At 44.2% G+C, this 72,089-nt stretch overlaps 1 protein-coding gene across 1 annotated transcript; it reads left to right on the top strand.

The window, feature by feature from the left end:
- Nucleotides 1-12,094: 12,094 nt before the first annotated feature.
- On the top strand, nucleotides 12,095-71,572 carry SYK (spleen associated tyrosine kinase; the record flags this gene model as incomplete). The annotated part of the gene is made up of 13 exons (XM_079705842.1): nucleotides 12,095-12,496; nucleotides 14,582-14,742; nucleotides 35,245-35,380; nucleotides 38,436-38,517; nucleotides 38,902-38,945; nucleotides 40,646-40,714; nucleotides 49,570-49,651; nucleotides 51,070-51,247; nucleotides 54,530-54,739; nucleotides 55,584-55,773; nucleotides 66,731-66,871; nucleotides 68,607-68,719; nucleotides 71,500-71,572. The coding sequence occupies 13 exons, from the start codon at nucleotides 12,095-12,097 to the stop codon at nucleotides 71,570-71,572; spliced, it is 1,881 nt and encodes a 626-aa protein (XP_079561968.1).
- Nucleotides 71,573-72,089: the final 517 nt, after the last annotated feature.

Raw genomic sequence — 72,089 nt, 5'->3', positions numbered from 1 at the left:
AGGCTTGGATAATGTTTTCAAGTATCGGAACAGCCCCTGTGTTTCTAAATATTAGTGAAACATCATGTTCTTGCCAGCCTTAGACTTACTTTCTGTTTCTGAAATGTGTGTGTCTGTATCTAAGAAACTGTGCCGTACCACAAATGCAAAGCAGGGGCCACTCCGCAGAAGTCACGAAGTATGTTTCTGCCTCGGAAGACCAGGTCTGCAGCAGTATGACCGGCCCAGCAGGCCTCAGGGGGCCTGGGGACAGCCCTGCAGGAGGCCAGCTGGTGTCACTCAGGAAGCCGGGTGGACGTGGGGCCAAATCAGGCTGGGTCCTTGGGTTCTGTTTCTCCGTGTTGTGGCTGCAGATGTGTTCATGAGTTTTCTTTTTTGGCAGCAAAACCCTGTTGCAGAAGGCAGCGCCCAGGGCCCTTTGCAGACTGATGGAGGGCAGTTGTCTGCAGGTGCTGTTTGGGGTGGACCTGCACCATCTGCATCTCCCTTTGCCTGGTCATTTCTTGTAACTAATCAGCCAGTCCCTGACTGACCCAGGAAGAACCCTTCTCCCTCTGGGCCGGGCTCTTTCCTCTTTCTTATGAAAATCAGTCAAACCCACAGATGAAGTTTTTCCTTTTACCAAAGTCCTGGTACTTAATTTTCTCAGCTTCAACCCGCAAAGGAAATTCCCAGGCAAATTTTATCAAGGCTGCTTTGCATTGAGGTGGCTGTGTGGCTTTGAGCATGATAAACCAAGATATATTTTTGCATCTTCCTGATTTTGTTCCCCTATATGGTAGGGCAATGGCAGAAATTGTCCCCAGATGTTGTTTCCCCAGGTTACCATTTACTTCTTGCCACTGTCACCTCAGTCCACATTATGTGGGGAAACTGTGGCCCAGTGATGAGAAATCAGCCACCTTTAATGTGCTAAGCACTGTTGAAATGTTCTCCACAGGAAGTAGAAAGGGCTGAATCCTGTAGTCGAGAGGACAGCACCTGCAGGAGCCATGGTTTGATGGGTCTTAAGAAAAGCAGAAGCCTTGAAGCTCAGGTCTGGGCCAGTGATAACCAGGGCAGATAGGGTTTTAAAAAAGAACTTGAAAAAGAATAGACACATGTATATGTATAACTGAGTCACTTTGCCACACACCTGAAATTAATGTAACATTAATGGTTAACTTGATAAAGAAGAAGAGAAAAGAAAAAAAAATTAATGTAACATTGTTAATCAACTCTACTACAATATAAAATAAAAATGTATTTAAAAATATGGAGAAAAAAAGAAAAAAATGTATATAAGTAAGCAAATGATCGTTTTGCAGCTGAAATTTTAGCATTCAAGTGTTGGGATTTTTATGGAATCTATGATTAAGGTATACACTATTATTCAATAAAAATATTCTACACTCTTAAAAAAATTAAAATTAAAAAAATTAAGAAAAATTTTTAAAAAAAGTACAGAGACATAGGCTACCTCTTCTGGTTCCACACCAAGTTTAAAAGCACTGAAATGAACACAGATTTAGAGAATAAGAATAATACATTTAAGAGCACGGTCTTATATTAAGGCATCATCATGTATCAGCCCACGAGGTGGGGGCTTTTTGGGGCAGGTGGGGGAGAGTGGAGGAAAGTCACTTATAGTCGATCCTCATTATTCACGGATTCCATTTTTATGAATCCACCGTCTCACTAAAATAGATTTGCAACACCCACATCAATACTCACCACACTTGTGTGGTTATTTGTGGACACGCGCAGGGCAGTGAAAAACTTGAGTCGCCCAAGACATACGTTGCCCGCTGTGGTTGAATGAGGAGACACTCTGCCCTCTTGTCTCAGCTCATATGCAAACAAGGGTCCTTTCCATGGTCTGTTTAGTGCCAAGTGTGTTGTATATTTCTGTGCTTTTCTTATTTAGAAGAGCCCCAAGCATAGTGCTGAAGTGCTGTCTGGTGTTCCTAAGGGCGAGAAGGTTGTGATATGCCTTACAGAGAAAACACGTGTTAGATAAGCTTCCTTCAGGTGTGAGTTATGGTGCTGTTGGCCGTGAATACAATGTTAATAAGTCAACAATATATATGAAATAAGTTTCTTTAAACAGGAACACACATGAAACAAGGTTATATATTGATCTGTGGACAAAAATGTCGTGGACCAGAGTTTCGCAAGAACCTAACCCAGTCTTTCCCCAGGAGCAGTGTTTCAGCATTTGGATATTCATTGTTCACAGTGCCTTTGTAGAGCCTAACTACCGCCGCCAAAAATGAGAGCTGACTATGCTTTGTTTTATGCATTAGATGAAAAGAGAAGAGAGGCAAGGGTAGCAATATTGACATAATGGAGAGAGGAGGAAGAAGGGAAGGAGAGGATGCTGTGTAGGTGTGTGAGTTACAGTTGTCACAGATAGTAAATTAATCTGAACTTTGGCATCTGCCTCTGATCCTGGTTCCCAAGCCTTGCAGGGCTTGGAGTCAGTGCCTCTGACAGTCTTCAGTGGGTAGAAATAGGGAATGAAGGAAGGCGGACTGAGATGGCAGCTCCTAGGGACACTCGCCGGGCACAGGTACTTCATTTCACTCCCTCCTGACCTTAGGGGTTTATCTCCACCTCTTCCTCCCTTCTCAGTACCAGAAACTTTTATTGGGACTCTGCCAGAACCCAGCCTCTAATTACTTCCCTCACTCACTCCCCAGATTTGGGGGCCTTGTTTGTCAACAAATCATTCCAATATTTATGAAGCACCTTTGTTTCTCTCATGTGACCCTATTCCACATGCTGCATTAGTTATCCATTGCTCCATAACAGATTACCCTAAACTTAGTGGCTTGAAACAGCAATAATCATTTAGCATCCCTCACAGTGTCTGTGGGTCAGGAATTTGAGATGGGTTGGCCTGGCTCAGGGTCTCCTGTGAGGCTGCAGTCACATGTGCTGCATAGTCTGAAGGCTCATTGGGCCTAGAGGACCCACTTCTGAGGTGACTCCCTCCTATGGGTGGCAAGTCCATGCTGGCTGTTACCTGCAGGCCTCAGTCCCCCAAAGAGCTGCTTGAGCATCCTCATGACTTGGCATCCAGCTTCTCCGAGGGTGAGAGACCCAGGGACCAGGGGAAAACTGTAAAGGCCTTTACAGGCTAGGCTCAGGCAGCCCACACTCTCACTGTGCAGGCAGCCCTCAGTCAGTGTGGGAGGGACCACACGAAGGCCTGGAACCAAGAGATGAGGATCAATGGCATCATCTAGGAGGCTGCCTGCCATGTATACATTCTATAATAATTCTCTACCGAGCTTTGCAGGGTGGAGGCCCATTCTTAGGGTAGCCTCTGTTCTAGGCAGCAGGGAACAATACAGTAAACATACTGATCCTTATGGAGTATCTATTCTAATGGCTTTCAGGATGCAGACAAGGAAAAAATAGGAGGTTATGAAGCTGAGGTGGGTGGGCATGCAGAGCCCAGCCCCCCTTCATCACGTTGACTTCACTCTGGTTGTCCTCTGCTGGGGACGAAATTTCCTTCCACCTGAGTTGTGGGTTCCAGACAGCTTTTTCAGCTACTAGCCTAGATGTGAGCAGCTCTACCTAATCTTTCATTCAGGCTGCCCCCAGAAATGTGACTTTTAAAAAAAAATTAGCTCAAATCTTAACTGAAATTTTGTTTATGATGGCAAGCCTGGGCTATTCCTCTTCACCTATGAAACTGCTGTCTGATAAGCTAGAACTTAGTGATATTTTCCAAGCTAAATGCATTTTAAAGGGCAAAGGTCATGCAGGCAGCCTTGGTTCTGGGCCTGGATGCACTGTGAGAGTCTAGATGGCAGAGGAGATTGTAACATGTCAGGAAGTGCAAAAGGATACAGTACTGCTTAAATCAAACGAGGAAGACGTGAGAGTGCTAGTTGGATTCAAGGGGCTCATGGTCAGTCACAGGAATTCATTTCTGCAGGCTCTGGGAGGGCTGCTGGTGGCGCTCCTGGGGGGGCGGTGTGGGGCGGTGGGCAGCCAGAATCAAAGCCCAGGGATGATATAGGCTCTATTCTAGATGTAACTCCTCAGAGTGCATTGAATGGAGGATGAAGCCTTACCTGACTGGGCAGGATTTTAAAGTAAGAAAACATTGTCTGTGGTTCCATTCAAGCCTCCATCTTGCCTTTGTGAAGGTGTCTACTGGGGATGCGTGCACCCACACACAAACACACACACACACACACTCTCCTTTCAAGTGTGGGCTGCCCATGCCTCCCCTTCACCATTCCACCATGAACCACTCCTTCTCTCTTTTATTCGGAACTCCACTTGTGAGGTACCAGTTGTCATGGAAACCCCTCCACACTCTCCATCATGACTGCGGTGAGTTACGGCGACTTTGGTGCCACCGTCATCACTCTCACAGGTGCAGAACTGTGATGCTAATGTGCCCTGGTCACACAAGCTGGGATGGGACACCAGCCTGTCTGGCTCCCAGACTCTCTCTGCACCCCTAGCTCTCCTCCAGGGTCAGCGCACATTTACCTCCACGGGGCTCTGATCCTTTCCACCCCTCCCTGTCCTGTGCTCAGAGTGAGCATGGTAATAAATTCGATAGAGGGATATTTATCTAATTTATTAGTGAAGGTCCTCGAGCAATGGAAGGAACACATCAGATTTGTGGGCAGGCCAAACCGCTAACACAGTGGCTTCCAGTCAAGGGACATTTGGGGACACTGCCCCCAGGAAACATTTGGCAACGTCTGGAAATGGTTGCTATGATTGGGGAATGGGGGGAAGCTGCTGGCATTAGTGGCCGGAGGCCAGGATTGTTGCTACCCCAGCCTGTAGTGGACAAGACAGCCCCCAGAGCAGAGAATGATCCAGCCCAGATGTCAAGAGTGCCAAGGTTGAGAAGCCCGGTGCTGATGTAATGAAAGGTGACAGATGGAAATGGGTGAGACCAACAAAATGAGTGTGAGAGGGGCAAATGCAGCGGTCTTAGTGTGTAAATCAAGGGTGGGGGACGTGCTTTGACCACATGTGAAAAGGGCAGCTTTTCATTTGCCAGAAACCCAACGTGTATACTGGAAGCTGAGGCCACCCATGGCTGCATTTGTGGGCTACCGACAGCAGCCCAAGAGGGGCCTGTTCACTTGTGTGTTTAGATCTCAGCGGTGGTGGCATTGAAGCCAACTATACCTTTAAGAGTGTCTTGGGCAAATTGGAATTGTGTGGGTCTCGAAGGAGGTTGGACACATGTTCTCCGAGGTTCTCTGACTCTGCAACCATGCTCTTCACCTGGGCGAAGCAGCAGCTGCACAGTGAGAGTTTATATTAGTAAAGCAATGGCATTATTCACTGTAGAAACTCTAAAAAGGAGAGATCAGCAGGTTTCCATTTAATAGGTATTTTGTGAGCCCCTGGGAAGCCCCTAAGTGTTGGGGATGCAGGTCGATACTTCCAGACCTTGGACCTTACCTTGTATGAGGGCAGGCTTGTGGTGAATGTGATGCAGGAAATAAACCTTTCCAGGAGATAAAGATGAACCGGGGCATGAAGCCACCTTAGACTCGGCCATCAGCATGCGCCCCTCTGAGGAGGTGACATGAGCTGAAACCACAGGCCTGAGAAGGAGGAAACCAGACATGGGGGAAAGTACAGCGGCTGGGACAGGAAGGAGGGTGGTGTAGCTGGACGTGGTGAGCACAGGTGAGATGGGTAAGTGGGCAAGTTGAGGAGGGGGCTCAGGCCAAACCAAGTAGGGCTTGAAGGCCAGAGGAAGAGGGTTTGGGATGTGTCTGGGAGAGGGAGATGGCTTGCTAGCATCACTCTGCCTGCTGTGTGGGGAATGGTCCACGAGGAGCGCTGGGCGGAAGGGAGAACTAACGGGTAAGACTTCCATCCATGTGAGTGAGAGGTGATGGACCTTCTACCCAGGGAATGTCAAGGGAAAAAGAGAGAAGACATGGCTTTGGGATATGTTTTAGAGGAAAACTGATAAGAGATCCCTGGAGACCAGCTGGTCCAACCGCCTTTGAGATTCCCCAGCCCATGATGGAGCCCATTGGTCTCTGGATGGAGCTCACTGCTTCTCAAAGGGACATGTTCCAGGGTGGCCTGGACACATCTGAAAGAAAACATGTTCTTTTCTGAGCTAGTGGATTAGACATGCATGATGAGTGAAAAGGAGGGATCCTGAAATTCTCTAGGGTCTCATCCTGAGCAACTGGTTAGAGTTGGTGTCATTTCCTCAGTTAGGAGGGGCTCAGGGAGGACCAAGCATGAGCCATTGAAAGTCCCACTTTAGGCACCTGAAGGTTGAGTTACCCTTTAGATGTTCAGGTGGAAACGTCAGGTAAGCAGCGTTTAGGTCAGGAACTCAGCCTGGAGAGATGGATGTGGGTTCCACGGCACGTCGTTGGCAGTGGGGCCATGTGCCGGGAGAAGATGCAGCTGAAGACCCAACACTGGGTTGCAGATTAAACGAAGGAAGGAGCCGTGGACTGGGGAGGGGTCGGCCAAGAAGAGGGAATGACCCACTGAAGTGGGAGTGCTGGGTGGCATCCAGCACTGCTGGGAGGTCAAGCAAGATAGGGACAGAGGAGTGACCTTGAGTTTGGCCATTTAGAGGTTGGTGACATTGGCAAGAGCAGATTCATGGAGTGTGGAGTAAAGGCCAGGCAGAGGACAGTAGGCAGAAGAGGATGGGGCAGTGCAGAGGCTTTGACAGAAAATACAAAAGAGGCCAATAAAACCAGCCAGGGTCCTTCCTCCATACCCACTGTCCTCTCAGACTTTCTGTCTCTTTTCTCACTCTCTAAGTGTATGTTATTACATACTTGGGTACATATAACCTTTTAAAAACAAAACTAGATTGCTCTGGACACATTATTTTGAAAGCTGCTTTCACTTAATCATACTGTTACCAAGTCCAAGATCGACGTACGACAGGCCAATACATTGAGAGATGAGGTCCTGGGGCAAGGAAAAGCAACTTTATTCAGACCGAGAAGATGGCGGACTACTGTCCCAAAGAACCATCTTACTGGGGTTTGGATGCTAGTTTCTTTTCTAGAGCAAAGAGGGGGAGGTGAGGAGGTAAAGTAAAAAAGGTGACACTAAGTTGTTGCAAATATTTCCTGGTTCTGACTAGACTCTGCAGGCAATGTGTTAATTTCTTCTTTTCCTGCTGGCCATTCACAGGTGGCCCTTGTCAGGATATTTCCTGTGAGCTAAACAAAGGTATTTTAGCTTAACACTCAGGCATAGGAGGCAGGGTTCCCAGAGATGGGCCATTATGTGTTCTCTAAGCTATGGGCAACATCCCTTTAGTGATTAACTTGTAGCAAAAGCAATAGAATACAAAGGTTAAAGTAAGAGAAACACACCCAATATGGAGTCAGATTTGTTCTTCCCTATTACGATACCTATTAATCAACAAATATTTTTGACCAACTGCTGTGTGCCGAGACAGGGCAGTGAACAAAGGCATCCTCTTCTCACCTCTCAGAGCTGGAGCTCTGGTGCGGGGACTGAGACAAGAATCCAATTCAACAGCAAGTTACAGTGTGTTAAAGGGTTGTTACCCATGGAGGTGTGCTCTGGAGAAAAACTAAGCCAGGAAGGGAGATAGGCTGCCCAGGCATCACAACATTATTTCATGTTATAAAACATTTTTCTAGTGGGAAATCCACCTTGAACCTGTGTCATAAAAAGGCCCCAGGGCTTCCCTAGTGGCACAGTGGTTGAGAGTCTGCCTGCCGATGCAGGGGACACGGGTTCGTGCCCCAGTCTGGGAAGATCCCACATGCCGCGGAGCGGCTGGGTCTGTGAGCCATGGCCGCTGAGCCTGTGCGTCCGGAGCCTGTGCTCCACAATGGGAAAGGCCACAAAGGTGAGAGGTCCGCGTACTGCAAAAAAAAAAAAAAGGCCCCAAAAAGCAAATGATGCTGTAGTGTTATTTTTTTTAATTGAAGTATAGTTGATTTACAGTGTTGTATTAGTTTCAGGTATACAGCAAAGTGATTCAGTTATACATATATATTCTTTTTCATATTCTTTTCCATTATGGTTTATTACAGGACGTCAAATATAGTCCCCTGTGCTACACAATAGACCCTTGTTGTTTATCCATTCTATATGTAATAGTTTACATCTGCTAGTCCCAAACTCCCGATCCAACCCTCCCCAATGCTGTAGTGTTTTGAGGTGCTCACCTGGCAATAGCATGAAGCCTCACCTTACTCAAGAGCTACCTGTGCACCAGCCGAGGCGCTGGGGGCATCTGGGGAGGAGTTGGGGGGCCTGGTCCATGGGGACCAACGGCCTCTTTAGTTTCTCAGTTTTGAGCTTTGGAATAAAGCTGATTTATCACAATAAAGTGATTTCACAGATGGTGAAAAATAACTGGGAATGTTGAAATAGACACAAAAAAATAAGTAGCACGCTCTAGGCACTGTTGAGGAGAGTATTATCCCTGTGTGTGTTAAACAGAGTTTGAGCTCCAGACTTTCCCTGGGGTCCAAAGAAAAGGAAGATTTAAGCAGTGCCTGTGAGCAAGTGTGGACGGAGAGGGGGCCAAGTCAACGGGCGTGTGGAGGGGAGTACACAGCAGAGTGGGGAAGCTGCTGTCTGTACTTATTTACCATAGTGAGCGAGAGCTACTGTCTGAGGAACAGGGCTGAGAGCAGCAGCGCGGTGACGCAGCTTCTGTGGCCAGCGGCTGCAATGAAGGTGACCATCTCCCGTCACCGTGGCCTGTGTTGTGGAGAAGGCCCCGGGTGGGCAGTGGTGGGAACCGGTCCTCAGAAGGCATAAGCAGGGCATCGCAGATGTTGTTCATCCCCCAAATTAAATAGCCCAAGAATGTGCCCTAAGCTGTCCTTGCAATAAACCATATCTACTGTCAAAACCACCACCAACAGCAACGGCCCAGTGCATTTTCTCAGGCCCTCACCCAGTGTCACCTCCAGCACAGGAAATCACACCATTATAAAAGGGCTGCTTGGGCTTCCGTGGTGGCGCAGTGGTTGAGAGTCCGCCTGCCGATGCAGGGCACACGGGTTCGTGCCCCGGTCCGGGAAGATCCCACATGCCGCGGAGAGGCTGGGCCTGTGAGCCATGGCCACTGGGCCTGTGCGTCCGGAGCCTGTGCTCCGCAACAGGAGAGGCCACAGCAGTGAGAGGCCCATGTACCGCAAAAGAAAAAATAAATAAATAAATAAATAAATAAATAAAAGGGCTGCTTGGCCAGGCACTGCTGACACTGAGGGCAGCCAGGCCTTTCCCCTCCCAGGGAAGCCAGAGAGGTACCACCTGCTTAGGGGTGAGTCTGACATTCACCATCAGAGCCATTCAGGAGCATCCCGCATGGGCCTGGAAGATGGGCCTGGCAGGCTGCCTTTCCGCCTGTCTTCTATCTTGTCACGTTGGTTCGCTTCAATGTGGGATTCACAGCAGAGGGCCAGCCCCGATGTAAATCTTAGTGGCAAATGGATGAATTTTAAAAATGATAGTTGTTAAGGTTTATGTAAATTAAAAAATATTTGTAAACACTTACGATATTGTTTCTGAAGACTTACTGTTGAGGCCAATGGTGGGTGGCAGCTCTGTGAGAAGTCCCAAGCACTGGGGACAGCTGAGATCAAGGGTGCATCTGGGGCAGGTGTGCAAGATGGTGTGTCCCTCAAGCAGAGGGAGTGCGTGAGCAAGGAGATAGGAGGGAACAGCCGTGGCCTGTGGACCGAGCCTGCTAGGAATGAGGCTGATAGGCAGAGAGGGATGGGGCAAGCTGCAGGGAACTGTGGGCCTACGGGACAGATGAAGCAGAATAGGAGGGGAGGGGATGGCAGGGCAGCGGGACATCAGTGCTTACAGCAGTGCAGCTGGGAGTGATGCATTAGAAAGGGCAGTGGTAAGAGATACAGAGGGAACGGAACACACACCACAGCCATTTGGAAAACCAGCCTGAGAGAAAACAAGGACTCTTGAAGGACTCTGGGTTCCTGGCTGGGGGAGGGCCTGGGCTGAGGAAGGCAGGCGGGTAGTACATGGAGATCTCAGCCTCAGATACAGTCAGGGGCCCAGCATCAGCATCACCCAGATTGTTGGCACTGCAGCTCGGCTGGCCCCTGCGCTTAACAGAGTTCAGGTGATGTGTAGGCACGTGGAGGTTGGAAAAGTGCTGGACTGCAGGGGACAGGAGTTGGAAGTGCAGGTGGGTTCACTGTGCAGACAGATAGGTGAGGCCCTGGAAGACCCACTGCAGGAACAGAGCGGAGCATGGGAAAGGAGGCCAGGCCCTCACTCTTTGGGAGATGGTGGCAGGGGCAGGGGCTGAAACTGTAACACAAATGGCATAGAGGGATTAGCCTGAGAAGAAGAAAGAAGCAGAAGGGAACTACTGCTCCCCAAAGACACATCTACTCACCATCTTTCCAGGGATATCTTTTGGTTAATAACAGATGTTTTTGCTTTAAGGGCAAATATGGATGGTACTTTTAAGAGAAAACAGGGGCTTCCCTGGTGGCGCAGGGGCTTCCCTGGTGGCGCAGTGGTTGAGAGTCCGCCTGCCGATGCAGGGGACACGGGCTCGTGCCCCAGTCCGGGAAGATCCCACATGCCGCGGAGCGGCTGGGCCCGTGAGCCATGGCCGTTGAGCCTGCGCGTCCGGAGCCTGTGCTCCGCAATGGGAGAGGCCACAACAGTGAGAGGCCCGTGTACCGCAAAAAAAAAAAAAAAAAAAAAAAAAAAAAGAAAACAAAACCTTGATGGAAGATGAATGTTTAGAGACTTTGACAAAGAAAAATTAATGATTGATAGTCAAATATTAAGAGAAGCAAATGAGAAAATTATTTGTACAATCAAATTATAATAAAACCCATGTCTTTTGGGGGGCTCACTCAGGAATACTGATTTGGCAGTATTGCCTGGAGACAATTCTGTTACCTCTACCAGGCAGGCACTATGTTCTACTGTCTTTTGTAAGGTAAGTCCTGTTGAGAAGAGGCTGTTTCACATAATCATGTGTGTGTGTATCTGTGTCTCTGTATGTGTGTGGTGTGTGGGTCTGTGTGTGTTTCTTTGGGTGTCTGTGTGTATGTCTGTGTGTGTAACATGAAGGGGTATGTGCTTTGCTCCCTAGATGCACAGATGCAGTCATCTAGATACTTTTCCATTGATGACAAGCCCCTTTTGGTTAAAATATACACTATTTTGGATACTTTTTGGACTGGCAATATAGATCCTTCTCATCTACAACCACAAATGATCAAACAGTCTTCCTGTCAAATTACATTCACTGCCTTCACACTTCCCCTCTGAAGTGTGTGTCTGTTTAGTGCGAGAAGTATCTGTTTTTGGTGACAGGTGTCCTCATCACATGTGGAACCTGCACTATTTCTTCGATACTGTTCCGGCGGATGGTACAAGGCGGGTGCCAGGAAGTGGTCTGGAGGAGGGTGGGAAGGGGACAGTGTGTCTCTGAGGCCTGGGGCTCCGGGAGGATGGCACTTTCATGCCTCAGGGCAGCCACTTGCCCATCCTACCTCCTGGCCAGAGGCTTGACATATATAAATGTGGCCAGTGCTCAGCTCTCTGGTGTCCAGCTATAGCGTGTGACACAGTAGACCCTCAATGTCCACGTAGAAGGAGTCCAGTGACGTCTTCACTGCACATAACTCTGACCAGCGTGTGTGTTCTTGACAACTCTCTGCATCTCCAGAGAACAAGGGGCTCGTCTGGGTTCTACCCCTGTGCCCCACTGACTGTCAGAGAGCTCCTAAGCCCTGTTTTGCAAGGGGACTTCTCTTTCTAGTTTGTCTCTTAGCATTCTCTGTCCCCCCCGCCCCGCCCCCCACACACAAAAGATTAATTTGACTGCATGGGTCCAATGCTCTGTTTCTTGGTTCAATATTGAGAGGGTGTGTTTGGAAATGTAATGGTTATGTGGGCAGAAACGACGAGGGCACAGTTGGTTCAGGCTCTCGACCCGAGTCCCAGAGGGAAGAGCTGCCGCCGGGCAGGAGGACTTGCGTCCTTATCTGGAGGGTCGGTGCTCTAACAGCGTCCTACCGCTCAGCTCCTGACCTCCGCCCCGTCTTTGTTTTGCCAGGTGGACACGTGAGGGGAAGGCGCAGGGATGGGCGACAGCGCTAACCACCTGCCCTTCTTCTTCGGCAACATCACCCGGGAGGAGGCAGAAGACTACCTGGTCCAGGGGGGCATGAGCGACGGGCTCTACCTGCTGCGCCAGAGCCGCAACTACCTGGGCGGCTTCGCCCTGTCGGTGGCGCATGACCGGAAGGCGCATCACTACACCATTGAACGTGAGCTGAACGGGACCTACGCCATCTCGGGCGGCAGGGCCCACGGCAGCCCCGCCGAGCTTTGCCACTACCACTCCCAGGAGCTGGATGGCCTCATCTGCCTCCTCAAGAAGCCCTTCAACCGGCCGCCCGGGGTGCAGCCCAAAACCGGCCCCTTTGAGGACCTGAAGGAGAACCTCATCCGGGAGTATGTGAAACAGACATGGAACCTACAGGTGGGCGGCAGCCGGTCCCCTGGCAGCGGCGGCGGGGCACGGTGTCGTGTGCACGCGGGCCCTGGAATGCCACACGGGCACCCAGTTGCATGAGAGCCATGCAGTGGTGCCTCAGATAAGCAACCTATTCCTTAGTCATCAGCGTGGGCCCCCAAATGCCTCACTCCAAGAAGACAGCCTTTCCTCTTTTGCGGTCACCCTTGAGAGGGTGGGCCCCTACTGTGCCAGCCATGTGGGTTTCTCCACCACAGGAAACCACTGTTACCCAATTCGTGCTGGGCCCTTTCAGAGAGGCATCACAGGCATATACTGGTTTTTATTTACCCAACAGGGTCATACTGAACACACTGATTGGCACTTGATTTCACCCCTTCATAACATCTCTTGCAGAACTTTCCAGGTCGACAGACGCACAGCTGCCTCAGCCTGTTACTGGCTGCCTGATGGTCCCTTCTGTGCACCATAATTTATTTTACTAGTACCTATTGACGGACACCTTCATGGTTTATAAATAACGCTGCTAGTGACATTCTCCTAAGCTTTACGCAGCATCAGCAGGATAACCCTGAACAGGTTGGATTTGCCACAGTGAAGGATTTGGACGTATTGACAGGTTGTCATCCAGAAAGGTCCCAGAGGTTGTGACAACTTACATTCCTGCCACACTCTCAAGAGCACTTGATATCAGGAGCCACCAGGCTGGCTGATGGTCTCCTGCTCAGACCCACGTGTTCAACCATGTCCTTGTGTTTCCTGGATGTATGTTTTCTATATATCCATGTGGATGTATGACAGTACAGGCTTTCTGAGGATTCTATACACCGACTTCTTGACTCCTTTAATATGTTCTGCACTGAATTCAGTCTTGCAAACAGATACTATGTATTCAGTATTTTTCATCGGTATTCATTACATAAGTCTTAGACCATCTTTTTACTCTTTTCTTAAATCAGATAAATCAGATTTATTGAGGTGTAATTTACACACCGTGAAATTCATCCTTTTTAGGTATATGGTTCTATGATTTTTTGACAATCACAGGGCATCATGTAGCCCCCCACCCCAGTCAAGACATGCAACAGTTCCATCACCCATCAAGCATCCTCATGTTCACCCCCAACCCCAGCCCCTGGCAACTCCTCATCTGATTTCTGTCCCTATAGTTTTGCCAGAATGCATATAAATGGACTCACACAGCATGTAGCCTTTTCAGAGCAGCTTCTTACACTCCACATAATGCATTCGTGAGTCAGCTGTGTGTCAGGGGTCCATTCTTTATTATGGCCGAGTAGTATTCCACACCCTTTGCTTTTGCCCTCTCCTCACTTTGAATCGGATGCCTCTCTGGTACGTAACTATTACTGCTTTTGTTTTTCATTCCATCTGTGAAGCATGACAAAATTTTCAAATTCACCTTCCCTTCTGCCTTCCCTCCCCCCTTCCATCTCCTTGTGTGGGTTGGTTATGTTTTTATTTTCACTTCTGATTCTTTTTATAACTTGGAATAATCAACTCAGGTTGTTTATTTACTACTGTGAAAGATATCTATTTCTCTCCCACTAAGAACAGTTGAAGAAGCGAATTTACCCAGCTGTCAGCCTTTTTCTCATTTTTGTTTTCCATGTTGTCAAGGTTTATCTCCTCTTTCTGTGATCACATCTCTTGCAGTTACAGGCAGCAACATGTGTAAGTGCTCAGAGTGAAGCCTTGTAGAGGCAGACAGATTGTTATTATGTGATCAGGGTCTAACACAGAACAATCAGTTCTAGGAGGCGACTGATTGGAAGAGGGCAGGAAGACCATTCTCTAGACCTCATGGATTATACCAGATGGTTTCTAAAGCCCAATGTGGCTTTGAAAGTGCCCACCTCTGTATCCTAAAATCTATTTTGTTAGTTATATACTTGAAGGCACTTAAATAATATATCAGGTCTATTGGCTTTATTTATTGAATGAACATACAAACACATAAATAAATGTGATTCCATTTTACCATGTCAGGACTTAGGATAGATTGGAAATGCTTTCTGCGTCTTTCTCGTCACTTTCACTTGCTATGGCTTCACTCTCTTCTCCTCGTGGCAGGGTCAAGCTCTCGAGCAGGCCATTATCAGCCAGAAACCTCAGCTGGAGAAGCTGATCGCCACCACAGCCCATGAAAAAATGCCCTGGTTCCACGGAAAAATCTCTCGGGATGAATCTGAGCAGATTGTCCTGATAGGATCAAAGACAAATGGAAAGTTTTTGTAAGTATTGTGTCTTTTCCCTTCACCCAGTAGCTCCAGGCCTGCTTGGCCAGTTAGTGGTAGCTCAGCCTCCCCATCGCTGGAGTCCTGGTGACCCTGGGGAAGGGATCATGTGCTATCATCAAAACACGTGTGTTGGTTGGCTGCACAGGCATCTCAAATTGAAGCCATCTCATGGAATTCAGCATTTGTTTTGCCCAGTATGGCCCCAAAGTGAACACTTTTCTTGGGCACCGAGGGACATCATTGAAGAATATCTATTCAGCCACATATTCTGCTTTTAATGACAAACATGGGATGCGTAACACTCTCTGTGGCTATCCATCCAAGCTAAAGATACTGCAGTGTGTTTGCTCACACTTGCCCCAAGATCTCAGACTTTTCTTCTCTTTTTACTTGGGGAGAAGTACCAATAGGATGGATAATAAAGAAAATTTGCTGGGAGTCACTCATATGAAAGGTTAGTGCAGGAACTTGATCACAAGCAGGTGTGCAGACTCTGGCCTCATAATCTCAGAAATGAGGTGTGTGTCTCAAGGCCTGCTCAGTCTTATCCTCAGTGCTCAGTGCACCTCAATCCTGGAGGTGCTGGAGATGCAGGCTGCTGATACTATGTATCAGGGTCAGTGGTCCAGAGAGGGCAAGGAGCTGTCTCGGACAGGTGTCAACCTCATTCCCCCGAGGTGCTGTGGCTGGTGGGATGCAGGGGGGGCTGCCAGCCAAGGCATGCTCACCTGTGTTTGTCACTGCTCAGTGACCCCCGCCCCGGACATGCTGACTGGGTGCCCCAATCTGGCCTCGGACACTTACACAGCAGTGTGGCCCCATGACCAAGGAGGTGGAGTCACACCCAGCTGGCATTGTAAACTTTTCCTAGAATTGAAGTGTTTTCTCTGAGTATCCATCTATGTAAAGAATTTTCCTCAGACTTTCCCATAATCCCTATTATTTAAGAAATGATCTTAAACACAATACTCAAAAAAAAAAAAAAAAAAAAAGATCCTAAAAACAAGTCCAGAGCAGCCCAGGCTGGCACACAGCGTGACTGGGATGATGGCTCAGTGGATGCAGTAATGGCCTCTGGCAGGAATCATGGGACAGAGGGAGATTTTTTCCCCTCAGTGTGGCACCTCTCAGCTCATTTTCCCCTGAGGTTTGAACTTTTACCACCTTCTTAGGAATAATTTCCATCACACCTGTCATGGCACTGCATACATGGCATCTTGGTACATTAAGTCAGCCCCAGTTTGGGTTATCCAAACAGCAAGGCCTCTGCCTTCTCACCAGTTCAGAAGCCTGCACTCAGACTCTCTCCAGGGAACAGCTACGTTCAGGGAGACCGCCTGCTCCCCACCCACCCTGGGACAGCCCCACAGCTGTGGGGTCCTTCCAACTGGGTCTTCTCCGGCCCCATCCAGGTTTCCCTAAAGAATGTGTCTCCTGCCTACTTCCCCATCATTTAAACCGACTCGTCCATCTGTGGACCAGCATTTATCAGTGTCCACAGTTGCGTGAGGCACTGGACACCAGCTCCGTCCTGGGCATTGGAGACGGAGGCGTCTGCCTTGTGGAGCCCACATGTCACTGGCAGAAGTAGACACTGAATGATTGAACAAGAGCTGCACAGCACATCAGAGCATTTAAGGAAGGGACTAGAGCATGCTGTGGTTGGGGGTTCTGTTTTATGCTGGATGACGAGGAAGGGCCTGACTGTAAAGGAGACATTTGTGCAGAGACCTGAAAGCAGCTGGGAGCCATCCTGATGAGGGAACAGTATATGTGGGTGCCCAGAGGCCAGAAGTGTGCTAGGAGAGCCAGGCCACCATGAGGCCACTGTGGTTGGTGCAGAGTGAGAGGGGGAGAAATGGAGGATGGGGGCCAGGGACTGAAGGCTCTCGGGCATTGGGAGGACTTTGCTTTGGGCAAACCAGTCTGTCCAGCTTCGGGAAGGTGTTAGGGAAGATCCAACTGAAGTTCAATGGGACCCGTCTGGCTGCGTGTAGAAAAGAGCCAGTGCAGAGGTGCAGAAGTGAGCATGCTCACCGGCCACACTGGGCATGTTTTCTCTCCGCTTGAACTATGGTGTGAAATCCATTTGCGGTAGCAGAACCCCTGAGCCAGAAGGGACCTCACTGCTAATGGTCTAAATCCCTTGATTTTCAGACAAGGACTTAGGCACAGAGGAGCTTGCCCAAGGCTTGTCAGGCAAGTAGGAGATGAGAGCTGGAATGTGGTGTCCCTAGCATGTCTAGGCTGAGAGGAAGCAGAAGCAAAAGCCACGTCCAGGGCGTCCACTGTCTCTGGCTCCACCGCTCTCCCCGTGTAAGGCGTGGTGCCAGGGCACATCACTCAGAATGCCCGCTCCCCCCTCTAGTCTCCTGTCCACACAGCTTGGCTGGGACTGTTCAGGAGTGGCTTTGTGAAGAGTGGCTGTCAGGGACTTGGTACTGTCCTTGGAGAATAAAGGCTCTTTCCAGAGGAGATGGACAGTGTGGCCTGTAGACCCTCCCTTGCAGTCATCTGTGGCATTTCTAGAGGTGGCTTTTCATCACCTGCTATGATGGGCTGAATGTTTGTGTCCCCACAGATTTGTATGTGGAAGCCTCAGCCCCCAGTGTAACAGATTTGGAGGTGGGGCCTTTGAGAGAAGATTAGGTTTAGACAAAGCCATGAAGATGGGGCCCCATGATGGGATTATCTATGAAAAGGAGGAGGCTGGAGTCTGCCTGCACCAGAGAGGCAAGGCCATGTATGTGAGCGTACAGCCAGATGGCGGCCGTCTACATGCCAGGAAACAGGCTTTCACCAGCATCGTGAGCCAAGACTTCCAGCCTCCAGAACTGAGAGAAAGAAACATCTGTTGTTGAAGCCCCTCAGCCTGTGATGTTCTGACTAAGGCACCTGCCTGTGTCTGGGGTCTGGCTTGGCCAGATGGGAACACCAGACAGGGACCCTCAGCCCAGGTCCTGTGGGTCGGGCCCGGAGCTCTGCTTCATTCGTGACATCAGGGACAGAGGCAGAGTGGACAGGCTGTGTTGGGGATGAGTCCCCTCAGCTCTCTGAGGCCTCACATAACAGCACAGTTTGCCATTTTGAGAAATTAGCCACAGCTCAGGTGTGACTACAAAATGGATTTGTTAGGAAAGAGAAACAAAGCTTACTTTCTGAAAATGTTGTATCCTCTCCCCCAAAGGAAGGATCCAGAATTGGTGGGGTCCAAATCATGTATAATTTGGACACCCTCTTTAAGAAAGAACACAAAATTAGGTACAAAATACAGTATATTTTAGAGTGAGAAAAAAGTCACAATGATTTACAATTTTTAAAAAACTAATCAATCCCTTAAACATACAAAATTTAGAAAAAGTAAGATTTTTATTATTACTTAAGTTCCTGACACATGTCTATAGCACCTTTTATTTTCTACATCTTTTGATGGCATAGTGTTTGCCTCTTCCTTTGACAATAATTTGGTAGTATTTTTTTTTTATTAGTTTCTGCTTTATAACAAAGTGAATCAGTCATACATATACATCTGTTCCCACATCCCCTCCCTCATGCATCTCCCTCCCTCCCACCCTCCCCATCCCACCCCTCCAGGCGGTCACAAAGCACCGAGCTGATCTCCCTGTGCTCTGCGGCTGCTTCCCACTATCTATCTACCTTACGTTTGGTAGTGTATATATGTCCATGCCTCTCTTTCCCTTTGTCACAGCTTACCCTTCCCCTTCCCCATATCCTCAAGTCCATTCTCAAGTAGGTCTGTGTCTTTATTCCCGTTTTACCCCTAGGTTCTTCATGACATTTTTTTTTTTTAATTCCATATATATGTGTTAGCATACAGTATTTGTCTTTCTCTTTCTGACTTACTTCACTCTGTATGACAGACTCTAGGTCTATCCACCTCATTACAAATAGCTCAGTTTCGTTTCTTTTTATGGCTGAGTAATATTCCATTGTATATATGTGCCACATCTTCTTTATCCATTCATCCGATGATGGACACTTAGGTTGTTTCCAGCTCCGGGCTATTGTGAATAGAGCTGCAATGAACATTTTGGTACATGTCTCTTTTTGAATTATGGTTTTCTCAGGGTATATGCCCAGTAGTGGGATTGCTGGGTCATATGGTAGTTCTATTTTTAGGTTTTTAAGGAACCTCCATACTGTTCTCCATAGTGGCTGTACCAATTCACATTCCCACCAGCAGTGCAAGAGTGTTCCCTTTTCTCCACACCCTCTCCAGCATTTATTGTTTCTAGATTTCTTGATGATGGCCATTCTGACTGGTGTGAGATGATATCTCATTGTAGTTTTGATTTGCATTTCTCTAATGATTAATGATGTTGAGCATTCTTTCATGTGTTTGTTGGCAGTCTGTATATCTTCTTTGGAGAAATGCCTATTTAAGTCTTCTGCCCATTTTTGGATTGGGTTGTTTGTTTTTTTGCTATTGAGCTGCATGAGCTGTTTATAAATTTTGGAGATTAATCCTTTGTCAGTTGCTTCATTTGCAAATATTTTCTCCCATTCTGAGGGTTGTCTTTTGGTCTTGTTTATGGTTTCCTTTGCTGTGCAAAAGCTTTGAAGTTTCATTAGGTCCCATTTGTTTATCTTTGTTTTTAGTTCCATTTCTCTAGGAGGTGGGTCCAAAAGGATCTTGCTGTGATTTATGTCATAGAGTGTTCTACCTATGTTTTCCTCTAAGAGTTTGATAGTTTCTGGCCTTACATTTAGGTCTTTAATCCATTTTGAGCTTATTTTTGTGTATGGTGTTAGGGAATGATCTAATCTCATACTTTTACATGTCCCTGTCCAGTTTTCCCAGCACCACTTATTGAAGAGGCTGTCCTTTCTCCACTGTACATTCCTGCCTCCTTTATCAAAGATAAGTTGGCCATATGTGTGTGGGTTTATCTCTGGGCTTTCTATCCTGATCCACTGATCTATCTTTCTGTTTTTATGCCAGTACCACACTGTCTTAATTACTGTAGCTTTGTAGTATAGTCTGAAGTCAGGCAGCCTGATTCCTCCAGCTCCGTTTTTCGTTCTCAAGATTGCTTTGGCTATTCGGGGTCTTTTGTTTTTCCAAACAAATTTTGAAATTTTTTGTTCTACTTCTGTGAAAAATGCCAGTGGTAGTTTGATAGGGATTGCATTGAATCTGTAGATTGCTTTGGGTAGTAGAGTCATTTTCACAATATTGATTCTTCCAATCCAGGAGCATGGTATATCTCTCCATCTATTTAAATCATCTTTAATTTCTTTCATCAGTGTCTTATAATTTTCTGCATACAGGTCTTTTGTCTCCTTAGGTAGGTTTATTCCTAGATATTTTATTCTTTTTGTTGCAATGGTAAATGGGAGTGTTTTCTTGATTTCATTTTCAGATTTTTCATCATTAGTGTACAGGAATGCCAGAGATTTCTGTGCATTAATTTTGTATCCTGCTACTTTACCAAATTCATTGATTAGCTCTAGTAGTTTTTCGGTAGCATCTTTAGGATTCTCTATGTATAGTATCATGTCATCTGCAAACAGTGACAGCTTTACTTCTTCTCTTCCAATTTGGATTCCTTTTATTTCCTTTTCTTCTCTGATTGCTGTGGCTAAAACTTCCAAAACTATGTTGAATAAGAGTGGTGAGAGTGGGCAGCCTTGTCTTGTTCCTGATCTTAGTGGAAATGGTTTCAGTTTTTCACCATTGAGGACAATGTTGGCTGTGGGTTTGTCATATATGGCCTTTATTATGTTGAGGAAAGTTCCCTCTATGCCTACTTTCTGCAGGGTTTTTATCATAAATGGGTGTTGAATTTTGTCGAAAGCTTTCTCTGCATCTATTGAGATGATCATATGGTTTTTCTCCTTCAACTTGTTAATATGGTGTATCACATTGATTGATTTGCGTATATTGAAGAATCCTTGCATTCCTGGAATAAACCCCACTTGATCATGGTGTATGATCCTTTTAATGTGCTGTTGGATTCTGTTTGCTAGTATTTTGTTGAGGATTTTTGCATCTATGTTCATCAGTGATATTGGCCTGTAGTTTTCTTTCTTTGTGACATCCTTGCCTGGTTTTGGTATCAAGGTGATGGTGGCCTCGTAGAATGAGTTTGGGAGTGTTCCTTCCTCTGATATTGTTTGGAAGAGTTTGAGAAGGATGGGTGTTAGCTCTTCTCTAAATGTTTGATAGAATTTGCCTGTGAAGCCATCTGGTCCTGGGCTTTTGTTTGATGGAAGATTTTTAATCACAGTTTCAATTTCAGTGCTTGTGATTGGTCTATTCATATTTTCTATTTCTTCCTGAGTCAGTCTTGGTAGGTTGTGCATTTCTAAGAATTTGTCCATTTCTTCCAGGTTGTCCATTTTATTGGCATAGAGTTGCTTATAGTAATCTCTCATGATCTTTTGTATTTCTGCAGTGTCAGTTGTTACTTCTCCTTTTTCATTTCTAATTCTACTGATTTGAGTCTTCTCCCTTCTTTTCTTGATGAGTCTGGCTAATGGTTTGTCAATTTTGTTTATCTTCTCAAAGAACCAGCTTTTAGTTTGGTTGATCTTTGCTATCGTTTCCTTCATTTCTTTTTCATTTATTTCTGATCTGATCTTTATGATTTCTTTCCTTCTGCTAACTTTGGGGGTTTTTTGTTCTTCTTTCTCTAATTGCTTTAGGTGCAGGGTCAGGTTGTTTACTCGAAATGTTTCCTGTTTCTTAAGGTGGGATTGTATTGCTATAAACTTCCCCCTTAGAACTGCTTTTGCTGCGTCCCATAGGTTTTGGGTCGTCGTGTCTCCATTGTCATTTGTTTCTAAGTATTTCTTAATTTCCTCTTTGATTTCTTCAGTGATCACTTCATTATTGAGTAGTGTATTGTTTAGCCTCCATGTGTTTGTATTTTTTACAGATCTTTTCCTGTAATTGATGTCTAGTCTCATAGCATTGTGGTCGGAAAAGATACTTGATACAATTTCAATTTTCTTAAATTTACCAAGGCTTGATTTGTGACCCAAGATATGATCTATCCTGGAGAATGTTCCATGAGCACTTGAGAAAAATGTGTATTCTGTTGTTTTTGGGTGGAATGTCCTATAAATATCAATTAAGTCCATCTTGTTTAATGTATCATTTAAAGCTTGTGTTTCCTTATTTATTTTCATTTTGGATGATCTGTCCATTGGTGAAAGTGGGGTGTTAAAGTCCCCTACTATGATTGTGTTACTGTCGATTTCCCCTTTTATGGCTGTTAGTATTTGCCTTATGTATTGAGGTGCTCCTATGTTGGGTGCATAAATATTTACAATTGTTATATCTTCTTCTTGGATCGATCCCTTTATCGTTATGTAGTGTCCTTCTTTGTCTCTTCTAATAGTCTTTATTTTAAAGTCTATTTTGTCTGATATAAGAATTGCTACTCCAGCTTTCTTTTGATTTCCATTTGCATGGAATATCTTTTTCCATCCCCTTACTTTCAATCTGTATGTGTCTCTAGGTCTGAAGTGGGTCTCTTGTAGACAGCATATATATGGGTCTTGTTTTTGTATCCATTCAGCCACTCTGTGTCTTTTGGTGGGAGCATTTAGTCCATTTACATTTAAGGTAATTATTGATATGTATGTTCCTATTCCCATTTCCTTAATGGCTTTGGGTTCGTTATTGTAGGTATAGTCCTTCTGTTGTATTTCTTGCCTAGAGAAGTTCCTTTAGCATTTGTTGTAAAGCTGGTTTGGTGGTGCTGAACTCTCTCAGCTTTTGCTTGTCTGTAAACGTTTTAATTTCTCCATCAAATCTGAATGAGATCCTTGCTGGGTAGAGTAATCTTGGTTGCAGGTTTCTCTCCTTCATCACTTTAATTATGTCCTGCCACTCCCTTCTGGCTTGTAGAGTTTCTGCTGAGAGATCAGCTGTTAACCTGATGGGGATTCCCTTGTGTGTTATTTGTTGTTTTTCCCTTGCTGCTTTTAATATGATTTCTTTGTGTTTAATTTTTGACAGTTTGATTAATATGTGTCTTGGCGTATTTCTTCTTGGATTTATTCTGTATGGGACTCTCTGTGCCTCCTGGACTTGATTAACTATTTCCTTTCCCATATTAGGGAAGTTTTCAACTATAATCTCTTCAAATATTTTCTCAGTCCCTTTCTTTTTCTCTTCTTCTTCTGGAACCCCTATAATTCGAATGTTGGTGCGTTTAATGTTGTCCCAGAGGTCTCTGAGACTGTCCTCTGTTCTTTTCATTCTTTTTTCTTTATTTTGCTCTGCATCAGTTATTTCCACTATTTTATCTTCCACCTCACTTATCCGTTCTTCTGCCTCAGTTATTCTGCTATTGATCCCATCTAAAGTATTTTTCATTTCATTTATTGTGTTTTTAATCGATGCTTGATTCATCTTTAGTTCTTCTAGGTCCTTGTTAACTGTTTCTTGCATATTGTCTATTCTATTTCCAAGATTATGGATCTGGGAAATAGAATCTTGGATCAGCTTTACTATCATTATTCTGAATTCTTTTTCAGGTAGACTGCCTATTACCTCTTCATTTGTTAGGTCTGGTAGGTTTTTATCTTGCTCCTTCACCTGCTGTGTGTTTTTCTGCTTTCTCATTTTGCTTATGTTACTGTGTTTGGGGTCTCCTTTTTGCAGGCTGCAGATTCGTAGTTCCCGTTGCTTTTGGTGTCTGTCCCCCGTGGCTAAGGTTGTTTCAGTAGGTTGTGTAGGCTTCCTGGTGGGGGGGACTAATGCCTGTGTTCTGGTGGTTGAAGCTCGATCTTGTCTTTCTGGTGGACAGGTCCACGTCTGGTGGTGTGTTTTGGGGTGCCTGTGGCCTTATTATGTTTTTAGGTATCCTCTCTGCTAATGGGTGGGGTTGTGTTCCTGCCTTGCTAGTTGCTTGGCATAGGGTGACCAGCACTGTAGCTTGCTGGTCGTTGACTGAAGCTGGGTGCTGGTGTTGAGATGGAGATCCCTGGGAGATTTTCGCTGCTTGATATTATGTGGAGCTGGGAGGTCTCTTGTGGACCCGTGTCCTGAAGTTGGCTCTCCCACTTCAGAGGCACAGCACTAACTCCTGGCTGCAGCACCAAGAGCCTTTCATCCACCCAGCTCAGAATAACAGTGAGAAAAAGTAGAAAGAAATAATTAGTAGAAGAAAGAAAGAGAGATTGAAAGAAAGGAAGAAGGGAAGTAAGGAAGGAAGGAAGGAAGAAAGAAAGAAAGGAGGGAGGGAGGAAGGATGGAAAGAAAGGAAAGAAAGGAGGGAGGGAGGGAGGGAGGAATGAAAGCAAAAGGAAGAGTGAATGGAAGAAGAGAGGGAGGGAGGGAGGAAGGAAAGAAAGAAAGAAAGACAGGAGGGAGGGAGGGAGGGAGGAAGGAAAGAAAAAGAAAGTGGAAAGAAGAAGGGTGGGAGGGAGGGAGGGATGGAGGAAAGAAAAAGAAAGAAGGAAAGGAGGAGCGGAGGGAGGGAGGGAGGAAGGGAAGGGAGGAAAAAAAGAAAGAGCAGGTAAAGTACAATAGAATAAAGTATGAAATATAGTAGCGTTATTAAAATTAAAAAGTAATTATTGAAAAAAAACACGGACCGAAAGAACCCTGGGACATATGGTGGAAGCAAAGCTATACAGAGAGAATCTTACACAGAAAATTACACATACACATTCACAAAAAGAGAGCAGGGGGAAAAATCAAAAATCTTGCTCTCCAAGTCCACCTCCTCGATTTGGGATAATTCGTTGTAAAAAGAGGAAAAGGGCGAAAAGTCTGAAATCTTGCTAAGTCCACCTCCTTAATTTGAGATAATTCGTTGTAAAAAGAGGAAAAAAAAAGGGGGGGAAAGTCTTAAATCTTGTCCTCAAGGTCCACTTCCTCAATTTGGGATGATTCGCTGTCCATTCATGCACTCCACAGACGCAGGGCACATCAAATGGACCGTGGAGCTTTAATCCGCTGCCTCGGAGGCTGCACAGAGAGATTTCCCTGTCTCTGCTCTCACAGCTCCCGGGTCTCAGCCTTGGACCTGGCCCCGCCTCTGCGCGTAGGTCGCCGGAGGGCGTCCGTTCTTCGCTCAGACAGGACGGGTTTAAAGGAGCCGCTGATTCGGGGGCTCTGGCTCACTCAGGCAGAGGGGAGGGAGGGGAATGCCCTCTCCTCGCGCACCAGGCAACAAAAGGGAAAAAAGTCTCTTGCCTCTCCGGTAGCTCCAGACCCTTTCCCCGGACTCCCTCCGGGCTAGCACTAACCCCTTCAGGCTCTCTTCCTGCCGCCAGCCCCAGACCTCTCCCTGCGCTCCGACTGAAAGCCGATACCCGAGCCTCAGCTCCCAGCCCCGCCCGCCCTGGCGGCCGAGCAGACAAGTCTCTCGGGCTGGTGTGTGCCTGAGGGCACCGATCCTCTGTGCCAAAATCTCTCTGCTTTGCCCTCCACACCCCTGTTGCTGTGCTCTCCTCCGCTACTCCGAAGCTTTCCCCCTCCGCCACCTGCAGTCTCCGCCCTCGAAGGGGCTTGTAGTGTGTAGAAACCTTCCCTCCTTCACGGCTCCCTCCCACTGGTGCAGGTCCCGTCCATATCCTATTGTCTCTGTTTATTCTTTTTTTTCCTTTTGACCTACCCAGGTATGTGGGGAGTTTCTTGCCTTTTGGGGGGTCTGAGGTCTTCTGTCAGCGTTCAGTAGGTGTTCTGTTGGAGTTGTTCCACGTGTAGATGAATTTCTGATGTATCTGTGGGGAGGAAGGTGATCTCCGCGTCTTACTCTTCCGCCATCTTCCCTGACTCGGTAGTATTTTTTTCATTTTGAAAAAAGAAAACTCAGTCCTTCCTCTAGGTTCACAGCTCATTCTGAGTAATGCATGTCCATTTTTAGGATCATTGTCAACTCTGCGAAAAGAAGTTGGAGTGGAAGAAAGAGTGGTCTTCTCTGGCTGTGATTAAATATCTTTTACAAATCATATAAAACTCTAAGGCCATGTAGTCACACCGCTGGGCCCTGCTTGGGCCAAAAGAGGCCCTGGGGACGGGCTGTGGTCAATGGTTCTCTGACTGTCCAGTTCAGAAATATCTCACCATGTGGTTCGTGCGGGACAGCTCAGAGCTCACATTCACAAGTGCTGCTCCAAGAACACATCACATCTGCTGAAATGTAATGTGCTAGTCCCTTTGTGTCATCATGTAAGGGATCTCAGAACAAAAATGCTCTAAAATTTCCATGTTATGCAAACGAAAGACAATGGAATTATCACTTGCTGTGTGTTTAGTACCCAGGAAAACATTTTATTGTTTCTGGCTAAAAGTCCTTGCAAGTCTTACAGAGTCAAGAGTGAGTTCTAGGTGACCTTTAAAATACACAGATGGCAGCTCTCCAAACGGCTGAATTAACATGGCACAGAAAAGATAGTATCTCAGATTTGTCAAAGGAGTCATCAAACCAGTAAGTCGCCAATGCCATTTTCACTGTAGTTCTTATTTTCTGACTTTGGAAGTACGCTGTTCAAAAAAAAAAAAAAAAAAAAAGCTGCAAAAATAGCCTTGCATTCCACCAGATGTGTGCCAGGCATTGTGATAGGACTGTGACAAACAACATAGACTTTAGTCCCTGCCTGCACCGTGCTTACAGCCTAGGGGAAGATGTTAAATTCAGAAACACATAACTGCAGAGTGTGTGACGTGTGACTACATGTCCCACTCCATCCATCACGGTTGTCCCATCTAATGACACCATTGGTATCTTTATTTCTGTTCACTTGTTTGTTGTCTGTCAGTCCCACTTGTTCTGCATGCCCAAGTGCAGGGACCGGCCTCCATCTTCGCGGGTGGAGCCCCAGTGCTCAGAACAGGTCTCAGTGGTAGGAATCTTTTTCTGGGGAAAGGGACATTTCAGCTGTGCTCTGAGCAGTGAGGAGAAGAGAATCAGTAGAGAAAGAAAAGAAAGGGGTCCTGGGCAGGAGGAAGTGTCAGTGCAGAGTCTTAGGGGGCAACACTGCCACCTGAGCATGGCCTGGCCCAGGAACAGGGCAGGAGTGACAAGCTGTGTGAAGGAAAGGCAGTCCAACCAGACAGGAAGTCCCTCCTGACCCTAAGGGGTGGACCGGGGAATGGATTGTCCACTCAGGGAGAGTGAAAGGGGGCCGATAACATGATGGGAGGGGGTACAGCAGGGGTCCAGAGGGCTGTCTCAGGCCAGATGGTCATCCTATTACCACACCAACTGTAATATTTGCCAAATGATCCTTAAACTGGCCGATTAGATTTAGCTGAGGTTGAGGTGGTAGTAAGGCAGTTCTGGACTCCATCAGGAGGGAGGAAGAGCCACAGCAGGATGAATGCTGGGGCGGCTGTGCCCAGAGCCGCTGGGTGAGAATGGTGGAAGGCAAGAGGTGCTGACTGCAGGTCTTATTTTGGAAATGCTTGGTGAACGCCAGGCCAGCGTTGCCATGGGACTAAGAGGTGGAGGGGATTGAAGGAGATCCCAGGAGAGCAGGTAGGGATGAGGAGCTGCCAGGTCGAGTCTCCTGGGCCAAACCAGTGGTGCAGTCAGGTCTGGGAGACTTGTGAGGTCCTGAGGAAGACCCTGACCTCTGGGCTGGCCCCCTGGATTGTGAAGAGAGGAGAATGAGGGTTCTGCAGGGGGAGAGATGGCAGAGAGTCAGGTCTTCGACCAGGACCGTAGTTTGCAGAAGTCAAGAGCGAGTGTTACCCATGCCATAGCTGAGTAGTGTGGGCAGGGCAGGAAGGTGAGAACAAAGGCCTAGAGGAAGCCCAGGAGAGTTGGAGTCCGAGGGTCTGAGAGGCACACGTGCTGGGGAGTGTACGAGCTGTGGCCTGTGGGCTTCGCGGGTCCTGAGGTCGTAGAGCGTTACAGCCCCTGCAGTTGCGGGTGGTCCCCAGCACCCTGCGCTGGCCTGTGGTTGTTGCATATGATAGGTGGGACTCCTCGACCCGTGCTTTTCTCATGACAGCTCTTCAATATGTTACCGTCATCCCAGGTAGCCTGGGGCCCTGTATGCAGAGAAACAAGACAGTGCAGAGGCCTCTGAGCAGGTACCACGTAGTGGTGCCGTTTATCCTTCTCATGCCCTCCACAGTCAGCCGCCTTTCCAGCCCTGCAGAACAATTGAGTTCCCTGTGTGATGTGCTCTTATGTGCTCTGCCTCTGAAATCCAGGTACCCCAGACGTACCCTCCCCTGTCGCTTTCAAGGAGAAATAAAGACTTTAATCTTTGAGTCATCCCTTCTTCATGGGCCATTTCCTAGATGGCGTATGACGTTCTCATTGTTTTCTCCCCTATTCCCTTCTCTTCCCTTCCCTTCCCCACCATATCCTTCTCCATTATAGCCCGATGCCCCTCACACCCTCTCCTCCTTTACACACATGTACGCGTCCACACACACACACACACACACACACACACACATTCATTCATTCATGCCTCTAATGTCTGGGGCCCTGTAGGAGGCCTTCCGGGAGAACCTACGGGTAAAACAATGAGCAACATGCACAGATGGTCCAATGAGGGCATACACCATTCAGTACACAACTGGGTACTAGAAGATTTGGTGACAGTGGCTTTCTAAGGAAAAGGGTTGTGTCCACCCAGAATCAGGAATGTGCTAAACCATGTGGTCCTTGTCCAGGTTGGACCTGGCTTGGGGACTCTGGGTGACATACCGGCCATCTTGAATATGAGAACAATACCTTTCACCAGTTCCCTCCCCCTCCCTCTCTCCCTTCCCCATCAGGTATACTGGGTGGCAGGTGGATGCCTCTCTTTGGAAATCGCTATTAGTAATCTTTTTCAGTGCAAGTACAACCCTGTAAGGTAACCAGGATAAACTGTATTCAGAATATGCTACATTTTTTCAGAGACATTGAGATAGCTTGTAAGAATATACACTTGTATTCCCCATGAGCAAGGAACAAATGTAAACTAGGAGAAAGGATGAAGAATGAAAACAGTACCTTCAGTGGGGTTCCACAGGATGGGTACAAAGTCCAGAGCAGATGATGTAAGCAGTGATTCTCAACCTTCTGTGTGTGTGCACACCACCTGGATGCTGGTTAAAGCACAGATTGCTGGGTCAAACCACACACCCCCACCCCCCAGTTTTTAACTCACTAGGCCTGAGTTATATCTCAGGAATTTGGATTTCTAATAAGTTCTCAAGTGATGCTGGTCTGAGGACCACATTTGAGCCTGCTCAAGATGCTGGATGCCTACCTAAGCTATGTTAAGAATAGTGATTTGAGATTTTCCAAGTTCATTGGAGGGTCTTTAACCATATGTGCAGTAGGGAATGTTCCTGTATTATTTGGCTGGTTGAGACAGAGTTAACCTTGAAACTGCTTCTATTTGTAGAAACTTAAGTTCAGGCAAGCGCAGCCACTTAATAGCTCTGTGATTTAGATAGCTTAATTCATCTCTCTGACCTCAGCTTACTGAATGATAAAAAGGGGAAACTACTGTGTTACCTGAGTTGTTACAGAGATGAACAAGGTAATATGTTTAAAGCTAAGCCAGTGGTTGTCCTGTATCTGTGCTTCCTACAACCATGGATTCTTTCATCAGTTCTGGAAAATAGTCATCTATTTTTTTCAAGTATTATCATCCTTCTTTCTTATTTCTTCCTTCAGAGGCTCCTATTAAACATGTTTTAGACCTTCTTAATTCATCCTCTATTCTTTCTTAGTTTCTATTTCCTTTTTCTCTTTGCACTGAACTATGTAATGTTCTTGGATTTTTCTTCCAGTTCATTAATTTTCACCTCATCTGCATCTAATCTACTTTAAACTCATCCACTGTTTTTTTTCCATCAATTATATTTTTTAAAACTTTCTAGAAATTCCATTTGTTTTTGTTGTTTCTCAAATACTCCTATATATTTTGGAGAGTATCTTATTGCTTGCTAGTTTTTGTGATTCCATCTTTTGTCTCTTTGAATATTTCATGTATAGTTAGCTTATATTGTGTATCTGATGATTTGAATACAGAAAGTCCTTAGGTGTATAAATCTCTGTCTCTCCGGCTCTTTTTCCCTCCCTGACCTCTTTCTTATAACTCCTGTTTCCTTATGTTTTGGGTGATCTTTTTGAGCTCGTATTTGATTGATATTCATCTGTGGGACTCCTGAGTGTTCTATGCTGGGAACACTGTTCTCCGGAGTTGAAGAGGTTTCCTTCTTCACTGTCCTTGCTTTAATGGGGGAATCTCAGGTTCAGGTGCCCACCTTGCTGCTGGCCCGGGATGTTCTCCCCCTGTCCACTGCAGCACTGATATTGGTATTTGTCCTTAGGTAAATCTCACTTTTTTTTTTTTTTTTTTTGCGGTACGCGGGCCTCTCACTGTTGTGGCCTCTCCCGTTGCGGAGCACAGGCTCCGGATGCACAGGCTCAGCAGCCATGGCTCACGGGCCCAGCCGCTCCGCGGCATGTGGGATCTTCCCGGACCGGGGCACGAACCCATGTCCCCTGCATCAGCAGGTGGACTCTCAACCACTGCGCCACCAGGGAAGCCCTCACTTTTTTTTTTTTTTTTTTGCTCTTATTTGCCACTCACTTTTCCCTGCTTAAGTTATAACTCACTTTTTGTTGTATATTTAAATTTCAAAAGCGACCTCTGGGTTTAGAAAAAACCTTATTCATAGATGAATGAGACTGTGTGACCCTCATATGCCACAATAAAAGCTGAGTTCGGTGAGTGCTCTTAGGTGTTGCCATCATGGATCAAAGTGTGCCATTTTATTCGACACGTGTGGTTCTGCAGCCGCAGGTCAGCATAAAGTGTCATGGCCTGTCTGAAGTGAAAAGTTTAAAGGGGGTTTTGGACTAACGTCAGTATCACTTCATTGGTCTGATCAAGGTCCCCATGAAGCTGGAGGAGAAGCAGCATGACCTAGTTTCACCTCATAAACTAGAGCAGAGGGAGAGAGAGGGGAATTGATAAAACTTTTTAAAAGGCAGACGTGTGAAACAATAGCTTGGCATGGCCCCATATTTACACCTGTGTTCCACACTGATCCTGCTTTCATTGCATGTATGGTGTGCTCATGTGCCTAAATGTTGCTATAGTGCAAAGCAAAAGCACCCAGAAGTTGCATTTCCTTTTGTCTTCCGTGGATCATTAGGGCTGATACCCCTCCTGAGTCTGGGGCTGCGCTCCGCATTATACGGGCAAGCATACTACTGGGCATGCCACTCCCATATCCTCTCCTTCCTTACTCCTCATCTGCTGTCTCGAAGCCACGGTTGGGCCCCATGCCGCAGTATCTGACCACCCGATACAGCGTCAGCACTGGAAATGAGCCCCTCCCTGTCTCTTTGGACAGCCCATCCCGGCCATAGGCACACAGCCTATCCCAGGCACCCCTTTCCCCTCCATCCAGCCACGCTCTACTCTGCCCATGGGAAAACAAACGCACAGGACAGTGAGAATGCCTGGTGGGCTAGGATGTGCCCCGGCTGTCCTGTTCTGTGTGCAGCAGACGCAATGCACTGTCCCCAGACCTTGCTGGGTGGAGGTCACCTTGAGGGTCCCACCACCTCCCAGTCTTCACTTCCCTGTCAGTGTCTGGGCATCATTACCACATGTTTTCTCTGATCCAGGAGGTCGTAAGAGGGTGGAAAAGGGCTTCAGCCCCACAGGCTGTGCCTGGCAGAACGAACACTCTCCCCACCTCAGCTTTGCCAAGTGCTTAGTGTCTGTGAGGTGCAAGGCCTGCTCATCGCAGAACCTAAGACCATCCACCCGCAGAGGCAAGGTGGCTCTCCTGCCCTCTCACCAAGGACCTCAAAACGGTCTTAAGGCCAGTTAGGACAACTTTGCAGTTCAAAAGCGCTGAAGTCCCACACCCTGTCGTAGCAAAACACAAATCTGTCATGAGCCTGCTTCTTCCAAGATACTCACTGGGAAAAAATACAGTATTCTGGGGCTTCCGGGAATATGCCTGAAGAGAGTTGACCTGGAGGGTGGAGGCCAGCAACCCCAAGAGAACGTGCAAGACTAGTCTTTGCTCTTTCCCCTTTGGCCGTCCATGTGACAAACCTGGCGGGTGTCCCAGGGCAGAGGGGTGCTTTCTGAGGAACAGGAGGGGGCCAGGAGGAGGAGATACTTCAGCTTCCAAACCACTATTTTCCATATGTTAGATTAAAAATAGCCCAGCCCAGGATCCGCCTGCAGCCAGCAGACACCTCACAGTTACTGGCCGTTAGTGTCACCAAGCCTCTGGGCTTTGCCACCTACAGATGTTGGGCCTGTGGGTTTCCCTTCTCTGCCCTCGTTTCCTGCCAGCTGCCTCGGGGGCTGCTCGGGCTGCATGTCCACAGCCTGTCCCTGTGCCTCCCGGTCCTTAGATTGTGCTCACCAGGTAGCTGTTGCCGCTGGCATCCCGGGAGCTGAAACAGGTTGCCTGGCTGGAGCTCTGGGAGAGAAACTCTTCTGGGACCTATTCTCAGGGAGAGCCTCAAGGAAGTGTGTGCCTTTGCAGAAATCACTGCCCAAAAGCAAGAGATGCTCTATTTCTGCCTTGTATCAGCTCTCTTTTAATGCTGTTTTTCTTATGAAATACTAAACACACAGAAGAGTGAGTCACTCTGTAAGTGCAGCTTAATGGATAATTCTAAAGCAAACACCACTGGAGTCAAGAACTAAAACACAAGCAGCATCGCAGAAGGCCGCTCACTCACACCCACCCGTTACAGGACACCACTTCCTGCACCCTTGTGTCCAGCATGCCCTGGCTTTTTTCTTCTTTTTTCTTTCTCGTCACCACTTAGGACCTAGGCGTACATCAAAACTGTTTGCATTTGCCTGTTTGGGAACTTCATGCATGTGGAATCACAGTATACGTTTTATACTTGTGAGAGTCATCTGTGCTTTGTATCACTGACATTTGTTTGCTTTATTCTATGACATTCTGTGGTATGAATACCCCACACCTACTTACTCTGCACTTAGTGAGCACTTAGGCTGCTTACGGTTTTTTTGTTTTGTTTTGTTTTGTTTCCGGTACGCGGGCCTCTCACTGTTGTGGCCTCTCCCATTGCGGAGCACAGGCTCCGGACGCGCAGGCTCAGCGGCCATGGCTCATGGGTCCAGCCACTCCGCGGCATGTGGGATCCTCCCGGACCGGAGCACGAACCTGTGTCCCCTGCATCGGCAGGCGGACTCTCAACCACTGCACCACCAGGGAAGCCCGCTGCTTACGGTTTTTGATAATTGCAGATAAAGCTGTTATAAGCATCCCCACATACTTTATAGTTGCAGAATGCACACATTTTGTATATCTTGGAGTGTTTTGCTGACTCAGAGGGGATAAAAAGGTTCAATATCAGTAGAGAATTCCAAACTGTTTTCCAAAATGATTGAACTGATTCATGCTCCCACAGGCAGTATACGAGGGTGCCTATTGCCCTCGTTCTCAGAAATATTTAGCATTTTTGGTCTTTTTAAGTTTTGCCAGTCTGAAGGGTGTGTAATGGTATTTCCATTGTGGTCTTAATTTGCATTTCCCAATTTCTAATGAGGTGATTGAACCATCTCCCCAGACATTCTATGATCCTCCATCTCAGTTTTAACAACCAAAGGTCAGTCAGGGCATAAGGCAAGGTAGAATGGTTGGGCATTGGACATGGATCTGGAAAACCAGAGTTCAGATCCAGTTCATTGATTCCAGGACCCTGAGGTCCAAGATGCAAAGGACTTTAAATCAAAGAGGGTGGTATTTTGGAATGGCCTATGAGCATCATTATCCCAAGGTCACCCTTTATATGCATATACGTAAATTGATATTGCTTCATATTAAGAATTTGTATAGTTTTTGTACCTCCAAACTATCCTATTTGTTTGCCACGGATGCTTGTAAATTAAACCAAGCAGGTGTGCGTAGCCCCACATTATAAAATAGCTTCCCTACAAGATAGACTCAGTTATCCCTCATATAAAAATATGTTTTTCCTTTTCTGTGTGGTGGTTTTTCGGTTTGACAGCAACCAACTGGCCTTCATGGGCCATGTAACCAGGAAAGGGAGCTTACACTTTGGGGTGCCAGTGACCTGGTTGGGTTGGGAGGAAGGGATGTTTTCACAGAGCAGAAGGTTTCAGAAGCGGCCCCTACCGAGGCCGAGGCGGGTCTGGGCCTTTCCCGCCACCCACACCAGCTGCCCTGAGCACTGGTGCATGGAGGGAACCAGTTCGTCACGCACAGCCAAGCACGACTTAAACTTATTTTTAAAACAAGGTTCCAACGACACAGCTCATATCTCAAGTCCTGGGTTAGCTTTCTGAGGTGAACCTACAAGGCCAAGGGTGACCACGTCAGCTTCCAAAGTGCGTCTTGTGGATGTGGCCTCGTACAACCCAAAGGAGGCATCAGAAATTTCCCCTCAACCTGGAAATCCGACGGCAGCTTGGCATATTTGTACTCTTCCCAAAATACAGTGCATTGGGCACATTACTTAACATTTGGGGACCTCAGTTTCCTCATTTTAGAAAATGCCAAGTCCAGAGAGGCTTTCTGGGACCTCTGGGACCTCAGTGACTCACCCTCTCGCAGATCTTGTGATCCCAAGGGCTTGAGTTGCTGAGAGGGGAAGATGGGCTGAGGATGGCGATGACTAAGGAATTCAGCTGGGGAGGGGCTTCACCTCCATTCTGTGCCTTTGCAGCCCCACCTAGCCTGCACCCTCCCCAAGTCCCACAGGCCCTCCCTGTGGGTGGCAGGTCCCCCTGCATCACAGCGGGTGCCTCTCTGCTCGGTATCAGACTCACAAGTCTCATTTCCTAGATAAGGGAAGGGGGTGGTGTCCAGGAGCACCCACTGGGACCAGGAGGCAGAGCCTGGGCGCCCAGCACAGCCAGCGCAGACCTGGCTCTGCGTGCTGCTCCCCACCCCACGCTGGAGGACATTTTCTTCTGGCAACGTCATCTGACCACATCACATGGAACATTTTAAATCCCGGTCCTGGTCCCGCCCTCTCCTCCCTGCAAAGGGGAGAGCGAGCTTGAGGGAGTGAAGAGAGCTTTCAGCCCCCTCCATCTGGGGTCCAGAAGGTTCCTAGTTAAAATGCTCACCAAACACCAACCCCCTCCACGCCCACCCTTGGCTAGACAGGGGAGCTGCACTCCCTGGAATCTGATCCAAATGCAGACCTCACTGAAGAGAGGAGGTGAGTGAAGAGGACTCCCCAGCTGTGGAATGCTGAGGGTCCCACTTACTGGTACCCTGAGCAGCGTTGCTGCTCCAGGCAAACAGAGGACTTGCCCTCAGAGCCCAGGCCTCTCCTGATGCCCACCCAATGCTCCCCAGCCTGCTGGGCTTGGCTGTGGCCTGTCCCCGACCATAGCATTTCCTTGTCTGGAGCTTGCGGTGTCACTGAGCTGTGGGCTGGGCCTCCCTGGGTACAAAGTCCTTGACTCCTCGTTCCCGAGGTTGGGACGCTGTTGCAGGCTGCCTCCCCAGGGTGCTTCTCCCTTCCAGGTGGTAGGAGTGATAGTGATGTGCTGTCTCCTCTCTTCCAGGATCAGGTCCAGGGACAACGGGTCTTACGCCCTGTGCCTGCTGCACGAGGGGAAGGTGCTGCACTACCGCATCGATAAGGACAAAACGGGGAAGCTCTCCATCCCTGGTGGGAAGAATTTTGACACACTCTGGCAGGTATACATCATCCTTAGAAAAGAGAGGAACCGGGACCTGGACCTTGTTAGAATATGCCACCTGGGTCCTTGCCCAATCAGAGTCTGCTTTTCAGCCTTCAGGTTCCTGGATGACTGGTCTAGGGTCATCATGTCAGGTGATAGAGGCTCCCCTAGCTTATCCAGGGCCCCTCAGCTCTTGGCACTAGGAAGTGGTACCCACTCAGGACTGTGCTTAGTTTAACCGGAGACCCTGGCTTGGGGCACTAGAGGCATTTCTTTCTAAGACATTCTGCCTGGAACCCAGAACAGCCTATCAGACAAATACACACAATAGAAAGGTTTGGATGGCTGGGAAGGGAGGCCTAGAAGTGGCTAATCAGACTGTTCTTTGAGTTGTGAGAGGCCAAATTTAATATAAAATGCCAGGTGCCATTCTCACTGCAAAGTGAATCTTGCTTCAAAATTAGGGCAACCTAGCAGTTGAACCTGCGCTTCAGGCCACCACTTGTATAGGATTGTTCAGCCCTGGTCTAAAAAGGGGTTCTTCTTGACCTACCTGATAGTAAACCCGAAAACAGAGCATAATTTGGGAGTTTCTTAGGCACTAATGAGCCCTAATCTGGTGTTCATCCCTGCTTAACATTGAGCACGAACGACTTGGCTTCATTCTAAATCACAGCTCCATGAGGAAATGGCAAAGCATCCTATAAACTGTAGTGGGTCCAGAGACAGAGAAAACCAAGGGACTCTGCCATCCCAAGAGCGACAGCTACATTGAGCTTTTGTAGGTGCGACAATGTCCACACCATGTTCAAATGTCCACACCAGGCCCCGCCAGGAACCTCATGTGTGGTTACAGCAGGAAAGGACCCGACTCAAAATCTTGCCTTTTTAAAAACTGTGATCAGGGATGCCCATTACCTTTAAAGCACTTAGAGTAGCCACCACATGGTGTATTTTGGTTCTTAACACTGTAGCTGGGGACAAAATCTTCTTCTTTGAATGCTGGGTATTTTAATATTTATTCATATTAGTCATAATGCTGACATTGTCTTTTGGTTTGTAGATCATTAGCATGTAGCTTATTATCAACCATTGTTTTAATGGTATCGCTTTGAAAGAGTATTTAACCTATTAGGTACTAATGCCCAATGCAAATCAGAGAGATGAGTAGGGAATGTTGCCTTCTGGTATTAATTTCCCATCAGAGTCTCTCACTTCCTACAAGAATTGTTGATGGTGTGCATTTAAAGGCACTGGAGTCCATCTGTCAGCCCAATGCTTGAGGGTCCTGGGCTCCATCACTGGTACACAGCCATTACACTTCTCCTGAATGACCATTTTCCCTGTCTGAGCCCACTCACAGTTTCCAAGTCTGCATGCTGACTATAATGTTAAACATCTTTAATTGTTAGAAACTATATATGTTTAAGAAAGAGCATAAAAATGCCAGCAGTACCTTCCATTTTTACAAGTGTGATTTCATTGGTGTTCCATGACACCAACGTAAGGTACCTCTGTGCCCTTCCCCCACCCAGGAGTCTGAGAGTTGGTAACTGCTACACTACCCTAGTATTCCTTTCTTTAGAGCTAGAGTCAACACATCCGTGGACCAGATCTGCCCCTGGTCTGCTTTTCTGTAGTACTTGAAGACAATGGTTTTTATATGTTAAAGGGTGGTTTTTAAAAAAATAAATAAAGAACTGTGTGACAGAGATGCCATGTGGAGTGAAAAAGTCTAAAATATCACTATCTGGCCCTTTACAGAAAAAGTTTGCAGACCCCTGCCCAAGAGGGAAATCTTTACATGTATGCCCACCTCCCAGACACCCTTGTGGCATAGATTATCTGAAAACATAAGCTTGTAAGGAGATATTTGAATGACAGTGGGGAGATGTGTGATATTTCAGCTGTTGTAGGGACCTCAATACTATTAGCTTTAGAACACACTATTGCATTTAACAGAATAGAGAGAACTTTGATGTCCATCTCAGTAGTGTGTTAGGGCTGGTTAGATTGAAACATTTATTAAGAAGGTGGATCTCATGTTGTGTTCTTTCCACAATAAAATAAAATTTAAAAAACAGAATGCTCCCTGGAAGGATAAAATATATTCATTCGACAAACATTCACCTAAATAGGTAAGATTTGAGAGGAAAAAAGATTCAGAAGCAAAGAGTCCTTAACTGGAAAAGGTACCAATAAACAGATAAGGAAGAAATATCAGATATGAAGACTTTAGCTTGTCTGAAGAGGAAATGTCTGTATGAGAAAAGTAAATGTGAAAACTAAGACTGTCTTCCTATTGCATAATTTGATTAGATATAAGTAAATCTATGTGCCATTCATTTATTTTTTCATGTAGCAATCAGGCATCATGATTCATAGTTTTCTGGGAGCCATTAGCCAAGGCTGTCCATATCCTGTCAACATAAGGCCATTTACCAAAGGGTCAGCTTTCCCCATGTCCCAGCTCTTACATCACCTGTGCTGTGATGTCTTCTCTCTGAAACTTTTGGGCTGAATTGTTTGGTCCTTCCATAGCCTTTGCCCACAACACTATTACACCATTAATCACTTTACATTGTTCATTTATATCTCCACCAAGAAAGTACCTCAACTGTAGGATGATTCACCATAGTTTACCTTTTGTCCTATCTCAGGACCTAGCACACAGCAGAATGTTTGTTTAATGACTGAATAAATGAATGAACATTAGCGTGCTGAATTCATCGTTATAATATCACACAGATATGGGAGAATATAAACAAATAAATGCAACTTTCTACCCAAAAAAAAAAAAAGAAGAAGAAGAAGAAAGAGAGAAAGAGGGTAAGCCAAGAGCAGAGTCCAAAAGGGAAGGTGGCATGTAGACTTCTGTCCAGAAGTCTGAGGGTGGCAGGAGAGAGGCATGGGAAGGGATCAGGAATACCACCAAGGAAGCATCTTGTGTTGTTAAGTGCTGTCCTTGAATCACTTTTAAAGTCCAAAGGGGAGTCAGCTGCTCCAGGTCAGGATTTCTCCATTGCCTGCCTCCATTATTTATTATACTTTCTTACTTTCTTCTTTTTCAGCTTGTCGAGCATTATTCTTATAAGTCAGATGGTTTGTTAAGAGTTCTTACAGTTCCATGTCAAAAATTTGACGGGCAAGCGGGTGAGTAGCCAAGACATTGGAGTCTCACTCTTTCAGATGTTGATAATAATCGGCCTCGTTTTAGATCTGGTCTGTTGCAAATTCAAACAAGATGGGATAAGGCTTTTGTTTTTACTGATTGATTAAAATGATGTCAGATTGCTCCAGTTTTATAGATATCATTCATCAAAAAATAGCTGATAACTTTAACTTTAAAAAACAAACTCATTTTAATTGCTTATGTGAGAAAGCTGAAAGAGGGTATCAAGAAATGTATGCAGAAGATGTATCTACTCCTCAAGCAGTAATATTTTACAGTCACATTGATTGATCTGCAGTGGGGGAGGGGATAAATAGTTGGTTTTCACTAACATAACAGTAACTGTCCATGTTCTTTCTAACCAGGAAATATTAATTTCCGTCCACAACTTCCAAGTTCCCATCCTGTGGTAAGTGTTACTTAGCCATGCTGTTAAAAGTGAAACAGTTGTATATTAACATGATGAAAAGCATGTTTAGATAACAGGAGTCATGGTAATTGTTTTCATCACACTTGATAAACTGGGATTGTGGGTGTCAGCTAGAATCAGCCTATTTTCAGATCCGAGCTAGCCAACTTAACTTCTTAGGTAGGTTAAAATTCCTCCATTTTCTAAAAGTATACAAAATGACCATGCAACCCAGTGTTAAATCAGAAATATGCCTCCTGGCAGATTTGGGAAATGTAGCATATTGTTCAGGTTCAGTTCCTGATCTGTCCATGTGGAGGCATGTGCACGATCCATGTGACCACGTGCATGATGGTGTGGCGAGCCAAGTGTGTAAGACATCTCACTGAGGTAGACCACCCGACTCTTTTGGTTAAATCAACCAAGACATTGTTATCAGAAAAATCACCCTTTCCAGGAGAGCTGCTTTGGCCATACCTTGGTGGAGGAAGGCTTGGGATGGGGATGTTCTGTGCCATCACATGAGAGAAGCCCTTAGAGAAGGATGGAGTCAGGGGCTTGGCCAGAACCCACATCTCCCTCCTTGTCAATAGGAGGTGAGAATGTGGTTTGTCCACACTTCTCCACGTGGGTTTGCCCAACACATGCCTGATACTCCCAAAAAGAGAGAATTCCAGCTCTTTCCTCCCTCCAGACTGTTATGAGTTGACACACGGATTTATACTCCAAGCAGGAATGATGTCCTGCTACTTTAAGGGGGACCTCACTGTGGACATTTGATGCCCTTTAATGCCATCTGTGAGGAATGAAAATTACCCCATCGTGCGCTGTGCACTCTATACCTCACTTTCTGCCTGTTAACACTTAAAATCTGCAAAAGGCGGAATGCCCACTCTGCCCTCCGAGGGGGCTATTGACTTGCTCAGAAGCTGCAGCTAAGCTGAACCAGGCAGGTTCTCCGGGCACAGCCCCTGTCCCCAGACTGGGGGAACTGGAGCTTGCTAAAATACCAATGAACTTTGGGATCAACCTCTAAAATATAGCACCTTAATGGAGTCATCATTTTATTTTGCCCTTTATACAGCTCTTGGACCTGGCGAGTCAACTTTAAGGTTGTACCCATCATGAGACAGGTCCATTTTCCTCTAAGAGGCATGAGGGCTTAGGACTCAGCACTCTTAAAAGAATATCAAGCCCTCTATTTAACCTTGCATCACCTAATGGCCTCAAGGAGTTGGACATTTTGGAAAAACTTTTTATTGACTAGTGAAAAACATATAGGAAAAAAATGCATGTTCCCTAAGGGCCAAACTCAGTGAATTTCCACAAACATCATGGAACCAGCACCCACAAGAAGTAACAAAACTGGGCATGCAAAATTAGTTTCTTTAGGATGATTTGTCTTGAGTTTGTGACTTAATAATTCTGTATGAAAAGTCGGCTATTTAATGTAAAAGCTCAAATTTATAGCCTTCTATGGAAAATATTGCCCAAGTATTTTTCCAGATCCTTCTGCTCAAGTGGTCGGCTTTTCCTGAAGCCTTTCTAATGATCATGTGTTGCCCCTAGTGCATCTCATCAACAGAATCTGGAGGACGTTAGTGTAATTATAGAACAGGTTAAAATAGCATGTCATGTAAGGTAGCCTGTATTTGTTTTCTGAAACATTTTTTGTTCCTCTTTGCCGTTATGGTTTCTAGACTTGGTCAGCGGGTGGAATAATCTCAAGAATCAAATCATACTCCTTCCCAAAGCCTGGCCACAGAAAGGTGCTCAAACGTCCCCTGCTTGCTGTCCCTGACTAAGTGGTAGGACAGACCCGCACTCAGCACCCACACTCTGCCCTGTGGCTGCCCACTCCGTGTGCCCTGCTGCCGACCCTCCTGCTGCTCTGGTCTCATGTCCCTGCCATATGTAGCCGTCTTGGGCAGCCCATGCCCTGCTTTCTGTGTGGTCCGAGTCCCTTTCCTGCAAAGTCCATCACCGTGAGTGTGCTCTCTCCGCTATAATGTGCTCTTGGAACTCATTTCAGTCCATGCAATAGGTGGGAGGGAATTCTCATATGGGAAAGTCTTTTCAAAGCAAGCCAGAATCACATGCTGCAGCGTTATGGTAATTGCCTAGATAAATTACATGTTGGCGGAAGGAACAGCCAAGGTTGTGTGGATCCTGCCCAGGGACTACACAAGGCCATTGGATTTATAAATATCAAGTGCCACAGTCACTTCATTGTGGCTGTACAGTTCCAACACAAAACTTTAAATATAACATGTATAAAGACAAGGTGGAATTTGAGAATTAGAAATGCCGTTTTTATTTATGAGAGAGTGAAGCTGACATATAATGCATTTTCATAGTTTGCTCTATGATTGAATTATGAAAGAAATAAAAAGAAGTTCCTTTTTTAAAGATTTTCATTTATAATGAATCACCTCCCTCAAAAAATGTATTTATAACTTGTATATGGATTGTTTTTCTTTTTTTACTTTTTAGTTTTATCATTGGGGTTAAAATTGATTATTTTATTAGTAAGTCTTTCCATTCTCATATCGGTTGGTATTTTTCCAAACATTTCAGCATATAATTGAGTGTCAGTTCATGAAGCAGATTGCCTAAAGTACTAAGTAGAAACAACAGAAATAAAAAGCATAAAAGCCCTGAGATTTTCTTTCCAAGTGGCAGTCATATTCTAGATGTTCTCAATCGTGTTGACCACAGAACAGAGAAGTGAGTTTAGTGTGGTGTTTGAGGGGAAAAGTTATGTGATAAACCTGAAGGGAATAACTGTCTGTTTTGATATCATGCTCCCAGTCAGTGTGGATCAGCTTGTGGGAAACATCAACCATGAGGGGGCATCCCTTTTCGGGGGGGGAGGTGTGACAGTGAGGCCTACCCATGCCAGGGTGGCATGTTAGGAGTTGGGGACCAGGTTGTCAAGACAATACATGCTCTATGTTGGTGTTCCTTTTGCCCCATGACTTGTTGTTTGATTCAGGCCACCAGGGCCAGTACGTGATTGAGGCTTTGACCTTGAAGAGGTCAGCATTCCCCATGATCAAAGGCGAAACTCGTGGAGAGTTTCCACGGTGGCCACCTTCTGGCCCACATGGCTCTCGACCCCTGTTGGCATTCGCCCCTTCTCCTTGGACAGGGCTCACCTGGTTGCCAGGATGGCATCTCACCGGACCATTGTCTGGGGGAAATAGGTCAGATGGTACCCCATCAACTGAGGTGATTCAAAATGTGTTCTGGTTCAAGGTGCCTTCCAATCATGAGTCATCTTTTCAGGAGTCCTGATCAAATGCTGCATTGACGAAGCTTCATAGCACAACTCAGGGAGGGACACTGAGTTGCCCATGCATGGTGCCCCATCAGCAGGCCCAGAACGTTTCGCTCGCCTGGCTTCCTTGGCCCCTCCACGCACCAGGTCTAACTGGCAGCCATGGAGGAGACTCCGTGGGTGTGGGCCACACCCCTGGCTCCCACCGCTTGTTTCTTCATCGTTCTCTTTATCATGGCCCACAGCTGGTGTGCCAACACATAGCCCTTCACCCTGCGCAGTCCCAGAGATGAGCAGTTTCACTGCAGACAGAGTAGACATAGCAATCCACATTTATCTTGATTCTGTGGTTTCCAAGGGCATCATTCAGGGTTCAACCAGGGAAGCATGACCAGTCAGAGATTGATGCGTGAAAGACACACAGCACACTCATGCACATACACACACATAGGTACATACATAACACACACATGTACATATTTATACATACACACATCTGTATACATGTACACACACACAGATATACAGACTTATCACTAGGACTTGCCTTACGCAACTGTAGGGGCAAGTTCAATGTCCATAGAGCAGATCATCAGGAAGGGAGGATGAGCAGGGTGGAAGCACTCAGGGAAGAGCCAAAGCTGTCATTCACAGCCAGCCAAGGGTCAGTCACCCCTCTCCCCTTGGTGCACTTTCTCTCTCAGGAAAGCCTCAGTCTCTCCTAAGGACTCTTGACTGATTAAGCCAGGCCCATCCAGGATAATCTCCTTAAATTAAATCATCAAATTAAGGATTTTAATTACCTCTTCAAAATCCCTCCACAGCAGTACCAAGATCACAGTTTGATTCATTAACACAGGAATATCATTCAGGCTAGCCAGGTTGACACATCAAAATGCCATCACCCCAGGAAACAGTAACCCAGCACTGTGAGGAGACAGGCCCCACTCCCACCCCTGTCCTTGTCCCAAGCAGGCTGAAGCCAGCTCAGGTCACCCACAGTGACTAAAGAAATATACAGAAAATAAGTTTTAGTAGATCTTTAAATTAAAGAAGAACATGTCTAAGGAAAGTTGAAGAAAATATCAGTAAGACTGCCTAAAAATAAAATATGTGTGGATAAGAACCATAACATCATCAAAAGAAACATAATAAACTTGGAATAAGTATTAGTAATGATGATACATATATAAGGTTAATATCTTTAATATGTAAGGAGTTTCTATAAATCAACAAAAGTTTTAACTAACAGATTAATGGGCAATAGTTTATAGTAAAGCAAACATAAATAGCTCTTAAACATAGGAAAAGCTGTTCCATTTCATATAAGAGAAATGCAAGTTAAAACTGTGGGACTCCTTTATGTCTGCCTGTGAAACTGATCCAAATAAACAAGCTTGGTGACACCACACAACAAGGCTGTGGTGAGTAAGCACAGCTGTAATTTATTGGAGAAGTGTGAAATGGTACAATCTCTAAGAAAAGCAATCTCACAACATCCATCAAAATTGAGAGTACATATAACCTCTTAACTACAATTTTACTTCTAAGTATTTATCATACAGATATTCTTGCATTTATGTGTAATCGTGTATACATGAAAATGTTTATTCTAACGTATCATTGACAAAATCTGGAAATAATTTAAAAGTCAAGCAATGAGAAATAAATGAAATCAGCTACAATAAAATTCATACTGTGATGGTTAGCTGAGATCTAGAATTGTTTCCAAAATACAATGTTAATTGAAGACAACAAAGTCATGCACATATATATGTGCTGATATAGTGTAGAATGTTCCAGAAGAATACAGAAAATACTGATAACACTAGTTGCCTTGGGAGTAGGAAATGGGGTGTCAAGCAGACCCACTTTTCATAGTTGTGCCTTTTAAAATTTGCCCCTCCTAAATTATTTAATCAATTTTAAAGGATAATTAAATATTAGAAACTAATCTGATTAATACTGTAGAAGTACTTTTCTGGCTAAAAGAGGACTGTTGTCTATTTATTTTTAAAGCATGCTACTGCTGTTTCTTTTTTTAATTTATTATTTATTTATTTATTTATTTTTATTTTTTGGCTGCATCGGGTCCTAGTTGCGGCACGTGAGCTCTTTGTTGAGGCATGCAGGATCTTTCGTTGCGGTGCGCAGGCTCTTGTTGTGGTGCATGATCTTCTCTCTAGTTGTGGCATGGGGGTTTTCTCTTCTCTAGTTGTGGCGCGCAAGCTCCAGAGCGCATGGGCTCTGTAGTTTGTGGCACGCGGGCTCTGTAGTTGAGACGTCTGAGCTCAGTAGTTGTGGTGCACGGGCTTAGTCGTCCCAAGGCATGTGGGATCTTAGTTCCCTGACCAGGACTGAACCTGCGTCCCCTGCACTGTAAGGTGGATTCTTTACCACTTCCCGGGACCACCAAGGAAGTCCCTATGTAAATTTATAACAACTTTGAAGTATGCATTGAATTTTCATAAATATCAAAGATATCAATAGTTAATTGATAAAGGTAGGATTGTGTGATTTAAGCAATGGATTAAAAATATTTTAATTGCTCACCAGAAATATTTTAGGAGAACTAATACTTATGTTTTCACAAATAGAAGGGGAATTTTCCATTATTTAACCAGTCATGAGAAAAGACTGTGGGAATTATGTCAGATATCCCATTTGTTAAGCTAAGGTGTAAATAATTTTCTTGAATTTGTTAATTTGATCAATATGAATAGTTGTTTTTAATAATTCAGGCACAAAATGGACATGTTAGAACTTGACTTAACTCTAGCATGTAGGTAGTTAATGACAAGTGTTGTTTGATTTGCAGAATATTATTAATCAGATAATTTGAAAGTCCATAATAAAAACTTTAGGGCAGGTGTATTTTTCTTCTCTTTAGAGATTAGTACGTTTTAACACTTAAAAATATAAATGGATTTAACTGAAAAATAAAAGTATAATTCACCCTCTCCTTACCCCTTGCCATCACTTACTCTAAGGACTTGTAGTCCTTACAGGAATAAAATTTCTCCTGTTATTAGCCTTGGAATATTTTTCTTTGCTACTTTTAAGTGCATAAACCTATCCTATTAAGGATGATTGGCAGAGTTGGAGCAACAGCAGCCTTAGAGACTGTGCTTCTGTTTCACAGTTCAAAGGCACAGTCTCTAAGATGAGACATAGCATTCACATTTATCTTAGTTGTGGAAAAGGGTTCCAGAATTTCAAGTTAAAACCCATTTTACATGTTTTATTCCAACACATACATTGCTGGTTGGAATATTTTAAGACATTTTCATACACGATTCACTAGTGTTCAGCTGGGAGAGAGAAAGAAGAAGTTCTTAAGTCATACCCATTTACTTGGTAATGTGGGAGCAGTGGACCAGACCCCTGAGAAAATATTTCCACATCATTATAAAGGGCCAGATTTTAGATCTTTGCTTCTAAGGTGAGGGAAGATTAATTATGAGGGTGAAGTGTTTATTTTCACGGATCTGAAGCAAACCTAAAATTATCTCATACCCTGGCCAAGAAGAGTCTGCCTTCACCTGTGGAACCTTAGTCCCCATTGGGACCACGGTCATTCCACCAGAGACCAGAACCATGTCTGGTTTGGGCAGCCAATATTTCTGAAGCCTACTGGCTCTTTTTGTCACTTCAATTGTGACAAATATGTTGTCATCTTTATTACTGCTGTTGCCTGATTTGAAAATGTCTTTTAAGAAGTCTGAAAATTAAAGTGTATAAATGGCCATCAGAACACCTAGCAATACTCCCCAATCAGGAAACTCTGAATTAGCCTACCAGCTCCATAAGGGCAATATTTTTTTCTCTCTTTTGTTCACTTCTGAATGTGCACTTCTTAGAAACCGGCATGGAAAGAATATTTGTCAAATATATATCCTACTTGCAGTTAAGCCTGGCCAGTCAGAGATCACAGATCACAATTTATAACCGAAACAAATATTCTTTTTATTGTTGTGGAGTGATCTGTTTTTACCTGCATTTGCAAAACTTAAAGAAATATCGCAAATTGCTCTTTGGAAGGTGGAAAGCTAAGGTAGCTAGTGCCATCTAGTGGTGTCCTGCAGCTTTGACTTCTGTTTCGAATACCAGCAAAAATGGGGAAAAAAGCAAGTCAACATTTCATTTATACCTTGTTCTCTGTGTAGAAAAGGGGATGCTATTGATTAGGGCAGAATAAGTTATCAAATACAAAGAAGAAAGAATAATGACAAGTGATAGACTGGACCAGCAAACTGGACCAGCAATGTGTTTTTCATTAAATTAACATTTCTTTATATTCTAAGTATTAACAATTCTTTGATAATTTATCATTTTGCCTTAGAGCTCGTTCTTTACAAAGTCCTCAAATTCTTCTTTTCAACTGAGCATTTGATTCCAGAGGGCTTTTGTCATTGTTTTACTAATGGCATATTCACCGAGTACTCTGGGAAGGATGAAACTTGTATTTTCTATCGTCATCTTCATATAAAGTCAATACTACCCTTTTAACAGACACAGCAGAAAACCTCCCATTTCTTCCAAAGAACAGTCTCTCAAGTGTACTTCCATCCTTTGTCCCAGTCAGGGCAGGGAGGGCCTAGGGGTCCACACAGGGAGCTAATGTGGTTATTGAGAGAAATTCAAGGTTCAGGCTGCAAAGACTCATAGTCAAGGGGTGGTCCGTGTGGGCAGCGTTGAAATGAAGTCCTGAACCACCGCAGCTTAAAAGATGGGACCCAACTTTTCAAAGAAGACCCCTAACCCGTTTCCTTATCCATAGCCAAGACAGATGAGGGGTGAGCACCACACAGCTAATCAGAGTGTACATTACTCTGTCCAGGGCTTTAGGCAAACTGTGTCCGTCCCTACTGATTCTTACTCCTCGTGTCCTAGTATCCTTTTCAGTACTTTTTACACCCCTACCTCTGTTTTTAAATTCTCCCCCATAGGATTCATATGACAGGTAATTGCATTTTGAGTTCATTGTAACAGCCTTTATGAAGTCCTCCTGCTCTGGAGAACATTCCATCAGGGTGGAGAGGCTGTAGCCCCGGGATACATCTCTAAATGAACAAAGGGTGGGAGGTCTTCCAGTCAAGAGAAGGGGTGCTGGTGCCCTCTCTTTGTCCCTGATGGTTGGTCCTGGTGTCTTGAAGTTTTGTCTCTTTGGATTCAGAACCTCCCTACCTCGAGGGGAAATCAGAGAAATTGAAATGATAGTCAGTGTGAACCTAAAAGAGACCTTTTTTTAAATTTTGAAAACTATTTCCATCTTGGAGTTTGATTGCCAGAGGGAACTGAGCAGAGCAGGAGGATGGCAAGCCTTGGGAATTACCTAGTTTCTCCTAGGACAGTTCTGTTGAGACAGGATAATTATTTTATAAATGAGACGTGAGCTCACAGCACGTCTGATAATCTTGTAATTATATGTAAATTTTTATAAGCGGTATATTGTCATTTGGAATTATCCACACCTATTTGTTAATATAAGACCTTGAGAGAGAATTCAGTTTTAAATCACATTATTTTACACTTCACATCTCCCAGTTTGAAGAGTATCTCCATTCATTCATTCATTCATCATGTGTTTGTTGAACCCATTTTTGTTTAGCATCAGTGGTGGGTTGAGTGAACCAAATTAAGTAGAAAAGCTCTAATTCAGTGAATAAATGACTATGCCCCCTGTAACTTATATTCTGTTTTCATTCTTAATATATCATAGCTACTTCTATTAAACAGTTTGATAAGAATGCTGAGACAGTCGTCAGAAAATGGATCCAATGACATCCCATTGACACATAAGAGCGAATGTCCTGTAGGCTGTCAGAAGGGCCTTTGCCCAGTGAGCAGTGGCTCTTTAGAGCTCGGTAGGCAGGAGGAAGGTTTGGAGACAAGTGGAAACGTGGCAGCAGTGATGCATTGTGACTTTGTTACTGTAGTTTTGGTTCCCGGGCTTGGGATATCAGGAAGGCAGCAGAAGATTCAGTGTGTGCCGGGAGATAAGTGACTGTGTAAAATTAAGCTTACTGTCTCTGTTTCTTTAAATTTCTCCAAAATCTGGCAGTATCTCATTCCTTCGTGGCCAGTGTTTGGGCACTGCTAAGGTAAATAGATATATACAATTTCCACTCACTCATGCCAAAAAAATAGTTTGAATCGTGGTTTTCCCATGAACCAAATTTAGTAGCAATACCCTTGTTTTAAGTTGGGGTGAAGGTGGATCAGACAGACTTTGAGATAGAGACTTTCAGAAGGGAAAGGATATAGGAATGTAACAGTGGATTTTCCCCCCATTATTTCATGCTGCAAACTGTTGCAAATTGAATAAATAATAGGGAAGGTTGCCATTAATAATGGCCAGCAAGGCTTTCTCTCCATATGCTTCAGTTACCTGCTCTGGGTACAAGGAAGAATTACTTTCCTGCTGGCTAGCAAAAAAGAGGCTTCCCCAGGCTTACCTGGTGGCGTGGTGGTTGAGAGTCCGCCTGCCGATGCAGGGGACACGGGTTCGTGCCCTGATCCGGGAGGATCCCACGTGCCGCGGAGCGGCTGGGTCTGTGAGCCATGGCCACTGAGCCTGCGCGTCTGGAGCCTGTGCTCCGCAACGGGAGAGGCCACAACAGTGAGAGGCCCACGTACCAAAAAAAAAAGAAAAAGAGGCTTCCCCATCTCACAGGGTCCATGATGATGATGATGATTACGACAATGATGAAGATCAACAGCAGGGGCAGTGGACCCTGGGCTGCTGGCAGCTGCTTCCTCTTGGGACCTCTAGCTTACTGACCAGTGCTACCTCTGGCATCTACCCAAAAGTTGCTACATCTCCATGGATGATAAAGAGATAAGAGGATACTAGTAAGGCATAGATATTTGGAGTTGGGGAGTGGGTGGGAGCAGCTGGTGGATACCTACTGTTTCTTTTTAAATCACTTCCCTACAATATAAAATTAAAGAGAAAGAAGTCATGGAGGAAAACAAATCCAAAGGGATAATGAGAATCTTCAGCATCTTTGAGCAAGTGGAAGTAGGATTTGAAAGGGCATGTAAGTAGGAAGGAATACGACCCAAACAGTTATGATTAATTTTCTCACAATGGGACCCTTGCCTGCCCCTTTCTTTGTGGGAGCAAGAGCTTTATTTAACCCTCACAGCATCCCATCAGTTGCCCGAAGAATGAGATAAGCCATGTCATTGTTGTTTTCCTATCTCTTTTCCTAGTTCCTTCCTTTGTCTTCCCTGCTTAAGTTAAAATGTGATTATTTGGAAATAAAAATAATTACGCAGATCAACTCAACAGTGTTAATCCCTGAAGAAAAGTGAGCTGTTATCATTTGTGTGCCTCAGGGCTCCTCATCCCAAAGGCCAGAAAGTTCGGTGACGTTCAACCCTTATGAGCCAGACGGAGGGCCCTGGGCCAACGAAAGAGGTGAGAGACGCACCTTTAGTCCCTGGGTGTTCACAGCACAGAACTGTCTCCCACAGTCCCTTGCCAATTGCAGGGTGGGCTCACCCCACTGTCAGCAGCTGTAACATAGCACTGGTTAGCAGCAAGTAGTCCTGTCATCTGGTGGCAGGGGACAGATGCCACGTGTCTGTGAGCAGCGCTGTCTGTTGGATGAAATGGTCTGTACAGCTTCCCTCACAATAAATTGGCCACGTTGAAAATATCCTTCAATCCTGCTGCTTCAGGATTTCTCACCTCTTGCAACAATAACTGATACTACTCAAAGTTTCCATTTCTAAGATCCTGTTCTTGGAAAAATGTCTGTGTTCAGGAATACGTTTCAGCAAGAGGTGCAGAAATAAATGGGTGACTGGTAAAAACTGAAGGAATGTCTGAGTTTTTGGAATTCAACACATGTTCAGGGAATTGTAGTGATTCTGTGAGGCCAGGAGAGGATAGGATTCAGGGAGGCACCCCCTCAAACTCAATAGGCCTCTACTAGACTGATCAGAAATGGGGCCTCTGGGTGACCTTCTTAGGTTTTCTAGGTGGCCCCAGGTTTTTTTTAATTGGTGAACTTGGTCTGTTTAATGCTACAAAAAAAAGCACCCCCAAACTTAGTAGCTTAAATCAACAACAATCATTTAATTATCTCATGCAGATCATGAATCTGGACAAGGCTGAGCTGTTCCGTGGTGGCTCAGGGCCTCTTGAAGGGAGATTGGGGGTGGAGCTGGGCCAGCAGGGGGTGGAGGCCATGGTGAGACTGGGGCCGGGGCTCCGGTGGGTGACCAGCATCTCCTTGTCTCCACAGAGCCTCGGAGGCTCTCAGTCTGGTCTCTTCGCCTGGGCTGGCTGGAACATTCTCACAGCATAGAAGGGGTCAGGCAGTTGGACAATTGCATAGCATCTGAAGCTTCAAGAGGCAGATTTCTAGCAACCCAGGCAGAAGGTGCATGGCCTTTTAGGACCTTGCCTGAGTATATCACAGACATCACTTCTGATATACTCTATTGGTTGACATGATTACAAAAGCCACTGAGGTGAGGTGACATAGATTCCACCTCTCAGTGAAGGAGGGTCACAATTTTCAGACATAGTTTAAAGCCACCATGGCCCATTAGGAGGGCCCCATCTGTCTTTGCCTCTGGCAGGAAGACCCTTTCTCGATGTTCATTAGTGCAAGAACAGGGGTCAAGTACAACAGGGATGAAGAGCTTTTTCCTACCCTGCTACCAGCTGCCTTGAGTGCCTTGAGCGCTCACAGACACCATAACTGCCCAAGGTAACCAAGGTCTTAAAAGGCAAGCTGTGAGCCCAGGAGGTAGAGGTGGGGGGGACGATGGCAGTTTCATGGGGGATCCAGCCCCAGGGTTGTGCATTTCTTGACTGCGTTGCAGAAGCCCAGAGAGAAGCCTTGCCCATGGACACCGAGGTCTATGAAAGCCCCTATGCAGACCCTGAGGAGATCAGACCCAAAGAGGTCTACCTGGACCGGAAGCTGCTGACCCTGGAGGACAAGGAACTGGGCTCTGGGAACTTTGGGACGGTGAAGAAGGGCTACTACCAGATGAAAAAGTAAGTCAAAGCTGTGCCCCATCACAGCACACTCATTCTCATGTGAGCTTACATTCTAGAAACTACCACATATACATGTATTGTGTTTATTTAATCTCAAATGCAAAATTTAACCTGGCATGGCTAAATCCTTTGTTATCAGCAGTGTAGTTTTTGTTCATTTCTGGTACAATTGAAGTGAAAGCATCCATTATATATATTAACTGTGTATGTAATAATTATATACATATTAGTTTAGATGTATTATGTGTCCCTTCCAGAGGATTAGAAAATAGAAACAAGCAAAATATAAGAAAATAAAAACATCCTATTTTACCACTCAAACACCACTACTTTTAACAAACGTGTCTATATGTTTTTGGATCTTTATATGTACACACATGCACATATGTACTAATTAATTAAAATGCAATCATTCAATGATAACCCAGTGTTTTCACTTATTTTCTTTGATTTTTAAAAATTGTGTCTCATTTCCCTTAACCAGAAAATTCTTGATTACAAATATCCTTAGCATAATTATTTGCTTTATCCTGTAATTTCAAATAATAGTATATATTACATAACAGTTAGAATTGCTAAATTACTAAAAATCTCTTTGTACTTCATTTGGTCTTTAGAAGGCATCCAACAGGGAATGTTCAGTAAAAGTACTGGTTCCTAAGTACTTTGAAAAATACTGGTTTCTAAAGTCCTTTGAAACAAATCTTCTCTGTAAATCTGTTTGATAGGAATATAATTGGGTTTGGTTGTTTGATGCTATTTTAAATTTAAGGAATTTGTGAAAAATTTTTTTCTTGACCCTTGAATCATGTAAATGATTCAAGGGTCAAAAATATAGACAAAAGTATGCACAGAAACTTACGCTTTTAATCCTGCCCCTTCCACCGTATGTGTGTGTGGATACGTGTGTGTGTGTATATATATATATATATATATGTGTGTGTGTGTGTGTGTGTGTGTATGTATATATATATGTGTGTGTGTGTGTGTGTGTGTGTATGTATATATATATGTGACTGCTATGCTTATTTTTAAATATATGTGTATACATATATATATCACAGTTATTTTGTAAAATGAATATAAATTATCCTGTATTAAGGTATAGATTTTCTCAACTAGTTTGTGATACTCAAATTCCTTGCTTAATTAAATATATAAATTAACATAGATATAACTATAGATACATAATTTCAGCCAGAGGTTTGGGGAGAGGAGAGGCCATATAGGTGAATTGGGGGCAAAATGATGTCTTTACAATACTGAGTCTTCCAATCCATAACAGTGACCCATCCTTCCATTTACTTGGGTCTTTTATTTCTCTGAGCAGAGTTGTTTAGTTTTTTTGGGTAGAGGTCTTGTACAACTTCTTTGTTGGATTCATTCATAGGTATTTAGTATTTTTGATGTTAATATATGTGGTATAATTTAAAATTTTTTACTTGTTATTCCTTGGCATTGCTTGAATGCAGGAATATGACTGGTTTAGTCTGTTGACCTGATGCCCAGCAACTTTGCTTAAAGTCCCCTATTATTTCTCACGTATTATTTCCAGTAGTTTATCTATGTATTCTTTGACCCAGAAATAGATCATCTATAAATAACAACAGTTTTATTTCATCCCGTCCAATCCTTATATTTTTATATTTCTTCCTTGCCTTATTGTACTAACTAGGAACTGTGGTTCAGTGTTGAATAAAAGTGGCAGTAGCCTCATTCCTCCTTCCTGATTTCAGGGGGAAAACTTTCCACATTTCACCATTAGGTTTATAGCTACTGTTTGTCAGATTATGAAAGTTTCCTTCTATTCTACTTTTCTGAGGGATTTGTTTTTAATCCTAAATGTGTATTACATTCTTTGTGTGTACTTTTTCTCCTCTGCTGCTAGGACCACAGGCTTTTTCTCCTTTATTGTGTTCATGTGGTGAATTATACTGATTGACTTTCAGATGTTCAACCCACCTTGCATTCCTGGAATAAACCCATCTTGTTCATGAATTATATATTCATCATATCTTTTTCATAAATCACTGAATTTAATTTATTAATATTTCCCTTTGAATTTTTACATCTACGTTCATGAGGGATATCAGTAAATTATTTTCTTGTAATTTCTCTTTTTTTTTATGAGGTTAATGTCATCCTCATAAAATGAGTTGAGAAGTTCCCTTCCTCTTTTTGTTTCTGGAAGAGTTTGTGGGTGTTCTCGCTTCCTTAAATATTGGGAAGAATCAAGAAGTTTTTGCTTGTTAATTTTTACCCCTACCTCACACCATACATGAAACCAGTTCCAGGTGGATGGCAGACTGAAATGTGAAACGTAAAACAATAAACTGTCTAGAGATAGCATAGGATAATATTTCCTTGGTCTCAGGAAGAGGATGCAGGGGGCTCCTAGGGTGCTGGTGATGCTGTGTATCTCTATATGTGTAGGAGCTATAGCATGTGTCCAATGTGTAAACACTCTTCGGAGTTCTGCACTGAAGCTGTATGTTCTTTTCTGAATGTATGTCAGACTTAGTCTGTTACTCTGTTATTTTACCTATTTTATGGGATAGTTCTGTTTTTATTCTCCCATTTCAGAGTTCAACAAAAGAGGTATATTTCTTGTATTTGTGGGAACTGTATCATGGAGAGATGCAGTTTCTCAAATCATACGTAGTTAAGTTGCATTTATTTATTTAAGCCCCACTATATCAGAATATTTTCAAGAGTTGAAACATGACCCAGGTGATGTTTTTATTAGAAAATGGAAAGTAATTATTTTTTTTCAAACTTGTTGAAGTGTGCTTAAAGTTAGCAAAGCTCAGTTTTTAAAAGTGTTTTAATGAGCTTTAACAGTATATGTTTTTTAATTCTCCAGCTAGAAATTCATTGTAACATATATTAAAGGCATGTTGTATTTACATACATTACACATAATCTGAGATGATAAATCTCAAGATGTTACTGGAATTCATGTATGTCATAGTTTGTAAAGTTTGTTAGAAAGTTATTTAAATATTCTACAATGTGTTGGCTTTCTGCTTGGTTGGGGCATTCTTCAGCACTCTCCCATTATTTTTAACCAATTGGGTGTTACTCTCTTTGTCTATAAAATGAGAGAACATGAGTGGAAAATTAGTCATGTATAACATGCCTTCTTAAGACACATTTCCATTCTGTGGCAGATATTTCTATAACATCATTTCTAGCATAGGAATTATGCTTCATGAAAGATAGTTACCTACATGTGAGCCACTTTGAAAAGTTTCTTATGTGTTGTGATTTCTTTTGCAGAGTTGTGAAAACAGTGGCTGTGAAAATCCTGAAAAACGAGGCCAATGACCCCGCTCTTAAAGATGAGTTATTAGCAGAAGCAAACGTCATGCAGCAACTTGACAACCCTTACATTGTGCGCATGATTGGGATATGCGAAGCCGAGTCCTGGATGCTGGTTATGGAGATGGCGGAACTTGGTCCACTGAACAAATATTTACAGCAGAACAGGTATCCTTAGGTACCCAAGAAGCTCATACTGTGAGGGGCAGGGCCCACCTGCCCAATGCACATCATAACCTGATTTCTACAGGAAGCCTTGTCTCCTCCCACACCTTCCCAGGGTTGGTCCACACTCAGGGAGACAAGAGAGCTGTAGTCTTTGGACCAAGTGCTCTTTAGTTCTTAATGTGTAAAGAAAAACTCTAATCCAACAATTTGGTCTCCTTTGCTCACTCTATACTGGCCTGGTGATAGAATCAGCCTTAGACTATCTTGGCAAGCAGTCTCCCCTCACCAAGCAGAACAAACATGCTCTTTTGAAAAGAAATATTTAAATAAACATTTTATAAAAGAAAACAGTGATATTTTACATGTCTGGCTGACCTCTACATTCCCTTGAGTAATTACTTCTGAAAACATCCGTTGCTATTAGTTGATTACAACCATCGATGGAGTAATCATTCTGTGCTCATCTCCAGCCATGGTTGAGGTGGAGGAACTCACGTGGAATAAGTCATAATAATAGCCACTGATTACTTTATCCCATTTGCTACATTATGTTTATACTTAACTGAGACTCAGGGTTGGTTTTGCTAGCTGTCCAATATTGGAAGGGGGATTCCAACTGAAGCCTGGCTCTTGGTGAGCCAGGTCTGACCACCCCATTATACTGCTTTTCATGCAATTCAAAGCACACCTTGAAAATTCTACCAGCTGAACACCAGTCACCACCATTTGTGACTCTTGCTTAAGAAGAATAGGAAGTGAGTGGGTTCATATTCTGTGTGCATGGTTGGTTGTTCTAAAATGGACTTTTGTTCACTATCACTAATAACACATTTGTGACTTTCAGGCATGTCAAGGATAAGAACATCATAGAGCTGGTTCATCAGGTGGCTATGGGAATGAAGTATTTGGAAGAGTGTAATTTTGTGCACAGAGATCTGGCTGCAAGAAATGTATTGCTGGTTACTCAACATTATGCCAAGATCAGTGATTTTGGACTTTCCAAAGCACTTCGTGCTGATGAAAACTACTACAAGGTAGGAAAAACTTAGCCAATATTCAGAGTATCAGGTAGTAAAAATCTGAAATGCAAATGTATGTTTTCTTAATTTATTATGGTAGGATTTCAAGAAGCAATTTCCCTATTTAAAAATAACTATGTAAGAAATTTTCTTCTTAAGCTTTGATTCTACTGTTTAAAGAAATAGAAATACTCTAATATGTCACAACTTGGGATTTACTCAGAATAGTATCTTCCAAACTATGTTCCTTGGAGCAATAGGGAATCAAGGTATTAATGATGATTCATTTGGAAAAAGACAAGAATAGAATTCCTTTGTTAAATTGTTTTGGAAAATATGCGTTGAACAAGTTGACTCTTGCAGGACTTTTCAAAGCTCCTCTCTGAACCCTCAAATGAACTAATAGCAACTAAAAGAAGAGAAAAAAATACGAAAGCCCCGTCCTCATATGAATTCAATCACAGTCTGTATGTAGAGTCTATGTTGATCAATTAGAAGATGTACTAGGATTGAGACCAGGTGGTGGAAGAGGGTACCAAGAACAGATACCCACCTCTTCAGTTCCCTGGGGATGTCCAGCCACCTCAGAAATAAACAACATACCCTGAAGATCTAACTAGTGAATGGCAGGATGGGATCTGTGGGATTGCCCTGTGTGCCACACCCTGGAGTGGCTGGAGAAATATGCCTAAGTATCCACACCTACCCACCCACCCTTTCTCTGAGAGCCAGGTGTGTGTATGACAGGTAGCAGCAGATAGCAGCTCTTGGTCAGCTAAGGGTCAGCACAAAGGTACGAGCAACAGTAGCAGAGCTCCCATCACAGCTCCTCACTCCATTCTTCACAGAGAAGCTGGCCCCAAAGCAAAGCTGCTTCAGAAATGAGCCATCATGAGAAAAGTATCAAGTGAGCCCTTTGCAGGGACTGCTGGGAGATGGAGCAAAGGGAACAATAGCCTAGAATAACAACCACACATGCACACCAGAAAAAAATAGATTTTATGTTGAAGACACTTTGTAACATGCACTTCATCAAGATAATTAGAGAGAAGAAAATATAGACTAAAACAAGGACTCAAAGAGGAGATGAAGAAGTTGAGATAACAAACAATCCCAAAATTTAGTGCATTAAAACAATGTCAAGCATTTATTTACACACAGTTCTACACCGTAGGCAGAGCTTGGTGGAAATGGTGCATCTCTGCTCCACACAGTATCTCAGGAGGTGGTTCCAAGGGGGCAGAGGATTTATTTCCACTCTGCTCACTCACACAGCTAATGACTGATTTGACATGGGCTATGGTCTGGGACCTCCACTGGGCTGTACCCATTAAACAAAAACGTAACTACATGTGGCCTCTCCATGTGCCCCTGAGCTTACTCACAGCATGGCAGCTGGGTCCTAAGAGCAAGTTACTCAAGAGGCAGGAAGTGGAGGCTGCCAGGCTCCTAAGTTCAGGGCCCAGGAACTGACTCAGAGTCATGTCCACTTATTCTATTGGTCAGAGCAGCCACAGACCACCCCTATTCAAGGGAGTGGGGAGGAATGTCAAAGAACACGAGGGCCAATTTTTTCAACTGCCACAGATATTAAACAACATACCATTGAAAGTAAACCAGTGAATCTCTGAAAATCAGTGGGGAAGAAAATATAGAAGGTAGTATAGAAGTAAAAGGCAAAGGATCAGCAACAAGACGATGGAGTAGGAGACCCCAGCTTCTATCCCCCAACAAAGATCAACAGTTAGACAGCGATCCATGAATGAAACAGCTCTGGGAGAATGCTGGAGTCCACTTAAGAAGCTTTAGCAGCACAGTGGAATGAAAAACCTGAGAATAACTACATAAAAAGGGAAGGAACAGTAGCTTAATTTTGCTTGCATCATCCCATCCCTCAGGTCAGCACTGCTCAGTGGAGGCAAGAACCCAGCTAGAAAGAGTTCTCTTCACCAGGAAAGGGAAAGCAGGGTGAGCAACCAGCTTCCCCAGCCTTTTGGAGCAGTGCACAAAGGACCTGCTTCAGTGTCACCCAACCCAGAGGCCAGCAAAGCTGAGCTGTCTAGAGATAGCTAGGAACAAGGAAGAAGGGAGAAGAGTGAGGGCTACCACTGTCAGCTACACAGCAGGAGTGAGCATGGTTCCTGGTGACCTACTCTGCCAAAGAACCCCAGCAGCCTTCACTACTGAGGGCTTCAACCACCCTTGCAGATGCTGCAGCTCCCCCCAGCTTTGATCACGCAGGATCTCATCATGGACTCCCCACAGATTTCACTGCTGAGGGTTTTTGCCCTACAGGTTTTCTAATTCACCAGCCACCTGAGTCCCTCCCTACTCCCCCCACCTCACCCAATGGGGAGCAGGATCCATACCAGCAGCCCGCTCCAGCTGCTGCAGCTGCTTGCATGCAAAGTGGCGGCCTGGACCCCAATGGCTGATCCCCACCAGCATGTGTGCACTCATGGCTATCTTCTGTAGCTGTGCACCTACACACTGCCAGCTCAAATCCCATTACTGGCCTCCACTGCTGTGCATGTACCTGGGATGAGCCTGTGCAGCTGCAGGAGTGCACTCTGACAGCCAACGTCCCTATGGCATCTTGTGGGCTTGGATATGGCCCTGTCTCCTGTCACTGGCCTGCACCACTGGGCTCACCTGCAGCTGTGCACTTACACGCTGTCGGCGCAACTCCCATCACCTTTAGTGCCATGCATGCACCCACGGCAAGTCTCTGCAGCCACAAAAGGGCATGTCTGTAGCCCAGGGTCCCTGAAGCTGCTAGTGCACCCACAGTTGGCCTCAACCTGTGCTGCTAGACCCAGCCCTTGCCACTATGTGTTTTTCAGCCAGCCCCAGTCACTACAGAGGCAGCTGCAGCCAGCCCCCACAGCTGAGTATATGCACACCACTGGCTCTGGCCACTGCCAACACCTGCCTGGTCCCTAGCTGCTGGGCCTGGAAGTACCACTGAGGACCCCAACAGCCCTTGCAGCCACTGCAGATCCCCTGTAGCTATTGCCAAGGAGCACACATTTGTTGTTTTGTGAACCACAGAGATGTAAGCAAGTGAGACATCAAGCCCTACCCCCAGACCTGGAGCCATCACATACCCTTGCACTTGATATCCTGTACCCTAGACCAGCAGTCCCCAACCTTTTTGGCACCAGGGACCAGTTTCATGGAAGACAGTTTTTCCACACACCAGGGGTGGGGATGGTTTGGGGATGATTCAAGCACATTACATGTATTGTGCACTTTATTTCTATTATTACTACATTGTAATATATAATGAAATAATTATACAACTCACCATAATGCAGAATCAGTGGGAGCCCGGAGCTTGTTTTCACTTGCCACTCACTGATAGGGTTCTGATATGAGTCTGCAAGCATTGATTTATTATGGGCTCTGTGTAGTCAAACCTCTCTGCTAATGATAATCTGTATTTGCAGCCACTCCCCAGAGCTAGCATCACTACCTCAGCTCCACCTGAGATCATCAGGCGTTAGATTCTCATATGGAACATGCAACGTAGATCCCTTGCATGTGCCATTCACAGCAGGGTTGTGCTCCTATGAGAATCTATGCCGCCATTGATCTGACAGGAGGCAGAGCTCAGGCGGTAATGCGAGCAATGGGGAGCAGTTGTAAATACAGATGAAGCTTTGCTCGCTTGCCTGCTGCTCACCTCCTGCTGTACAGCCCAGTACTGGTCTTTGGCCCAGGGGTTGGGGACCCATGCCCTAGACCCAGGGTCAAAGTATGCTCCAACATGCTCCCACCCACAGGTGAAAGTCTTTCCTTACTGAAGTCAGCCCATACAGTCTGGAAGAGGTGGCTGCATCTTCAAATGTACAGATGCCTACACAAGGCTGCAAGGATCATGAAGAATCAGGGAAACATGACACAACCAAAAGAACATGGTAAACTCCCAATAACTGATCCCCAAAAAATGGAGATACACAGATTGTCTAACAAATAATTCAAAATAATTCTTCTGCTCAGAGAGCTACAAAAGAACACAGATAAACAATTTAATAAAAATCAGAAAAACAGTACAAAAACAAAATAAGTTCAACAAAAACATAGAGAACATAAAAGAGTAGCAAACCGAACTTTTGGAATTGTACAATAAAAAGACTGAACTGAAGAATTCAATGAGAGTTTCAACCACAAACTGGACCAAGCAGAAGAAAGAATCAGTGAAGTCAAAGACAGATCATTTGCAATTAGCTAGTCAGAGGAGCAAAAAGGAAAAAAGAATAAAAATAAGTGAGGAAAGCCTACGGGACTTATGGGACACCATTAAGAGAAACAAGTTATATATTTCTTAAGTCCAAGAAGAAGAGAGGGTGAAAGAGGCAGAGAACTTATTTTTTTAAATAATGGCTGAGACTTCCCAAATCTGAGGAGAGATTTGGACATCCAGGTTCATGAAGCTCATAGGTCCCCAAATAAATTCAATTCAAATAGATCTTCTCCAAGACACAGAATAATAAAATTGTCAAAAATCAGACAAAGAGAGAATCTTAAAAGCAGCAAGAGGAAAAAAAGCTTGTCCCTTACAAGGGAGCTCCCCATAAGGCTACCACCAGATTTCTCAGCAAAAACCTACAGGCCAGGAGAGAGTGGAATGATACTTTCAAAGTTCTGAAAGAAAAACATTGCCAACGAAGAATACTTTACGTCCCAAAACTGTCCTTCAGAAAGGAAGGTGAGATAAAGACTTTCTCAGGCAAACAAAAGCTGAGAGAGTTTATCACCACTAGATCTTCCTTACAAGAAATTCTGAGTTCTTCAAGCTGAAATAAAAGGAAGCTAATTAGTAACATGGAAGCATATGAAAATATAAAACATACTGATAAAAGTAAGTATATAGTCAAATTCAGCATACCCCATTACTATAATATGGTGTTGTGTTAATCACTTAATGCTGATATAAAAATTAAAGGGAAGAAGTATTAAAAATAGCTATAGCTACAATAATTTGTTAATGGATACACGATATAAAAAGACATAAATTGTGATATCAAAAACATAACATGGGCTTCCCTGGTGGCGCAGTGGTTGAGAGTCCGCCTGCCGATGCAGGGGACACGGGTTCATGCTCCGGTCTGGGAAGATCCCACATGCCGTGGAGCAGCTGGGCCCGTGAGCCATGGCCGCTGAGCCTGCGCGTCCGGAGCCTGTGCTCTGCAATGGGAGAGGCCACAACAGTGAGAGACCCGCATACCACAAAAAAAAAAAAAAAAAAAAACATAATATGTGGGGAGGAGTACAAGGGTAGAGTTTCTGCATACAATTGAAGTTAAGCTGTTATCACCTTAAAATAGACATATTTATAAGATGTTTTATGTAAGCCTCAGGGTAACCACAAGGCAAAAACTTGCCATAGATACATACAAGATAGAGAAAAGGGAAGCAAAGTATACCACTATGGAAATTCATCAAATCAAAAAAGAAGACAGTAAGAGAGGAAGAAAGGAGCAAAATAACTTTAAAACATCCAGAAAACCGTAATATGGTATTAGTAAGTCTTTACCTATGAATAATTACTTTTATTGTAAATGGATGAAATTTTCCAATCAAAAAGCATAGAGTGACTGAATGGACAAAAAAAAAAAAAAGTCAACTATATGCTGCCTAAAAGAGACTCATTTCAACTTTAAGGACACAGAAAAACTCAAAGTGAAGGGATAGAAAAATATATTCCATGCAAATGTAAACCAAAAAGTAGCAGGTATACCTATGTTTATATAAGACAAAACAGACTTTAATCCAGAAACTGATGCAAGAGACAAAGGAGGTCAGTCATCTTATAATGGTAAAGGGGTGAATTCATTAAGACGATAAAATAATTGTAAATACACATGTACCCAACATTGGAAAACCTGAATATATTAATCAAATATTAACATATCTGAAGGGAGAAATAGAAAACGATATAATGATAGTAGCAGTCTTCAATACCCCACTTTTAACAATGGATAAGTCATAGAGACAGAAAATCAATAAGGAAACATTGGCCTTGACCTGTGCTTTAGACCAAATGGACCTAACAACACCAGTCCTTCTCAAACTATTCCCAAAAATGGAAGAGGAGGAAATACTCTCAAATTCATTTTTCAAGGCCAACATTATCCTGATACAAAAGCCAGATAAAAGGAAAGAAAACTATAGGCCAATATCCCTGATGAACATAGATGCAAAAATTCTCAACAAAATACTAGCAAACTAAATTTAACAACACGTTAAAAAGATCATACACCATGGTCAAGTGGGATTTATTCTTGAATTCGAGGATAGTTCAATATACTCAAATCAATAAATGTGATACCCCACATTAATAGGGTGAAAGATAAAAATCATATGGCCATCTTATTAGGTACAGAAAAAGCATTTGACATAATTCACATCATTTCATAGTAAACAGTCTCAAAAAAGTCAGTATAGAAGGAACATACCTCAACACAATAAGGGCCGTGTATGGCAAGCCTACAGCTAACATCAGACTCAGTGGAGAAAGGTTGAAAGTTTTTCATCTAAGATAAGGAATAAGACAAGGGTGCCCACTCACACCACTGATTAAACAGTACTGGAAGCCCTAGCCAGAGCAATTAGGCAAAAAAAAAAAAAAAAAAAAAGAAAGAAAGAAAAGAAGAGAAATAAAAGGCTTATAAACCAAAATTACCTCATCTCTATTTGCAGATGACATGATCTTATAGAGTTGACCCTTGAACAACACAGATTTGAACTGTGCAGGTCCACTTACACATGGATTTCTTTCACTAGTATGTACTACAGTACTACACAATCCACTATTGGTTGAATCCATGGATGCAGAACCGTGGATACAGAGGGCCAACTGTAAGGTTATATATGGATTTTTGACTGTGTGAAGTGTCGGCACCCCCAACCCCTACATTGTTCAAGGGTCAACTGTATATAGAAAACCCTAAAGACTCCCTCAAAAAACTGTGAAAACTAATCAACAAATTCAGTAAAACAGCAAGATACAAAATCAACACACAAAAAGCAGTTGCATTTCTATACACTAATAGTGAACTATCCGAAAAAGAAATAAAGGAAAAAAATCTCATTTATAATTGCATCAAAGCAATAGAATACTTAGAGATAAATTTAACCAAGAAAGTGAAAGATCTACATACCAAAAATAAGACATTGATGAAAAAATTGAAGAAATGGAAAGATAACCTGCATTCATGGATCAGAAGAGTTAATATTGTTAAAATGACTACACTACCCAAAGCCATCTATAGATTCAATACAAATCCCTATTAGAATTCCAGTGGCATTTTTCACAAAAATGGAAAAAATAATCCTAAAATTCATATGGAACTCAAAAAAACCGTGAATAGCCAAAGCAATCTTGAGAAAGAACAAAGCTGAAGGCATTATGCTTCCTGATTTCAAACTATGCTACAAAATTGTAGTAATCAAAACAGTGTGGTACTGACATAAAAACAGACACATAGATCAATGGAACAGAATCAAGAAACTAGAAATAAACCCATGCATATATAGTCAACTAATATTTGACAAGAGAGTCAAGAATGTTCAATGGGGAAAAAATAGTCTCTTCAATAAATAGTGTTGAAAAAACTGGATATTCACATGCAAAAGAATGAAATTGGACCTCTATATTATAACATTCACAAAAATTAACTCAAAATGGATTAAGGACTTGACTGTAAGACTTGAAACCATAAAACTCCTAGAAGAAAACATATGGAAAAAGCTCCTCAGTGTTGGTCTTGGCAATGATTTTTTGGATATGACACCAAATGCACAAGCAACAAAAGCAGAAATCAACAATGGGACTACATCAAACTAAAAAGTTTCTGTACAACAAAAGAAACATCAACAGGATGAAAGGTCAACCTACAGAATGGGAGAAAATATTTGCAAACCATCTATCTGATAATTGATAATTATCCAAAATATATAAGTAACTCATACAACTCAATAGTAAAGCCCCCCAAATAATCAGATTTTTAAATGGGCAAAGGACCTGAATAAAAGTATTCTATTTTTCTCTATATTTCTATGACAAAAGAAGACATTCAAATGGCCAACAAATACACGTAAGGGTATTTGACATCACTAAGCATCAGAGAAATGCAAATCAGAACCACAATGAGATGTCTCTTCATACCTGTTAAAATGGCGATCACCAAAAAGATAAGAGATAACGAGTGTTGTTGAGGATATGGAGAAAGGGGAATCCTTGTACACTGTTGGTGGGAATGTAAATTGGTGCAGCCACTATGGAAAACAGTATGGAGTTTCCTCAAAAATTAAGAATAGAACTACCGTATCATCTGGCAATCCCACTTCTGTATATATATACAAAGGTAATGAAATCACTATCTAGTAAAGATATCTTTACCCCCATGTTCACTGCAGCATTATTTACAATAGCCAAGACATGGAAACAACCTAATATCCATCAATAGATGAATGGATAAAGAAAATATTATATGTGTATGTGTGTGTATGTGCATGTGTGTGTGTGTATGTGTGTGTTGGCTTAAAACTGTAGACAAATATATGGGATATATTCGGACATAAAAAAGAAGGAAATCTTGCCATTTGCAGTAACATAGATGGACCTTGAGGGCATTATGCTAAATGAAATAAGTCAGAGAAAGACAAATACCGTATGATATCATTTATATGTGGAATTTTAAAAAGCCAAACTCATAGAAACAGAGAGTGGATTTTGGTTGCCAGGGTTTGGGAGGTGGGGGAAATGAGAAGATGTTGGTCAAAGGGTACAAAGTTCTAGTTATAAGAGGAATAAATTCTGGGAATCTAATCTGCAGCTCGGCGCCTAGAGTTAACAGTACTACATTGTATAGTACTTGGAAGTTACTGAGAAAGTAGATCTTAAGTGTTCTCACCATTACAACAGTGACAACAAAAATTAGCGATTTTGTCAGGTGAAGGATGTGTTAAACTTATGTTGTAAACATTTTGCAATATATACGTGTCTCAATCATCATACTGTACAAAAAAAAGAAGCCATGTTAGAAGCAGCTAAAAGAGACTGAACAGAAATGAAAAGATGGGAACATGGAGAATTTCTTTAAGAAAACAAAGTGAAATGGAAAACATTAAAGAGTTAAGCAAGATTAAAGAGAAATGATAGTGATGAAAGCAAATTAGCTCAGTGCTCAGAGAACTGTGCATGACAGCGTGAATTTGTGCAGCAGGACTGTAAATGCAAATGCTCTTTAATCCAGCAACTCCTTACAAGTACTCTACACACAGGGCAGATACACACTGTCAGTAATGTTCATTCTAGCATGATGTGTAATAGCAAAAATCAGGAAACGACTTAATGACCTCTCAGTAGGAGGCTGGTTAAATCAGTTGTAGCAGATTTATGCGAAGCATACAATTAACTCTCCTAAAAGTGACTTTCTTTGCATGTGCTGACATAGACATATATCTATGACACATGGTTAAGTAGAAAAATTAAAAAGTGCAAAATGTGTATACCTATAGATTGATTACCCCTCAAGAAAGCATATATTACCAGTTTATACTTATATGTAGATTTTTCTGGAAGGATTCAAGAAAAATGATCAAACGTGCTGTCTCTCTTGGTGAGGATTTGGAGTTTGTGGTGGAGAGAGATTCCCTTTTCATCATATTTAGGATTTGTCAAAAGTTTATCTTGTGATCAGTTTAAAATTCAGAATAAACTTGAAATAACACACATGACCAGATTGTTCACAACTTTTGAAATCAAAATCTAAAAATAATACATAGCATGAATGAGACAGGTGTATAAGCAGTGTGACATTTAGAGAAGTGTCCTAGCACCTGTGGTCTCAGATTGATATCCCCGAGTTGTTTCCTCTGGCCACCATAGGGCAACTCACCTCCCTCCCTCCACTTCAAGAGATGTCACCCAAGTGACTTCCATGGGAGGTATCAAGACTTCACTACACCACGCTGAACCCTAAGCCCCAAAGAAAGAGTTTTGCTAGGCAAGATTTTTGTCTCTTTGCTAGCACTCGCTTTTTTAAATTAGAAAGTTTACAACTTTGTTTTACATGATACTAGCAAACCGTCTCCCCCAAAACAGTGTTGGCTTAAAGCTGTAGACAAATGTACAGTAATAGTTAAATATATTATGAACAACCTAGTATTTCTTGGAGCAAAACCATGAAGTAATATTCAGGCCTGACTCTTGCATTGCCACGCCAAGCTCCAAGAAGCTGTGAGTAGACAAAGGAAGAGGTAAGAGAAAGAGACTAAAAAATACAAAAAATTCAGTCTGAACCTTAAAAATATGTATTTCAATTTTAAAAATTTAAGATGTTAAGATTTAACATATTTTTAAGATTCAGACCAGATATATACACACAGGCATTTAGTGAGTCATGATTTTATTTCTTTTTTTTAATTATGGTAAAATGCACATAACATAAATTTTACCATCTTAACTGTCTTTAAGGGTACAGTTTAGTAATGTTCAGTACATTCACTTTGCTCACAACCAATCTCTAGAATTCTTTTCATCTTCCCCAACCGAAACTCTGTACCCATTAAACAGCTACTGTCCATCCCACCCTCTCTCCACAGCCCCAGGCAACCATTATTCTACTTTCTGTCTCTATGAATGGGACTACTCCAGGGGCATCAGATGAGTGGAATCATTCAATATTTGTCCTTTAGTGACTTGACTGGCCTACTTCACTGAGCATAATAAAAGGTAACCACATGGTTCATCCATGTCGTGGCATGTATCAGAGTTCCCTTCCTTCCTAAGGCTGAATGATACTCCACTGTATCAATATACCCCATTTTGTTTATCCATTCATTTGTCGATGGACATTTGGGTTGCTTCCATCTTTGGCTGTTGTGAATAGTGCTGCTATGAGCAAACATGGTGTCCACCATTTTATTCTTAATGAAACATCTCTATGTGCTTGGTTTTCAGGCCCAGACCCACGGGAAGTGGCCCGTGAAGTGGTACGCTCCGGAATGCATCAACTACTACAAGTTCTCCAGCAAGAGTGACGTCTGGAGCTTTGGAGTGTTAATGTGGGAAGCATTTTCCTATGGGCAGAAGCCGTATCGGGTGAGCTACATTTGTTTCATTTCCTAATTAACAGACCATCAAAACAGATCAGCCCCAGATTATCTTTAAAGGACCCTGAAAATCATCAAATCTGGACACCCTTTCTGAGTCTTTATCTTTTGAGAGTGGGGGGTTAATATGATCTCACTTTATTCTAAACTGAAAGAAATATTTGAAGCTATCTGGACAGTCTGTGGGGTTTTTTTAATTGTGTATTACACATATAAATATGCATAAAATATGTCAACGGAAATTCAATTCACTATCAAGTTAAGAAGGGTAAAAGGGAATTTTATTTGAGCGAAACTGAGGATTATAACCCAGGAAGCAGATTCCCGGAAAGCTCTGAGAACTGTTCCACCATTAGGAGTCAAAGGCACAGTCATATATATTTTTGAGACAAAGGGTCATACATCAAAATGACATACTGATATTTTACATAAAGGTCACTAGGGATACATAGTCCAGGTAAACGTGTACAAAGGGAGCAGCAAGTCACCATGACCTACAGAGCCAGGAAAGAGCACGATTTTTTAAAGAAGTTACAGTGTTAGTGTCAGAAGAAAGGAAAAAAAGTGATCTTTATGGCCAAGCAGGCACTCCCATCTTTGAGGAGCTCTGGTTAATGTGTGATGCAGATGCAGACTGCACAGTAGGGAGGGAGGGAGAATGTCGAAACAAACACAGAATTTTATGTTTAATTTTTTCTTGTCCTGCCTTAAAATATAAATTTTATTTCATCAAATATATACCCAAATCACCATTTATTAAATTTGAAATAGAAATAATGGCTATTCCCATTATCAAATTTGCAGCTGTTGCTTTTTTTTAGATTTTTTTTCATCTATATATATATATATATATCTATACTGAAAAGTGCACAAATCCTAGGACACAGCTTGATGGATTTTCACAATTGGGACACACCCTTGAAGCCAGCCCCCAAATGAAGAAACAGAACAGAAGCCCCACTTTCCCCCTGCCCACACAAAACTTACCCCAAGGGTAACCCATCTGACTTCTAGCATCATAGATTAGGTGCTCCTGGTACTTCCCTGGTGGTCCAGTGGCTAAGACTCCAGGCTTCCAATGCAGGGGGCCCAGGTTCAGTCCCTGGTCAGAGAACTAGATCCCACATGCCGCAGCTAAAAAGATCCCACCTGCCACGACTAAAGATCTTGCACGTGACAATGAAGATCCCGTGTGCTGCAACTAAAACCCAGAGCAGCCGAATAAATAAATAAATATTAAGAAAAATAGATTAGGTGCTCCTATTTTTTTTTAACTTTTCTACATACAACAGCTTTCTTTTATTAATTAATTTATTTATTTTTGCTGTGTTGGGTCTTCGTTTCTGTGCGAGGGCTATCTCTAGTTATGGCAAGTGGGGGCCACTCTTCATCGCGGTGCGCGGGCCTCTCACTGTCGTGGCCTCTCTTGTTGTGGAGCACAAGCTCCAGACGCGCAGGCTCAGTAGTTGTGGCTCACGGGCCTAGTTGCTCCGCGGCATGTGGGATCCTCCCAGACCAGGGCTCGAACCCATGTCCCCTGCATTGGCAGGCAGATTCTCAACCACTGCGCCACCAGGGAAGCCCGGTGCTCCTATTTTTTGTACTTTATATAGTTGAAATCACACAGCACGTACTCTTTTGTTTCTTTTGGGGGGTAGAATGTATTTGTTTTGTTTTGCTGAATGCTGTGTTTAAAAAGCTCAAGAATATTTTGCATGTTTTAGGGAATGAAAGGCAGCGAAGTTTCTGCTATGCTGGAGAAAGGAGAGAGGATGGGGTGCCCTCCAGGGTGTCCAAGAGAGATGTACGAGCTGATGACCCTGTGCTGGACCTATGAGTGAGTACCAGCCCTTCTGCCATTTAGCCCAATGCTCTGGAGGCAGATAGAATTGCCAAGCACTAAAAAGGAGCATGAATTCTGTCTTTTCGTGGATCAGGGATGGGCTCCTTTCTAAACAAACAATGAGGGGAGAGGTCTTGCTTCCTGGACCACACACTTATATTCTTTAGTCTAAAGAATATAGACAATTACTCTAATTCGGGATATCAACATTTAAACGTAGATAATATTGGCCAAAGGGTGGAGGGGTGGTCAAAGTAAAAAAATATTCTTAAGGGTCTGGTCTGGTGACACGTGCTATTTTGGCATGAGCGGATGGCAGGGGTACTTAGCAGGGGGATGTCATACTTCCTAATTCCTGATCACCTTTCAGAGTGAGGCATGACCACAGATGGTGGCCAGCTCACAGATGGATTGGCCAAGGTAGCACTTCCTGAGAAGCAACTCAGAACTTGGAACAGTGGCCCTAGAGTCTGCACTGAGGGGCCTCACGTGGCCTGCCTGGTAGAGCACATGTGACGTTGTAGGCAGGTGATGTCCAGGGCAGCTCAGCTGGCAAGGGAAACACACTGCACCTAAGAATCAGGGACGTGGCCTTTGACCTTGCCTGGGTTTGGCAGCCTGGACACGCATCATGGGGAAACCTCCAAGCCATGGTCTCTGTCCCTCTGACACCGAAGTGTGCGTATTGTGCCCTTGCAACTTGTCAATGATGCAGGTCTGTAATCCGGGGGAGCTCGTATATCTGCTAGTAGACTTGATACTTCGAGGGTCAGGTTTGTTCTCAGAGATGACAGCTGATATTGCAAGAGTATCTTCAGGATGATGGATATTTCAGGTGCTTTCAGATACCACCTGGGATTCTGCAACGCCCCGGGAAGCATCTTCCACAACTGTAGCTGGGAGTGGAAGTGAAGAATCTCATTATTGCCTAGAAGTGACCCAGGGTCAGCAAAGGAGAGGGCAGTTATTCCCCTGCCACTTTCCTCATGGAGGTTACAATTCTGGGCTAGGCAAACAGGAAACAAATTAACCCCGACATAAACGCCTGATCATGTATTGTGATGGGTGCTATAGAGAAAGCTACAGGGAGCTTTGAATGAAAGTAGAGAGTTTTGGGGGGAGGGTCATACTTCCATTGGAGAGTCCATATTGGCCTCTTTTAGGGAGGGGCATTCCAACTGAGAACTGCAGGTTGAGGAGCTTGAGTGCCGGAAATGCCCCCACTGGGCACGAGAGTCAGAGCGGAAAAAGCACCCCAGACCCAGGTAGTCGGAAGTGACCAGGACGCCGGCACACACACAGGACACTTGGCCACCTTCCTCTGTGGAAGCTCAGTGATGTCCTAGAGGCAGCCTCACCCATGGTATAAAGGAGAGAGTCCCTGGGAAACCTGACCAGGTGTCTTTGCTGAGGGCCAGTCTGTACTCCTGTTTCCCTACACTAGTTTGTTCGCTTGGCGCTAGGCTGCTGCGTGGATGAAACTCTCACAGCAAGACTCAAAGGGACTCTTTGTGCATTCGGATCCCCATGGTAGGAGTAGAACATCCTGTTTGGCAAAGATGTTGAAGTTGTGTTCTTTGGCTTGAAGTTGAGTAGCAGCGGGGAGGCTTTCCTGCTGTGTGGACACAGGTTTCCACACATGGTCCTAAATCCCAGGCTTGGCCATCACGTCCCCTCCTGCAACACAGTTTAGTGGCCAGAGACATCTTCCCACAGTGAGTGTGGTCTATAGACATGACCACAGATAGCTGATATTTTTACGCAGTTTTATTGCCTGCTCTTGAAAGCTGTAGGTGCAACCGTTTGTTTGATGCCATTTGACAAGACAACCTATTTTGGTTCTGTAGAAGCCACCCTGCCCTTATCACAGTAAATGATTCTTGGTTCCCATGTGTGGTCCCTGGCTGTTCTCTTATAACTAGACTGAACCATATGAAATCACAGTTGTTGTAGGTCAAACAGGTTGAATGTGGACAGTTCATGCAGTTTAACCTCAAGCTTTATGTCACTTTTTGGGCAGTTTTACCCACTTGCCATAGAACCCAAAATCTTGCAAAATAAAATTAACTTCCAAGCAAGGATAGACTCTCCGAATTTTAAGAAATACTTACTTCCAACTGATTCTGTTCAGTATGCCCACGTTAGAGAAAGCAGAGATGTCTATAGAAGTTTGTTTCAAGGTTGCAAGTTGTTAAGAAAACTTTTACCCATGGTTTATGTACATCATCGCCTCACCTGCCAACAGTGACACAAGTAAGGCCTTGCCACGTTAAGGTTTAGAAGAGCAGCATCTTTTCAGGAAATCCAGAGCCACCTGATTGGGGTGTGGGGAGGGGAAGTTTAAATTGTGTCCACATTTTTAAAAAAAAAAGATTGAGTCAAACGTTAAATATATATCTGCAGCACACTGACCAACTAAGTATTTTCAGACACGTTCTGTTTTGCTAGATCGTAAGGAGACAGTCTCTGAACCTGCGGTTAAAAGATCCTGACTTTGAGAACAGAACTTTCCCATCTTTAAGGTGGACAGGAGTCACCTGGGGACCTTGTTGAATGCAGATTGGGTTCTTTAGGTCTGGGGTGGGCCTAACACCGTATTCCCCAGAGGCTTCTGGTCAGCCACACTTAGAGCAGGGGTACAGTGTGACCTCAGGATCATGAGGAAGCGGGGCGCCGCCACTCCACTAGCCCTTGGCCTGCAAAAGCCCCTGCTGTGACCAGCACTTTTTCACAAGCATTGATAACAAACAACAATGCCTCTCTTCCCTTTGCAGCGTGGAGAACAGGCCCGGATTTGTAGCAGTGGAACTGCGGCTGCGCAATTACTACTACGATGTGGTCAACTAACGGCTCCCACGCCCGTCTGTGGCTGCCTTTGAGCAAATGAGCAGTCGAGGGAAGACGATTCCAGTGCTTTGATTTTGAGTCTCCATCTTCCTCCGCCCGGGAGAGCCAGCTCAGGTGGAACGTTCCACTGACTGTCGTTCCCCAAAGCCTGTCCTGGAGCACGCCCTCCACAAAGCAACCCGTCCCAGAGGAGCGGTGGGAAGACAGACGGACCCCAGGACCAAGGGTCCTGTGGATTCGTGTGTGTTTCTTGTCTGAGTGGCAGGTTATTTGCAGGATTTGTTTCCAAATGTCTTTCTGTCTTTTCAGTTCTCGGGCTCCTGGGCTGCATTTGAATACCCAGCATCACCATGGGGTGCTGAACCTTCTTGCCCATTTCAGCTGCATTTTCAGTGGCCAGAGGGTGCCCTTGGCTTGTGATGCCTGCCCTGGAGGGAAGGAAGGGAGAGGAGAAGAGGTTTGACTGCCTCCAGAACACGGCTCCTACAGGTCCCAAGATTGAGCCCTGCCACTGAAA

The sequence above is a fragment of the Hyperoodon ampullatus genome, assembly GCF_949752795.1.
Source record: "Hyperoodon ampullatus genome assembly, chromosome: 6".
NCBI lineage: Eukaryota > Metazoa > Chordata > Mammalia > Artiodactyla > Ziphiidae > Hyperoodon > Hyperoodon ampullatus.
Note: the sequence above shows the minus strand (reverse complement) of the source record. Positions and strands in the feature narration are given on the sequence as shown.